Source organism: Lygodium microphyllum, chromosome 10, assembly GCF_053477565.2.
Source record: "Lygodium microphyllum isolate KBCC chromosome 10, Lygodium_microphyllum_v1.1.10, whole genome shotgun sequence".
Classification (NCBI taxonomy): Eukaryota; Viridiplantae; Streptophyta; class Polypodiopsida; order Schizaeales; family Lygodiaceae; genus Lygodium; species Lygodium microphyllum.
The window spans coordinates 79,482,872-79,554,960 of record NC_141144.1 but is presented as its reverse complement, the minus strand read 5'-3'; the positions used below and the strand labels follow the sequence as shown (position 1 = coordinate 79,554,960).

The 72,089-nt window shown below is 41.4% G+C and overlaps 1 protein-coding gene across 2 annotated transcripts; it reads left to right on the top strand.

The window, feature by feature from the left end:
* Positions 1 to 25,878: 25,878 nt before the first annotated feature.
* LOC148030205 (transcriptional corepressor LEUNIG-like) lies at positions 25,879 to 68,676 on the top strand. Of its 2 annotated transcripts, XM_087686471.1 has the most exons (19): positions 25,879 to 26,559; positions 27,027 to 27,167; positions 27,255 to 27,352; positions 27,473 to 27,582; positions 28,117 to 28,599; positions 28,677 to 28,762; positions 28,924 to 29,011; positions 29,329 to 29,443; positions 29,611 to 29,657; positions 29,814 to 30,107; positions 65,408 to 65,620; positions 65,716 to 65,961; positions 66,079 to 66,223; positions 66,398 to 66,507; positions 66,757 to 66,906; positions 67,111 to 67,266; positions 67,348 to 67,464; positions 67,592 to 67,798; positions 67,926 to 68,676. In XM_087686471.1, exons 2-19 carry the CDS (start codon positions 27,136 to 27,138, stop codon positions 68,067 to 68,069), a joined length of 2,841 nt encoding a protein of 946 aa, XP_087542597.1. In that variant the 5' UTR covers positions 25,879 to 26,559; positions 27,027 to 27,135; the 3' UTR covers positions 68,070 to 68,676. The 2 variants fall into 2 exon arrangements, with proteins under 2 accessions (XP_087542597.1, XP_087542598.1); XM_087686472.1 differs by lacking the exon at positions 67,926 to 68,676 and having other exon boundaries at positions 67,587 to 67,792.
* Positions 68,677 to 72,089: the final 3,413 nt, after the last annotated feature.

Sequence of the window (72,089 nt, the reverse complement as noted above, 5' to 3'; positions counted from 1 at the left end):
TGCCACTTCCACCAGAGAGTGAGGTTATGTATGAAGAAGTGTCAAGGTAGCCAAGCTTACGGGATCCTAAAGATATAGGTCATCAGTTTACATCTGAAACATTACAGGAATTGAAAGTTGGTGCAGAAGGGTTTCTTTTACCTGCTGAGATTGACTGTTTTATGTGGATGTTGGCTAGACATGGGAAGGCATTTGCATTTCAGCCAAGTGAAATAGGTTGTGTGGATTCAAATGTTGTCTCTCCTATGGTCATATTTATTGTGCCACATGTATCATGGAACTTGAGGCCTATTCTAGTGCCTAAAGCTTACTTACCAAAGCTGATGGATTTGCTAAATGAAAAGATTCGCATGAAGATCTTGGAGCCTCTTCAGCCCGGTACTCAAATCGTTGGTTTACTGTGCCCAAAAAGGATGGGGCTTTGAGATTTATTCAAGACATGCAACCGGTCAATAAAGTGACCATAAGAAATGTGGGTGTAGGTCCTGTGGTTGATGAATTTGCAGAGGCTTTTGTAGGCAGAGCGATCTATTCTTTGGGTGATCTTTACTCGGGTTATGATCAGTTTTAGCTTGCAATTGAAAGCAAGGATATCACAACCATGAAGACTCCTTTGGGGTTAGTGCGGATGTGTACTCTCCCACGGGGTGCAATAAACTCAGTGGCACACATGACAAATGCTATGAATAGGGTACTCAGGGATTTTATACCACAATTGACTATGCCCTTCTTGGATGATGTTCCAATCAAAGGGTGTGCAGTGGATGAAAAGAATGAAAAGATAGAGTGACGCTCCCGTTCACGATGTGGAAGAACCTAGTGAATAGGAGACCTACATGAACCCATATATATCCTATGATGAGGAAGGCAATCCAGTCCTGATGGACTACCGACCAATATTGGTGATGGCGCTAGGTAGAGAAAGAGGTAGAGGCTTTGGAGGACCAAGCCAAGATCCAACCTCATGTTGGACTTGCGGTCATCCAAGCCTTATTTCATCACGCTGCCCGGAAAGGAAACAAGCAAACAAGGACAAAGCTAACCTTCGATGCACCAAATGTAGAATCACATACCTATTTCCTGACAATCCTAGACGGAAATCATTAGCTAATTCTGCCAACGTGCCCTCAGTACCCTTGGGGCTGTTCAGTGTGGAGACCTTTGGCAGTGAGGATACGCCCATCCCACTACATGTCATGAAGCGAGCACAGACAAAACAAACATGCATCTCATTGCATGGGCCAAGTAACCTGGATGCAGCCTCGTTGGGAAAGAAAAGCCGGAGGAGAAGGAGAAAGAGAACAGATGCAAAGATTAACCTTAAGACTGAGGAAGCTACAACGCTAGTGACGGGAAACAAGGTCACTGATGCAGAGGCAGAGACCTCAACTCCTAAGACAACAGAACTAGGGAGTGCCAAGGTAGGGGAATACCCCCACCCCAGACGGCAACTCGAGGCTATAGCCAAAGTCAAGGAGTGGGTCAAGGACGCCCAGGAACACCTTAAGGATGTAGAGCCCATACTGGAAGACCAAATTGAAGACCTCTCTAGTGTGGGTACACCTGCTTCATCATCGCAACCTCAATCGGGGAACGCACCCACACCACATGAAATGCCACAGAGGCAAGACCAAGAAGAAGCATGTCAACAAGCTAACCAAGACATATGGCCAAAGAGTACTGACCAAGGAGGAAGGCAACCACCCAGCAACCTCCTCACCAATTTAGTAACCACTCTAGTAACCGTGAGCCGAGGAGATCTGCTTCGGCAGCACCCTTCCTTATGGCAAGAATTAAAGTATTGGGTGGAGGGAAAAGAGGAGCACACTACCGCTGACTTGCAAGAGCAAGATGCAGTCACACAGATTCCAAGCCTAATGCTACACTCAGCTCCAAGGTCACCACATGTTAATGTTTTCTAGGAAGGCACTGAGATGCATGCAGTCTTACCTATCTTAGCCTTGGGGGATGCAACACGAAAAGGAATCGTAGACACAGGCGTCGGTGTCAGTGTCTTGAGCCACATAGTTCTACAGGCCTGGGGAAACCCACTGTGGAAACAGCTAGGTTCAATGTCACATTGGCCAACGGAATGAAGGTCAGACCATTCGGGGTCCTAAAGAACTGGCCAGTGAAGGTCACAGGGGTGCAGTTTTCTGTAAACTTCATTGTCATGAAGGGAGTGGACTATGACATACTGCTAGGCTGACCCTGGATGAGGAACGCGCGAGTTATTGAAGATTGGGGTAACAATCTCATCTTCTTGGGTAATAGAACAGAAGCAGCAAGGGTTGAGATGGATACCTGGAAGACTACCCCAGCCGACCTTGATGCTATCTCAACCATGCTAAAAGGTGATGCACAGGCAAGCAAACCCTATGGGTCATTAACCAAGTACATCGCTTGCCCTGAGGATGAGCGAGATTGGATGCACGTCTTGGCAACCATTGACCTACCGTTCTCAGATGAGGAAGAGCTATATAGGCAAGCTACTAAATCCCCAAGCATGCTAGCAAGGGAGCCCATCATGCCACTCTGCATGATGGTAGGAAGCTTGCGTAACCCAAGGAAAACGGTCTCGTTCCATATCCCCACCAACAAGCTCAAGCTTCAGGAAATCATAGAGTACTTGACCGATAAACTGAAGGGCAATATGGCTGCCAATCTAAAACCCCTAAGTGATCTTTTGGCTAAGCTTGAGTGGAAATGGACCAAAATTCACGATCTGAACCTATTATACAATTGGGCTTTAGTCACTGACGAAAAGGAGATTGGAGAGGAAAGCCTAGGGGATGACGCGCGAGCAATCAAAGGGGCAAGACTCTGATGATGAGGAGTACGAGGATTGTCGCTTTATTGGAGACGAGAGTGAAGAAGAGTTAGACACGATAGAATATGACACTGAAGGGAGAACGATCGAGTAGATCAAGGCTGACTCTTGGCCTGGAAGGGAAAGGGAAGGCAGGAATGAAAGAGGAGTCATGCAGATGGAGTGCGATAGATCCTAGTTGGAGCACATGGGAGCCATGGATTACGAGCAGGCAGGAGTGGTGCAACCGTTGGTAGTTCCAGTGCTTTAGACAGATACACCTACTGAATTACGACCCCCTAGCGAAACCCCTTTCTCAAGCGAGGAATGTGAGTTTAACTCGGATTCAGAAGTCAGTATGGAGAGTGATCACGAAATACCCCAACCCTCTAAGGTCGGACGCACCAAAGGGGACTTGCCAGTCCACCTAAGGCGCAGGCGACTAAAGGAGGAGGCCAGGAAGCGAACTAAGAACTCAGAATCAGAGAGGCAAAAGAAGCCGCAAGATCTCCCCAAATGCTTCACAAAGTTTAAGAAGGGTGATAGAGTGGTGATTGTGCTAGGAGCAAAGAGACAAGGGCAAACCAGTGTGCCAATTGAGGGACCCGCCAAGGTCAAGGAAGTCAACTTGGCAGGGGAAGGCGAGAAGCCTCGACTTGTGTTCATCGTTGACGACTTGACCAAGGATAAAGAGGCTAAACTTGTTGCTCTCCTACGAGAGTATGCCGACGTGTTTGACTGGCCCTTGGAGGAACTTAAAGGAGTCGATCCTAGGGTTATGACCCATAATATCCCAATGGATCCAGATGCAGTGCCAACAAAGCAACGACCTTACCCTATGAATCCCAAACATGCCCATGCAGTGAAGGAGGAAATCGATAAGCTCATGAAGGCAGGATTTATATATGAGATTGAGCACATGTTGGGTATCACCCATAATGATCATTATGAAAAAGAATGGTAAAATTCGAGTGTGCATGAATTACAAGAAAGTTAATGCCGCTACGAAGAGGGACAACTATCCCTTACCGTATACCGAGCACATGCTGGAGAGGGTAGCAGGCAAAGAAGCCTACAGCTTCCTGGATGGCTTATTTAGCTATAATCAAGTGCAAGTGCACCCTGACGACAGGCACAAGACTGCCTTCGCCACGGAGTGGGGTGTATTCGCATACATCGTTATGCCCTTTGGGCTAATGAATGCGCCTGCAACCTTCCAACAATTAATGTGCACCATCTTCAAGGATATGCTTAGACGCGAGCTAGAGGTGTTCGTAGATGACTTATGCATACACTCTAGTTGGGCCGAATACTTAGAAAAGTTGAGAGCTGTCATTGAACGGTGTTGGTTATACAACCTTGCATTGAACCCCTTAAAGTGCCAGTTCTAGGTGAAGCATGGATGTATCCTAGGGCACGTAGTGTCAAGGAATGGCATTGCCACCAACTTCTCAAAAGTCAGGGTCATTGTCGACCTACCACCACCCATTAACTACAAGGGCGTTCAATGTTTCTTAGGCCATACAGGATACTATCGACGCTTTATACTGAATTACGCACTGATTGCTAGACCATTGTATAAGCTGTTGATCGTATTCGAGTGGACTGAGAAATGCCAGCGTGCATATGAAGAGTTGAAGAAGGTTCTCACCACTGCACCAATCTTACAAGCCCTAGACTGGAGCATAACATTCCATGTACACATAGATGCCTCTAAGTTTGCTATTGGAGCTATTCTATGCCAGCCTGGTGAGCATAACCTAGATTGACCTGTGAGTTTTGCCAGCAAGCAGCTCACTGAGACGAGATGAACTATTCCACTACAGAAAGGGAAGGGTTAGCCATGGTGTTTGTTGTAAAGAAATTTAGGCATTATCTGCTGGCCACCCCCTTTGTCTTTTTTGTTGACCATCAAGCCTTGCTTTATCTCGTGAACAAGCGTGCACTACAGGTCACATAGCTAGATGGTTACTTCTCTTGTTGGAATTCGATTTCTATGTGGTTGTACGAAAGGGAAAGCAACACTACATGGCTGATCACATGTCCTGCATACCCACAAGAGAAGCTGTTGGACAAGGCATACCTAATGACCTACCAGACGCTCATCTCTTTGGCCTGTCTAGCGAAAGAGACTTGTTTAGAGCCGATCTGATGCCATATTGGGCCAATGATGTAGTTCAAGTGCTAGAGAACAGTCTACCTGAGAGACCTATTGAGAAAGCCAAGCTAAAAAGACTTATCTTAAAGATCTAGCCATACCAACCGATTGCCGGCCAACTCTATAGGCTAGGACAAGACAATTTGTTGCGTAGATGTGTGTGTGAGCACGAGATGCACGATGTATTGAGAGAAGCACATGGTGGAATAGCTGGAGGACACTTTAGTGGGGATACAACAGCCCGTAAGGTGCTACAATCCCAATTATAGTGGCCCACCCTATTCCGTGATGCTGCTAAATTTGTAAAACATTGCGATGAGTGCCAGAGGAGTAAGGTGCCTGTGCGCAAGGATAAGATGGAGTTGACCCCCGTAATAGCACGACAACCCTTCGAAAAATGGGGCACTAACTTCATTGGACCTATCAGTCCTGCGACACAGTACTCCAATGCACGTTACATCATTGTGGCAACTGATTACCTGACGGAGTGGGCAAAGGCAAGAGCCACTAGGAAGAACGATGCTAGAATCACTGCAAAGTTCTTGTGGGAGCAAGTCCTTTCACGTTTTGGTTGTCCAATTGAACTAGTGAGTGATCAGGGCACACACTTCATTAATGAAGTGATATCCCACCTGCTCTCGATCTTCCTAATCATTCATAGAAGGTCCTCGCCCTACTACCCTCAAGCAAATGGCCAAGCAAAATCCACAAATAAAATCCTAGTCAACGTGCTTATGAACATAGTATCCACATCATGAAGTGACTGGGATAACAAATTGATGGCGGCCTTGTGAGCCTATCGTACAGCTTATAAGACGGCTGTAGGACAAATGCCCTTCAAGCTAACTTATGGAACGAAGGCCATTCTACCCTTAGAATTCTTTGTCTCTAGCTTAAGAATAGCAGCCAAGGAGCATTGGGAGGGAAGAGAGGCTTGGACCAACCGCTTGGTGGAGTTAGAGCATCTCACAGAGACTCGACTCTTAGCCACTCACACTCTGATTTGTGAGAAGGCACGAAGAAAGACGTGGTTTGACAAGCATGTCAGATAGCGCAAATTTGATCAGGGGGACCTCGTTCTACTATACTCTATGAAGGGTCACAAATAGAAAATGAAATTTCGAGGACTAGGACCTTTCTGAGTGCGTACAATTAGTAGAACAAGCAATGTTGAGTTGGAGACGCTCGAAGGTGAAGGAATAGGCTTCTTCAATGGCAGTCACATGAAAAAATACTATCCTCCTTCCCATCCATTGCACGAGCCACCTATGCTTGAAGGCCTTGTCAACGTCTACATGGCCACTATTACCAAATTGATAGATCAAGATGAAGAAGTAGTGGTACCCGCCTACCTACGAATCACGGTCACTACAAAACGGACATATTCTTTTGACACCTTGATCAACGAAGGTGCCGACCATAATATCTTGACGCATGACCATTGGACACGCATTAGTCAACCTAAATTACAGCCCACAAATGCTAAACTCAGTCCATTTGGGAGCAACACTTACTCACTCTTAGGAAAATGCAAAGTGGCCGTCTCTCTATCGAGTCTGAAAGTATACCGGTCTTCTTTTATGTGTTGCCAAACACTAAAGGGGCCAGTAATAAGTCACTACTAGGTCGCACTTTTAAAAAACAAACTAACTGCAATGTGGACTATAACCTAGATCGCTTCCATCTTGCTATAGGCAATGTGCTCATAGTGACTACTTTCAGCAAGGGTTATCTTGATCCTTCTACAATTGCAAAGCCACCAATAGAGACCCCTACGACCATGCCCATGACCCAGCCTAGGGAGAAGGGCTGTGATATCTCACCCCACACTCAAACTGCTAGAACCAAGCCCACCAAGGCCATTCACAAGGCCAAAGAGTCTACGCTCATATGGGTGCCATAACGACAAGGGCCACCTCCTTGTAAACCGCAGAAACATGCTTCTAAACGCAAAAACTATCATTCACTGAATAGGCAACTCAGACGCTATCGACATAGGCGCACTCCCACACCACGATGGATCCCCAAAGATCTCTTGCAAGCACAAGGATACTATGAGGGCAACCCCTGGATATGGGTGCCTAAGAGTGGACATTTAAGAGGCTCAACTCTAAGCAACCCCACTCCAACTAGAGAGGCTTGCACATACGGAGCCCAAGCTGCAAAGCAAGCTGGACTAGCACCGGTTGTGACTAATGAATCCCAACTCATTTATCGTCCAAAGCTAGAAGCCCCAGAATTATCCAAGTCAGAGGAGGCGAGCACCCCCATGCCGGCTCAAATAGAATGCAGCACACCTCATGTACCAGTAGAGCCCCCTGCAGCATCTCAAAGTGCTCCTGAGTGCAAGGTCCCATCTGTGACGCCATCAATGGAGTCACCACTGTCCAGCCCAATTGCACCATCACCACCATCAGGTCTTAGGCCTTCGTATGAAAGATGATCTTTCCTTTCAGTGGCCAAGGATCTTGCTAAGACCTCGAGAGATGACGTAGTGACATGCATCAAGGAGCTAGATAACACCTTCACCACATTCGCTAGAAGCTATGAGAAGCTTGACCTAGGACTTCTTGATGAATCCCTTGCTTCTGATGTTCGAGTGTTGCCATGCACTTGGGAAGACTACGAGTTTATGACCGTCAAATTCCCCAAAATTGCTGCCGAATTAATCGCTAATGGAGAAATCTCAAAGAAGCAAGCTGTTCTCAAAAGACTAATTACCTCGTACCGCAAGCTTGCTCGCTCTTCACCTGAACAAGAACTGGAGGAGCTCACGCAACTTGCCAGCTCAGCTTCTTCGTTCTTACAACTGTGGTATGCCTTCCGACTCCAATGGGAGAAAAAAGGCTGCCGCATCATGACCAATGCCGAGCAAAGAAGGGCAATCCAAACAATTGAACACCACCCTACTTATGTGGCACCTCTTTCATTTAGGGTTTTGGCCATTACACGCAACATACACTTAGACGACCATGTGTTAGCCCACCCTTACATTGACCAATTCCTTACGGAAGAGGAATTGCACGTCGCTAATTACCTCAACTCCAGGGACATCTTTCATGATGTCTTGACCTATATCACCCAAGCTTCCATACGACCATGTGAACTTGATCGTCATGCCCAACTCGAATATAACCCTAACCTCTATACTTGGTTGTTGGCCAAGTAACTCGCCCCACAAAGTCCATGTGAGTCCTCCTTCTTTCCTTGGTAATCCTAGGAAATATTCCCTTAAAACTTAAGGAAAGGGGAGAGAGCAAAGTGAGAGCCAAATGATGTAGCAAGATGTATAATGGATGAAAATGATCAACGGAATTTAAATAGGAAAGAATGCAAGGAGGAATTAGATGTTGCTTTTGAATTATTTCCAAGTTTCATGCCTCTGAATCAGCACGGCAAATTGTCACATGCATTCTTTCTTGGGTTTTTGTTAGCGGTGAGTCAATTCATAACACTAATGTTGGCATGGTGTAATGACAGGCACCTACCATGGCAGAACAGCGTAAACTTCCATTCACTGAAGAGAAGCTGACAAAGTATGGAATCAGTGTTGAGACATGTGGATTCAGCCAGTTCACATTCAAACATACCATGAATTTAGATGAAGCCATCTTGGAAGAGCCGGTAGTGAAGGAGTTGGTGGATAAATGCAACCTCCGAAAGTACGTGGAAAAGGTTGGACAGATTACAGCATGTGTGTTGACTTCTTAAGGAGCTTTGATGAAGGTAGGAGCTGTGGCACGGTCACAGTAAGGACTGGTGACCAGGAAAAAAGGGTACAAGTGCCCCTTAATGCAGCTATTGTCGATAAAGCTCTGGGGCTTGTGTTCAAGAAGGAGAGGCGCCCAAAAAGAGATGTGTATGCCATAATGGAAGTCAAAAAAGAGGATGTGCACATGGTGGATGGAATCAGTTTGGCTGATATTCCAGACCCCGCAACAAGGATGCAGGCTAAAATGGTCCACACCCTTTTCTCAGGACACATAGAATCGGGGTGCCATTGCTAGAAAGCATTGCTGCAGGAGTTCCAAAGGTGGTGGATTGGAATGGCTTTGTTTAGAAAACTATCAAGAGTTCAGCCGTGCTCCTGGCTCTAGCCATAGCACCAACTAGTGGGGAGTCTCCTGCCTCTACTGCATGATCCGCAAGAAAAAGGCCAGCCTCGAAAGCCTCTACAATCAGATACGGAGGTGTCCTGACGGCAATCATCGATGAGGCTATCAAGGATGTCGGCGTAGATGAAGAGCAAGCTATGCACCAAAGCTCACCTCACCGCAAGGAAGAAGGCTCTAGTGAAAAGACAATAAGTGACAAAGGAGAGCCAGAGGTACCATCCACGCAAATGGCTAAACCACGGAAGCAAAAGAAGACTGACAAGAGCTAGAGGAAGAAGGAAGAAAGGCTGAGCAAAGAAGAGCGAGCCAAGATGAAGAGGGCTCAAGGAGAGTCAAGGAGGGTGGAGGAGGAACGAAGGAAAAAGGAAGAGGAAGAACTCGAAAGAATTAGAGAAGAATCAAGGAGGACAGAAGAAGAGAGGCAAAGAAGGGAGGAGGAGGAAGACGACGAGGATGAAAGAACTTGCTGAGTTGGCAGAGGCCACTTGTAGTTCGGTCGAAGAAACCCATGGGGGAGAAGAGATCGACCCTTTGAGTCCCCACCATGAGGCTCAAGCAAGTGGCAGTGTGGAAGCAGCCCCAGTAGTTGTAGGCAAGGGCAAGTCCCTGCTACATCCCCTACCTTCCTCCTTCGTGCTAGTGCCAACCAACACCACAACCACCCCGCAACCCATGCCCTCCCTAGACACAGCCCAACTGATGAGCATGATGCAGATACTTATCAGTAAAGTGGCTGAGATTGTACCGGAAGCCGGAGAGAAAAGGCCCGCTGCCGTAGATGCCGAGTCCAAGAAAGATCCAAAACGACAAAAGCTAGAGGCGTCAACCACTACAACTCCTACTCCCATGCCGCCTGGTGCAGACTACGATGCTTATGTGGCTGAGCTTCTAGCACAATTGGACAAGGCGAAAGAAGAAAAAAAGGTGGCCCTGGTGGAGCTAGAGAAAGAAAAGGAAACTTCGACAGCCTTAAGGCTAGAAGTTTCAAAGTAGGGAGCCAACCTAAGAAGGGAGGTGAAAGCACTACAAGATCGGCTGGAAGCAAAAACCAAGGAAGCCCATGACAATGAGAGCCGCCTAAGACAAAGGCTGGAAGATGAAGAGCAAAACCTAGTGGCAGAGTAGCGGAGCTTAAAGTTACTAGTACAACAGTATGTTGACTTGGAACAGAGAACTGCCAAATTGGAAAGATACAGACATATAGCAGCTCAAGAGGGCGAGCCAAGCGAGCGACAGGAGGATGACATAGCTTTTCAGCTATGGTATGGACTTGAGGAGCAAGACAGGTTGGAGAGAGAGATAGAGTTCCTAGCACAGGATAGGCCGGCAATCCCCGCAGCAGAAGTACAAAGGCTGCAAAATGAGGCACAACGATTGCAAGGTGTATTGGAGATTGCCAAGGGAGATAGAGAGGCCCTCATGGCTATGGCCTTCACCCAAAGAAGATTGCACCTTGTGAAGATCCAACGTCACGAGCAGCTTGTGCAAGAAAAGTCAGAACTAATTGCTGAGGCAGAACAGAGATTCAGCATTGCAAATCAGGCAAAAGAAATTGCTGCAGCTGGCTTGAAAATCCAGGGAGAGGAACCAACTCTGGTTCTTAACAAATGAGCAGTAGCAGGTTGTAACAACCTTGGCAAGTGAGCTGGAGGAGGGAAGAAAGAATATGGATGAGAGAGCCAGCGAGTGGAAAAAGAACAATTTTGAAAGAGTTAGGCAATTAACAAAACGCTTGGTGGTGGCTGAGTGCAAGAGAGTGCTTGCCGAGTCCAGGGCAAAAGCTGCTGATGTATGCGCCAACGCACAAAGGCAAGCCTTCCTCAGCACAGTACTACATGTCACCCAAGCAGAGGGCAATGATTCAGTGGAGAAGGTAAGAAGGAAGCTAAAACTGACTACCCGAGCACTAAGGTATGGCCTTCAAGAACGGGAGCTTCCAACAAGCACAGGAATCACAAAAGAGCAGCAATTTCTTTACCTACACCGTGCCGGCCTCTCCATTGTTGAGCTTAAGGAACTTGGGTTCGAAAAGCATGAGCAGCCACCACCACCACTAGTGGCCCCAGCAGTTGCCGAGCAAAATGTCGAAGAGGGTCCAAACTTTGAGCAAGATGCTGAAGAAGAGCAACAACGAATGCCCATTCCGCCTCTACCAGACCTCCCGCCTGAAGAGCCTAAATATGACCACATACCCAAGCACATTGTGGCAGCCAGAAGAAGAAGACATGAGCTAGCAGAGGAGGCCCAACGCAGAGCACGATCACTGCTAAGACAATTCCTTGAAGAGTCGGTGCCACTACGGGGGGATCCCCATCCTATTGATTGGCCTCAAGAATTGGTCATATGGCGTGAACGAGAGTTCCAGACGAAGCCATTTGAACTTTCATTTGCTTACCCACGCTATCTGGACCATGCGTTGCCTCTAGGCATTCTAGCTAAGATCAAGGATCTGGCTAATGATCTTGCAAACAGGTGGATAGAGGAAAGAAGCCTCATAATAACCAGGTGGAGGCAAGAGCTTGCAGACTACTAGCAAGACAAGGTAAACAAGGTTCCCAAAACCGTCCAAGGCTACGAGGCACAGCCAAAGTGGCGGAGGAGGATTTGGGATACCAATTTTGATGCCTGGACCGCCTTCTACAGCTCGCTCCCTGAAGAACGCAATGACCCCATCTACATGCCCTACCCCCGTAGGCATGGATTTGACTATGATCAAAACATTCATGGGGATTTTGACTTTCCTAAGATATATAAGGTAATGCCCGGAGCCCCGAGGAAGCCTAGTCTTTAGGTTAGAGGATCTCCTCCCATCTATCAATCGCTTCCTCGCGGATTTTTCTTCTTGCCCAGATCCAACCTTCTTAACCACCTGCAATTATCTTAGGCTTATCAAGTCTAATGCAGAGACCCACAGTCGAGGAAGCCCACCTCCCTCCACTCTTTTTTTACATCAACCTAGGGATAGATAGTAGAGCCATGACTAGATTAATGATGAGGGCAACCCTACTTCCCTCCTTTTGCCTAGAAATCTTAGAGGATATGAATGATACCCACTTCACGAGGTGCAATCATCCTTTCTTGTCATCCACACCTCTGAAGGCCCAGGCCGGTATTAAAGAATATTTGCAAAGTCGCGCATTCTTATCCCAATGCTTGCGACCGCCTCGTAATCCAACTGAAGGTGATAGGCATTAGCCAGGACATCTTCGTTGTATGCAATTCTTCAAAAAATGGGAAAAAAAAAAGAGAAGAGAGAAAAGAAAAATAAAAAATAAAAGAAAAAGAAAAAAAACAAAAAAGGGGGAGAAAAGAGAAGAAAAAGAAAAAGGAAAAAGAAAAAAAACACGAGGGCTCACTTCACTCACTACACCTAGGGTTTATACCTGGCCCCCCACCCCCCCACTTCACGCTTAGGGCACATCAAGGGCAGGACTTCCAGACCTGTCACCCTAAGTTTTGCACTGCACCTCCAACAACACACGAACTGGGTCCTCAAATGTGGGACATTACCAAGGGCTTACCCAAGGTTAGACCCATCTCCCAGTTCCACTACACATGCACTTATACCACACCGTGAGACAGACACGCTCCTTAGGGAGTGCACAACTTTCTCTTGCAGGCTATGATCGTGACTCAGTGAATGGCTATCCAGCTAAAGAATATCATCCACGACATCCGCTAATGCCCATGAATTTTTCCCTGAGTCGGACAGAACACCACTACAGCAGCTTCAAGAGCTTTTTGCATATTCCGATGGTTGGAGGGACCAACATGCTTGATGTAGCCGACCATCTGCCTATTGATGGCTACCATGACTGAATCAAATCAAACAGAAGGAAAACTCAGTGATGGACCCACCATTGGCATAGATCTTGGAACCTCATATTCTCCAAATGATTAGAGATCCCCAGGTTTAACAACCGTCGTAAAATGGAAGCTACAACTGTGTGACAAATGCGGAGCATCTTCATGAAGTCTAAACCACGTCGGAAACTCTCTAGGTCATCGTTAATCAAACTCCATCACCTCTCATTCACAACATCACCTTTTGATTGTGGTCATCTACCCACCAGTTCCACTTAGCAACAACCCCAACTACCCCACTACTCCCCACCACAATGCCATGGGACTGGCACTACTCCCCAACTACCCCACTACTCCCCACCACAGTGCCATGGGACTGGCACTCAGTTAAGAGGGGGGTAATGTTTACCGCAACACAAAGAACTGAAAAATGGAGCAGAGGAGAGGGAAGATGGAAGAAGGAGATAACTGAAAGGGCATAGGAAAAAGGAAGGAAAAGGCGCCCCAGGTGGAGGTTAGACCCTGAAAAATTTGAATGACGACCTATCCAGAAGGCCTCAATGTCACCTTAAGAAAAGAAAAGAGTAAAAGTGCACCATTAATTGTGAAAGCGCTCCCGAATCCTTGTAAAAGAGTGCCAGGATCACCCCTGTGCAAATTGTAGGCATTAGTTGGGAATGGGATAAGTTAAAACGGTGGGAAATAGGAAAAGAGGGCCTAGGCTAATGGCCGGCCATGTAAAAAGTGGGGATGACCACCCAAAAAGTAGGGCATGTATATAAAGTTCAAAAGTGAATGAGAAGCTGATTCTTGTGTGTGGCCAAAGTTTCTTCTTCTTCTTCTCTTCTCTTGTTTCTTGCCTTCTTGCTTGTGTTTGAGGGATCGAGGGAGTGTGAGGGAGTGAGTGTGTGAGAGCGAGGGATCGTGGAGAAGAAGCTCCCCATCTTCTCTCTTCATCTTCTCTTCTTCTCTTCTCTTCTCTTTTCTTGCGCGGCTATGGAGGATGGAGCTTGATGGAGAGGGCTTGAGGTTGCTTGAGCTTGCCGCAAGGATCGTGGAGCTATCGGAGTGCAAGAGAGAGGAGGGAACTCGATCGAGCATCAAGGTAAGCTCACTACACTTGTAAGGTAGGCATTGCGCATCGGCTATGTGAGATGTAGCCATGGCTGCTCGGCTTGGAATAGGATCAATGGCTGAATGCATGAATAGGACCCGCATCCATGATGTCATCTTTCATGAGAACAAAATGCATATGCAACCTGAAAAAGTGGTTAAGTTATGCAGAGTTATCTTTCAAGAGGAGCCCCCTACTACCGTTCAGCCCGCTCCATGGCTAGCTAGACAGCACGCAACATCACCTGATGCTCATGGCCCCGATGCTAGACAGGATGTCGGTCAGGCAGCAGAGCCTGGGTTGAGGCGTTCTACTAGAGATAGACAACCTCCTGACCATTTTGTGCCCTCTATGGATTATGTACTGATTACAGATGCAAGAGAGCCTCTTACTTATGATGAGGCTATGCGTAGGGGTGATTGTCACTCTTGGGAGAGGGCTATGCAGTTTGAGCTTGACTCATTGCATAAGAATAAGACTTGGGATTTGGTTTCCTTGCCTCAGGGTAAGAAGGCTTTGCCATGCAAGTGGATGTACAAGCTGAAAAATACCCCTAGACATCCCAAGCCAGCATGCAAGGCTCGATTAGTTGCTAAGGGTTTTAAGCAAGAGCATGGTGTTGACTTTGATGAAGTCTTTTCTCGTGTGGTCAAGATGACCACCCTACGCTTAGTCTTGGCCTTGGTTGCATAGCTTGACCTGGACTTGTACCAGATGGATGTCAAGATGGCTTTTTTACATGGGGACTTGCATGATGAGATTTACATGGAGCAGCCTAAGGGCTTTGCAAACCCTAGCAGGGAACACCTAGTGTGCAAGCTAAAGAAGAGTCTATATGGCTTGAAGCAGGCACCTAGGGAATGGTACCATAAGTTTGATGCATTCATGCAGTCACAGGGCTACAGCTGTAGCGCTATGGATCTGTGCTTGTACACGAAGAAAGCCCGTGACAGTTCTTTACTGATTTTGGTACTCTATGTGGATGACATGCTTTTAGCAGGGACAGCTCATGAGGAGCTAGATGCTCTTAAGGCTCAGCTCAAAAAGAGCTTTGAGATGAAAGATCTCGAACAGGCCTCTCATATAGTTGGTATGCGCATTACGCGTGATCGATCTCAGGGACTATCTGGTTAGGCCATTTGATTACAGAATATGATAGATGCTATGCCTACACTGCATTTGGATTCTATGAGTGCCATTTAGTTGGCCAAGAATCTGATCTTCCATACGAAGACAAAACATATTGAGGTGAGGTATCACTTCATTCATGAGGTCGTTGAGGACAGGTCTGTTGACCTTGTCAAGATTTCGATTGAGCAGACTTGCTCACGAAGAGCCTCACTACTGAGTGCTTTGCCTTCCTCAGGAGATTGATGGGCATTAGATGAGATGACGTCTTTTTCCTCAGCCTGTTGTACATGTATACATGTTGTACTGTCTTTTCTTTTTTCTCTCTCTCACTGGGGCAGATTCGCCTTTAAGTGGGAGGTTGTTGGGGGTAAAGGCGCCTCCGCCTAACTGCCCGTGTATTACTACACTAGCAGTACCTACCACTGCACACTGCAAGTGGCAAGCGCCCATCACAGTCATTCTTTATTCTTTTAGTGACAATTTGAATAAATGAAGGCCCACTGGCCACACATTGTGGTTGTTGGAGTTTCCATTTCTTGTCTCTCTCTTTCTTGCTCTTGCTCTCCCGCCATAGCTCTCGCGTGCAAGCTTCAATCCTTCTTACCTTTCGCATTCAAATTGAGATGTTACATCTAGTAGACCCATTGTTGGATGTTTGGTATTTAGGGCAATCTTAATACATGTGAGTAATGCCACACTCACTACATCTCGGGTTTGATTGATTTTTTAATGAAGGTTCTTACTTCTTAGGGCAATCATTTGAGATGCACCCTAATTGTGACAACTTCAACACTTGATTGTTTGTATTGAGTAGTCCATTCCTCTTCCTCTTCTACATCCTGACATCTTATTGTGTTGCTAGAAGATAGATTCAAGGTTGCGACATTCCTTTTAAGCCATACTTATAGTTGGTGAACATGATACAACCCAATATTTTCAATAAGGGTTGTGTATTTTAATTCTATGTTCTCTATTAATTTTAGCTATAATAAGTTTTCTCTTGTGATGAATTATTGCATTCCCTTTTGTAGGTGAGTAGCATTGCTTGGTTCTTTGTGTTAATTGACTAAATGTAAGGTCATTGGAATGAATTGTTATTGTGAGAGTGCGAAACGGAAATAAACAGAAACACAAAGACAAAAGAATAATGAAATTTGCGCTAGATAAAAAAGCTACAAACAAAAAAGTAAAAGGAGACTAATCAGTCTCCTTGCACATAACCCACAGCATCAGTGAGGGCACCAAATCAGGCTGATGGTGATTACAACACCAAAGATGAAGGGAGATGATGGAGTCTGAGTATGCCCCTGCTAGGGAAGGAGTAAGATAAATGAATGATAGGAGAAAAATGCTATATATAGCCAACAATGCTCAAATATGGTCAACTTGCATTAGGGGAGGCAATAAATGATGGCTGATAAGCAATAAATGCTAATTAATGATGAATAAATGCCAAAAAAAAAGGGTGACCTTGGAAAAATGTCAGATGACAATGACAATGTCTGACATGTGTAGATAGACTGTGAAAAGTAGTAGCTGCTTGGGAATGCACACAAAATCTCGACTGGAGGAGAAAATACATTGAAAGGCAATAAATTGAGTGCTCTATAATGAGCTACCTCCTCTATCAAGGCAAGTGATAGACATGTCAGAGCTCCTAAAGTCCTCATCTAACTTAGACTTAGAATAAAGCTCACAAGCAGGAGATGACAAAGCATGGCAAACATGACTGCTAACACTCCCTCTCAGATCCTAGATATGGTAGAGGACCAAGGAAGAAACAGATATTGGGGTGGCAAGAGGAATGCCAATGTCGATGAAGTCCATTGATGTAGACTACCAATGAAGAAGCTCCTCGTGATCTTGGGAAACCCCCTCTGAAACACTAGGGACTAGGGAATCCACAGTTGCATCACCAAGATCGTTCCCCTCTAAAAGGGATGGGGGATATGAGGGAACCACTGAAGGAGATGGTGGGGGATGGGAAGGAACCTATGGAATAGATGGTGCATAAGCGAGAACAAGTGTAGCAATAGACAATTTCCTCAAAGGACCCTACATAAGAGCAAGGAAATGGAGCTTGTAAGGCCCACTCTCTTGCCAACCTATCATGATAATAATCCTTGTAGAAGAATCCCCAATACAAACGGCTTGCTCGATGACGACAACCTAGGTACCAAGCCTAATAAGTCCATAAACTAAGAGGAGTGGAAAGCCCAAGTCCAAAATATAAAGGGCCTATGAAAGGGAGCTCAAAGCAAGAAACAAAGGCAATGTGCCAACACCACAAATAGGCACCAGTACAATGTCACCAATAGTGATGGAACCCTCAAAAGGACATAGTTCCTACAACAAATCACCTCGTGGAGTCATATGACTAGAAGCTCCACTATTAACCAACCAAGGCCTCTTAGAAGACAAGGCAACCACTAAAGAAGGCTCCTCCAAACCTAAACAATATGAAGGAACATGAACTCATGGCTAATCGCTGGAGTAGAGGTAGAAGGCTTGGATGTTTTAGTGCCATCCTTCACTCTCAAATAAAGGCGAGGGTACTTCTTCCAACATTTATTTGTTGGATGTGTCCCCTTGCCACAATATGGGCATGTAGGCTTCTTTGAATTGAAGTCAAAGCCTAAAGAACTCTCCTATCTATTAGCCTTTGATCTCCCTTTCTTCTTCTTTCCCCTCCGGAACTGCAACAAAAGCTTTAGAGGAGGTGGATTCATTGGCAACCTCTTTGGCACACTCATCATGCTCCAAAACAAGCGGGGCAAGCTCCTCCCATAGAAGCTTTTCATGGGTCCTTGATGTAAGAAGGTTGGTGTAGAAGACATCAAAGCGGGGAGATGGCAATTCAATGGAAAAAATCATGGCCATATCCTCTAAAGAGATCGTCCTGCTGAGGGATGCAAGCTCATCCCTCATATCCTCCAACCTATTGATATGATCCTTCGTGGAAGGAGAATCATCAATAGTGAGCATCTGTAATTTCTTCTCAAGAGTAATCAAATAGGCAAATGTCTTCTGATGGTACAAAGAAGCAAGCTTTGTCCACACTTCCACCACTTTTTGCAACCTACAATATCAATACAAATGAAGAGACACATTAGCCAAGAGACCCTCAAGTTTTAAAATATATGGTTGAAGCTAATGCATCACATGATTCAAATGAGTATCAATAACTCTCACAAACAATTGATATTATGAATGAAGGCATCATTTAACTAAATCATATGATAGATGCCAAGTTTGGAAAAATGATTATCCATTCAGAAAATTTTGGATATAGCATAATCATACATTGGATGTAGCTTTGATCAAATGATTGTAGTACTTGGCAACTTGGGCAGCAAATGGCAAAGTAATTAACCTTCTAATGGCAATGGTGTGCCACTCCCAAATAACAATACAAAGTTTAAAGTAGCCAATCAATTTGTACATTCAACTTACGAGCATGGAGGTCCGTCAAAATCCAAAGAAATAGTTTAGCCACCTTCAAATTCATGGAATAGAGGAAGACCCAATTATAATTTCTCAAAGAATCATGGCCAGTAAGAGAAATTTCAGCATGATGATAGAGCGGATGACATACATAGATGTAATTCTTCTAAAATAGTTTTATCCCCCAGAATACTCAAGTATCTAATGTAAGAAATGATCAAGATCAACAAATTCATGATGATGAACCAAGGAGAGATGACATATTTCAGTATCATGATGCAACATGTACAACTTGATTAAAATCATTAGCCACATGGAAATATTTCACTTGGTCATCATTCATTTGGTAACAAGAGAAATGGACAACTTCCTTTCTTGAGGTTGAGATCTTAGGTTTTCTCTTGGTTCATGTAATTCGCCAATTAAAAATGAGGGGTGGGAAGCCCTCATTTTGCCAATAAAAAACAAGGAGGAGTGGGAAGTCCTACATGGTCTAGGGTTATTATGCTTGGATTGGGTGGCTTGTTTTGGTGATATTGAGGTAGTTTCCTTTCCTTGGCCCTCCTTGACTTATTGCATGATAAGTGGTTGTTGTGATTAACTTTTGAGAATTTGTGTTAGAATTATATATTTGGTTGAAGCCAATGACCTTGCAAATTCAAGGAGAACCTCAAGAGGGAAAACTTGTGTTACTAGAGCTTCCCCACCACTGAGTGAGGAATAGAGGTATAAAAGAGTTGCACCATTGGGAAGGAAGATTGTTACCTCCATGGGTCCTCTTTGTGTTTGTTGATAGTCTTGTTGCGAGACAAAATCCAAGAGTTGTTGTTGTCTTCAATGTTTGCTCCTTGAGGTTGTGTTCAATTCTAGTCTAGCCAAGCATTATGTCACCAAACCATGACAACACTCCTTACTATCTCTACAGTGCAAGTTAGAGAGGGTTTCTTCTGTTAGGGGAGTGGGTGTCATCTTTTTTGGTGCCCCTTGCTAAGGAGTGTTGTGAGAGATATTAGTTCTAGAGATAGGGAAACCTTGAGTAGATAAAAATGGAAAACTTATTCCTCGAATTTCATGGAAAGAAAGGTGAGGATCCTCAAAGGTTCTTCAAGAAGCCAGCATTAGATTATATTGTCCAAATAATTGTTGAACCTTAATTGAAGCTTCTGATCTTGAAATATCCAATTTTGGATGAGGCTAGAAGCTCAATAGAGGACCATGGGAGACACTTGAGTCAAAGAAATCCTCCTATTCAGTTGGAATATGAAGCAACCAAACAAGCCTTTCTTGATCGATTCTAAGAAGCCAACACACCACAAGACCTTGGAAAAAGATTGAGTTAAATTGTAGAGAGGAAGACCACCAACCAATTGATTTATTTTCCCTTGATTGAGGTAAGGACATAACTTGAAATCAAAGACTTGACACATTTGAAGAGGCTACAAGGATAGCTATTGAAAAAGAGGGGAAATTTGAGAGGCTAAAATAGAGATAAATTTTTGAAATACATTGAGAGGAGAGAACAATAGTTGAAGCTAGGGAAAAAACCTTGGAAGTCAATGGCCAAAATTACCAAATGTTGAATAGTCAAGGAACTCAACTAGCACCTAAGATTAAATATTAGTTGGTTGGACCAATGCAAAACATGAGACTTGTAGCATTGAGAGATAGACCATGGGGTAGAGGAGCTAGAGGATCTATTAGTCATGGAGTGAAAAGAGAACCGACTAGAGGAAATGGTAGAGATTTTCCTAAAATATTTCCAGCTTGTTTTAATTGTGGAGAGGTTGATCATATTAGTCTAAACTATCCACATCCTTGAAGGACAAGAGGAGACATTTATCCACTCTTAAAGAATCTACCAAAATAGGCAAAATGACTATAGGATAGAAATCCATGGGCCATCAACTTCCAAAGGTCCATGAACAACTGAAGAGAAAGGGAAGAGTGCATTGAATTGCATATTAACTTCCAACAAAAGGGCTGAGTCTGAAACCAATAAGGCTAGAGAGAGACAAAGAGTAAAGGCAAAGGAAGATACAATGGCACAAAAAGGAAAAACCAAGGATAATGCAAAGCAAGGTGAGGCTAGGACTAGAGCTCCTAAAAGGTGTTACCATGTAATTGACATATCGTTAAGGCAAGGAGAAGAGGAATATGATATGGAAAAGGATCTCCTAGAAAGGAAGGCCAATATCTCCTTTGCTTAACTCATGGAATTATGTCCTAAGACGAGGAGAGAGTAGAAGAGGTTGGTGAATCCAAAGGCTAACGAAAAGAAGAGAGGGATAGTTAGGATACTTAGTGTAGAGGAATTACTCAACATATGTCAATTGTGAATGCTCGCTATAAGAATAAGGATATGGGGGAGGCTTATATGGATGGAGCCCAAGTATGCGTGATTACACAAGCTTGTGTAGAGAAATTTGATATCCAAATGATTGAAGTATCAAGTCTTCATCTAAGGTTGGCCAATCATGCTCGCATAAAATGTCTAAGGATCATACAAGATTTGGAAGTCAAGGTCTATGATGTTTCGATGAAGATTAATTGACATGTGATGCTAGCTGTATATTAAGGGCATTATCTTTAATCTTAGGAAGGCTAGAGCTTGGGGAAGAAGGGACCATTACCATCTATGATTGGCAATGGTTACTTAGAAAATCTAATATGGCCACAAGGAAGCCAATAGAGACCATTGAGAATAAGAACGAGGAGAGTGCGAAAGAAATTATTGTTAGTTTTGAAAATGAGAAAGGGGAAGATGATGAATCTGAGATTGAATGAGATTTTAGCCGACAAGTATGTCACCTTACATTGGAAATAGAAGGAGAGAAAGAGAGAGTGGCCACCCTATTTGTGTAACAATGACTAAAGATAATAGGTTGTTAAAAGGCCCTTGTGAATTGACTAGTGTCATTGAGTCTCATGTTTTTGATGTGGAATCCTCAAAGGATTGTGAGGGGTTGTCAAAAGAAAAAGAAAAACCCTAAAGATGAGAGAAATTGAGAATGAGAAAGAGCAAAATGAATGAAGAAGTGAATTTGATGAGTAGAGGAGTCATTATAGGTTGTACATTTCCTTTCTAAGCACAACAAAGTGTTACTGATTGATAGAATCTCTTGTAATAATGGATTAAAGGACTCAAACAAGAGGATGGGCTCAAATTTTGTACCCTTAGGGGTAGAGCCCTGTTAGAGGCAAGAGGAGTGTGGGGAGATTGGAAATCCCATTAGAGGACCCACGTGAATGGATGCAAAGGAGTTAGAAATAAGGGAGGTACATTGGAGAATGTTGCCATTAGTGAAGGATATTCATGAAGATGAGTGAAGGATATTCATGAAGATGTGTCTTAGAGGGATCCTCTGAGTGTAGAAGAAAGTGAAAAATGCAATGCAAGAATTTGATACACTTGGAAAACATTGAGCATCATATTTGTGATTCTTATTCCAATCAAGATAAGGAAATGACACGATCCTCCCTTTGCAAACTTGTGTGCAAGCTTGTACTCGTACCAATGATGGCATCGCCTCACCTAAGCAAGCAAATGCTATCGGGAGATAGTGTTTGCTTGGGCACGACATGACACCACCTTTGAGCCAACACCCAACCTTAGGGTATGGCATCCCTTTAAGGGAATCCGCTAGGATTGGTGATTTTAGTTGGTGAGAGTCCAACACTACATGGACCCTTGAACCTAGGTGCTAGATGCCTAGCCATGCTCTATGTTTTGGTTGGTAAGTAGAGTCTCCCAATAAACATGTTTCTAAAGGAAGTAGCGAAAGTGAGATGAGTGATTGAAGAGGACATCACATATAAGCTAGTGGTACAAGGTTCTACCTTTGAGCCTAAGAAAGTGAAAAATGTAATGCAAGAATTTGATACACTTGGAAAACATCCTCAACTATTTCAAAGGTCTTAAGCTATATATGGATTTTCTTGCGTTATATGGTGCAAATAGTCCATAATGTTACATGGAAAATGGATAAGCAAAAAATAGAAGCTTTAAATTAAGGGCTAGATTGCATGGAAACATAGATCCTTATCCAAAGAAGTCATATCAAGTATGCCATTCAACTAATCAACTAGTGTTCATAATGTTAGTGATGAATTTTGAAATTTTCTTGAAAAAGATTAACAATGTCAACTTAACATTTGATGATAAATTTTCTCAAAAAGGGCGAACAATGTTAGCTTAACATTTGATGAGAAAATTTATGTGATAGCAAATATATTGTCCATGCTCAGGACCCTTCAAATCACACAAGCTTCTTTTCCACATTTATCATATTTCCCCCTGCAAATTGTGCATTGAGTGAAAAGGCATTCCACACATACAAACTATTTACGCATGAGTCTTCCCAACAAAAACTCGTGTGTCTAGAATTGGCATATTGATAGCTATCATGCTTGAAAACCTTTCAAGCTACATGTGGATGTGTTTTCATATTCATGCTTGGACTAAACATTCTTCAGCACCTTTGCTCCTTTTTATCTAGAAACCCTTATTATGATTCATACATGATAGATTGTTCATGCCTCTTTCATATCCCCATCATTGTGCATGTGTATGCAAATTTCCACAACCTATTTCTAGGTTTTCCTATGTTTTTGGTTCTTGAAAATTAGCAAATGCTCACCAAACAATACAAAAGTAACATAGGGTATGGAGTTAGACAATCTCCCTACCAAAATTCTTCATGAGTGTTGCTTTGATGTTGGTTGCAACTGGGATCCTCCTCCTCTAGCCACCCACCATGGAGGAGGGTTCACTCGAGTATTCAAGGGACAAAAGTCCCTATTACACGAACACTCCATGTGAGCATAAGTGTCCCTATCCATGAGGTACCTTGTGGGGCTTGAATCCACAACCACCAGGCTATGAAGCACAAACTTTACCACTAGGCCATCACTTTGGGGACGTGCAATTCATTCATGAAGCGCAAACTTTGCCACCAGGCCATCACTTTGGGGAGGTGCAATTCATTCATGGAGCACAAACTTTACCACTAGGCCATCACTTGGGGATGTGCAATTCTCTCATGTTGATTGAGGGGGCTTCCATCAAGTTGATCAAAGGACAATGTCATATATAAGGTCCTTTATAAAATGTATAGGTCATGTAGGGAAGGTTGGGCCACAGATTGAGAATTCTCTTTAAACCTGCTACCAACACTTAAACTGTTGAATATCCTATAATTTTTTGCAACTTAGCTATTGATTGAAAGCAAGAGCTCAACAAACTTCAATTTTGTAAAACCATAAACAAGTTGCATGATTTAGTTGGCTAGAAGTAGCATGAACCACATCATCAACAAAATCACGCCCACAAAAACCCTGAGACAATCTCCCCAACTTCCTTGTAGTGCTAACATCACAAAATAGCTACACAACTAAGAAAATAAGCAAGAAGGAAGAAATAAAAGGAGAACAAAAGAAGAAATCCTATTTTGAAAAGCCACACAACAACATGAGGGGGGGACAACCAATTATAGAGGAGTAATTCCTCCCTCAAACCATCCCATAGCTAATAAAAAACCATACACTAAAAGAAAGAAAGAATAGACAAAAACTACACAACTAACCATTACTCTTAACTAGGTGTAAATTTTTTGGAATAACTACTTAGAGCCCCCAACCATCACCTAAGCATGCTCTAATAGGCATTGCCAATAAACATATACCATGAAAAATTGTTGGTAGCTCTTTAATGAATGTGGAATTTCATTTGTCGTAAGAGAAAAAAGAAAAACAAATGCAATGGTTAGAATTGCTAGACACAAAATCTTAACTTCAAGAACAGTTTGGATGTACAAGGTATTCTTCTAGATTGGGTAATATTGTATATGGAAGGATGTTGACCAATGGCATATATACCCATGCACTATTAAGAGGGGATCCATAGAAAAAGTTTTTAGTTTAGAAAGAAGCTCATGATGATTACACAACATTGTGCAACATAAAGCACATAACAATGTTCGCAAAAGACACTTTTGGTAGAAGATTAAAAAATATTTAACTTAAAAGTATAAAGGGATTTTTGAATCAAATTACATGCATTTTCCATTTTTATAACTAAAAGCTCTATAAAGTTTGAAAGTTTAAACCTTCTTATTTAAGTTTTGAAGAACTTGTTGACATATTTAAGATTCATTTTACATGAGACCTCGGTTTTCGTGGTGGGCACTGTGTGCATGGGAAGAGCCTCTAAGGAGCCGTTCACATAAGGGTTTTTTTTGGGGGGGGGGGAGGAGGAGGGTTCCTGTTTTCAAAAAAAAACTACCGATGTTTTCAAAAACAACCAAGGCACAATGTTCCTTAGAAAAAGCCTTTTCTAAAATGGTGTGTAACACGTGGACCCATCCCCAACCTGCTCAAAACAGTGTATGGCTATGCCCAAATTAGGGTAGCCCATAAGCATGAGCACCCTTCAGTGCTTTTCACCATGTATGCTTCTACCCCCATCACTCTAAGCAAATAACTATTGTCATCTTAGCAATTGCTCCAATGAGAGAATTTCTATCGCCTTTGCAAGCATATGATATTGTGTATTAATTTTGTTCTCAAAATTAAAAAACTTTCACTTCAGTAGCGGTAGAGATGAAGGCAACCATCTCAGGTTTGGAATAATCGACAGCCTAACCACCACTTTTCCATAGGTTTTTATAATTTCAAAAAAATATACGGGGCTTTTCAAAAACCCCCTCATGTGGCCTGCTGGATAAACTGGTATTGGCCAAAAACCTTTTCGAACACCGTTCCCATGCGAAAACCCTCACGGGAACACCTCCTAAGTCTTTACTTAATGACTTTAGCCAACGTATGGAGCCTCCGAGAAGGGTAAAACATTTAACAACTGGATAATATGTTCGGTAGATATACGGGAATTAGGACATTTTACGAAATTTCTTTTAAAATCAAATCACTTCACCAAAATTTTACTAATTTATTTTAAAACTTAAAAAGTGACTTGGGCGATCTAGGTTCGGAGGCGGCCTGGGAGGTTCGGTAGTGCAGGCACGGGAAGTCTTCGCTCAGAGGCGTGTCTTTGGCATCTCAAAAAGCAGGAAAAAAGAAATTATAACAAAAGAAAACATTCTTTTGATCTCTCTGTCACGGCAGCTGTGCTGTCCTTTCTACTGTTTTGTCGATTTAGGGTTTCTTTACTGACTCTGGGAGCTTCGTCTGTTGCTTTCTAGGTATGCTAATTCACTATTGCAGTACGCTCTTTTTTCTTTTTCTCATTTGATTTGCCCTTTTCTTATTTTCCGCCATTGATCGAGCTTGAGGATTTCTTTTGGTCAGTATGAGTACTAACCCATTCTTTCCAATTGCTCAATTTTTGAGTTTAATGAAGGGAAAGAGAGAGAGAGCAGAAGGAAGTAGAAGAAATATTGGCAAGAGAATCCTTTAGAAACTGAAGCTCTTCTGATTCCCTTCTGTTGGAATCCTTCTGTTGAGTACAGACAAACTTAATTAGGGCCCCTCGGATTTCCTTGAGCTTAAGCATCTATTGATTAGCAACGATCCGTGGTGTTTCGAGGGTAGATTCAGTCAGTTCCCCGACATAAGAAGCTATACATGTCTGCCATTTCGTTTTAGGCTATCGATCCTGGTTGTCAGAAATGCTATTGGGGCTTTGAAGGTTGAGGCTTTTGGCGTGGGCATTTTTATGAAACATTGGCTGTGGCAATTCTGGCTCACCTTCCTTTTCACCTAACTCTGAGATTCAGGTCAGCACAATTCGAAATTGTCATGCGGGAAGAGCTATTCAGTATGCAGGGAAACAAGGAAGCTCTTGATGAGGCCAACCTAATTGAAGCTTTATCATACCTGGGATTGCATTGAATTTTACTGATTTTGCCAATGCCTATGTGTTGACAAGACAGTTTCTATCTCTTTCTGGGTTATTCACAAGTTTTGCAGAGTGTTTAGGAGCTGTACGATGGATTGCCAAAACTGGGCCGCATTTGTTACAGTGCAGCAGGTGCACGACATTTTTGGTTCCATTCACCTGGCAATTATTCACAATGAACTGACTTTCTTGTAGCTAAAGCCATGATACACAGAGCCATTGTGGATCAACAGTATGTGAATGGGATTCCATTTTGTGGTTCCATTTTTTGCCCCCTTAAAAGATATCATAGGAGTCCAAGACAAAATTTTCACATTTTGGCTTCACAAAGTCTTGAAAATGCTGCTGAGAGTTTGCCTGAATACCTAAGTGCAACCATGGTCAATTGATGAAAAGCACTATATGCTGCTGCACTTCAATACAGATTGGTTTGGGATTAGCGAATGTGGAAACTGATACATATCATATTGTGTTTGTTTTGCTTCTTGTTCTGCTGTGGTGTTTGTTGTCATCTAAAGATGTTGCAACAGCTTGATTAGTGGCTTAACTATACAGAACTGTCTTCTGACTTTTTGCTTTCTGATAATGCTATCATTCAGGGATCAGTAGCATGAGCATGCTCTAGATGTGATGCAGCTGCATTCACTTGTATTAAAGGAAAAAGACAATTTGGCCAAGAAGTACATTTTTCAGAGACTAGCATAAAATATGGCCCAGACGAATTGGGAAGCTGACAAAATGTGAGTTTGTATTTGATAACTTTGGTCAACTGTTCTATCTTGTGTCTTTAGAATTGAATAGCCTTATTTAGTGATGGAACTTTACAGGCTGGATGTCTATATCTATGATTATCTTGTCAAAAGAAATCTACAGGAATCGGCCAAAGCATTTCAGGCAGAGGGAAAAGTATCCTCAGACCCAGTTGGTAATTGTTTCTAACTTGCAACTGCTTTACGAAATTGACCGGAGTCCTTTATGCTGCTAGCTAATAGCGTAATCTCATTGTATTTCTCCATCTGCCTAATGAATGTGACTTTGTTTCCAGCCATAGATGCACCTGGTGGTTTTTTGTTTGAATGGTGGTCTGTATTTTGGGACATTTTCATTGCACGCACCAATGAAAAGCACTCTGATGTAGCTGCTTCATACATTGAGGTTGGTAGAACTCCCATATGCAGTTTTGAGCCTTGCTTTAAATTGCTTCTTTTGACAGGGTGGTCTTTGTGACAAGACAATGGTCAAATATCTAAATTGGATAGAAAACAGCAATATCTAGTGGAGTTTGGGGACAACTCATTTCGTAAGAGGTTGAGAGCAGACTAGGTGGAGAGCGCACTTTGAGAGAGAGAGAGAGAGAGAGAGAGAGAGAGAGAGAGAGAGAGAGAGAGGAGCATGGACAACAGAGAGTGGAGCAGCAAGCAATGGGAAGAGTGGGGTTCTCAGACTTTCTTTTAGAATTTATACTTTTGGTTGTGGTCCCAAACAGGACAAGCTCGAACATTTGGACTGGGATTAACAAATTATTATCATTGAAAATTTGGCTCGAAACATTATTAAGTGGTTCCACTTCTATTTCAAACCTGTGGTTCTTGAAATGCAGTTGCAACTTATAATAGTCTTTACTCGGGTTGCAACCAAACATTACTATTTTCTCATCGTTTCATACTCTGACTTGATGTTGACTAACAGACTCAGCAGTTAAAAGCACGGGAGCAGCAACAACAGCAACAGCAGCAGCAGCAGCAACAACAGCAGCAGCAGCAGCAACCACAGCAACAACAGCAGTTGCAACAACAACTTCAACAGCAGCAGCAGCAGCAACAACAACAACAGCAGCAGCAGCAGCTCCAGCACCAGCATCAACAACAGCAACAGCAGCAGCAGCAGCAGCAGCAGCAGCAACAAGAACGACAACAACAGCAGCAGCAGCAGCAGCAGCAACATCAACAACTACAGCAGCAGCAGCAGCAGCAACAACGACAACAGCAGCAGCAGCTACATCAGCAACTTCAACTACAGCATTTGCGTCATCAACAACAATTACCAAGGAGGGAAGGTGCGGCAGATGCTTTGCTGGGGCAAAGCTCTGCGAATGCCATGGCAACCAAGATTTATGAGGAAGGCTTGAAGCAACCTATCAAAAGGGAATCTTTGGAGGATGCAAACATGAAGGTGAAACTTCTGCAATAATTTCAAGTATTTTTTGATGATTATAAACATTTGTTTACATGGTGTTTGCCTGCTTGCAGAGGTATGTTGACGCTCCCAATCAATCATTAGATGCCAGTCAAGCTGCTTTATTGAAGACAGCAGCTACATCAGGTCAGCCTTCTGGGTAAGCTATAGTTGGCATTTGCAGTGACAGGATGGCTGTCTACTGTTGCCCATGTCTTTGATGGTCTAAATCATGGTTTGAAGAGTTTTCAAAGACATGCTTCATGAGTAATCTTTTTATGGGTGGCAAATTGAAGTATCTAGTGAATGTTCAAATTGCAGCCAGATGCTACAAAATGCAGCAGGTAACATGAATGTTAACTTGCAGCAAGCTCAAGTTCGAAACCAGACAATGCCTGTTATGAGTCAGGTACTTCTTTACGCAGAATATAGCCGATCCAGTGTTTAGGAGAATATTTTTGGTAGCAGACTCAAAAGTCAATTTTGTAGGAGTACATCAATGAAATTATTTGTTTTTGCCATTTCTATAGGTGTAGGTTTTAAAACTTCTTCCAAATTTGAAGTTTTCTTTTTTACATTTTTGGGGGATATTTGCAATTAATTGCACATCATACCTCATTAAAAAAAAAAAAAGTACTGGGTCAATCTCATGTTTCTGTGTCTTTGCTGGATGTGCTTGTTTTGAGGATCTAGATTTCTATTGGAGAGTTTCTTTGACTGTCGCAGGACATTAAACCTGATTTAGTGGGCGGAATGCTTAATCAAAGATCACCTGCAACTGACACAGCACTCTTTGGTGCATCTGGTATAGGACATCCTAAAATGGGCCTTGTTAGTCCAGGTAAAGCTTTTGTTGGCGCCACTGTCTTCTTGTCTGCATTTTTTCAGTAGTTTCTATGAAAACCAGTTCTTGAATGATTGAAATCTAGTTGTTGTTCTTGAATTTGGAATAAGTTTGTTAGTTTCTGAACTCCTCCTTTCACTCTCTAAATCAATTATTATTTTCAGGAGTTAATCAAGGCACTAATACCTCTCTGAAAGGCTGGTCTTTAACAGTAAGTCATTGTGGATCTCTGCATGTATCTTCACACATGAGCTGGTCTGTAATCTAAGGTTCCATTTTGCTTGCTTTTCTTCATTGTTGAGAGTGACTTTCCCATTTCTTACATCAAGCAGGTCATCATAAATGGTTTTTTTTTGGTCATTTTCAGGGGCTTGATCAACTTCGACCAAACATGCTTTCAACAAAATCTTTCATTCAATCTCCCCAGCAATATCATCAGTTACACATGCTTAATCCTCAGCAACAGCAGCAACTTTTGCTACAGGCACAAGGAAACATTTCATCTGGAGGATCGCCCCTTTTGGGGGATATGAATTCTAGAAGGTTGAAAATGGCCTTGAGTAGGGCAGGCATGGCTGGCAAAGATGGTCAATCCAATGGTGTTGGCGATGTCATGCAAGGACTGGGCTCCCCTTTACCAAGGGATGATGTGCTTATGAAGGTCTGTAAGTACGCTTTGTTTGTTTGATAATCTATAACTGTCTTTCTGTAGAGGTGATGACATGTTTTATGCATATGGAAATATTTGCTAGAGTACTGCCTGTGTCAAGTCAGCTCATGTAGGAATGGGGTTGTGTTCCATGCTTTAGTGGGCTAATAAAATTTGTTACAAATCTGGTTTAAAAGTTGTTGCTACTGGTCATTTAAATGATAAGGAATAAAAGCGAAAATGAGATATACCAGAATACCACAATACGAGGCACAATATGGCAGTCGTTAGCTTGCTGCATCTGACATGAAGGAAAATGAGAGAAATTGGCACAAGACAAAACAAGTTACAAAAATGAAGGCTTTGGAAAGTAAGAAGTTCCCAAGCACTAGGCAGGGTATTTTGATAGTAGCTTGTAGGGGTTGGGTTAAATGTGTAGGAGCTGGTGGTGCCTGTGTATGCCTCAGGTATAACAAGGAGTGTTATAATGTAATCAAACTTCAAAGCTAGATGTAATAAGTGGTTGTCATCCTAATTAAACCTTAAGTGATAAAAGCAGATATACAAGGAATGGTCCTCTTAATCTATTGGGCTAGTGCTTTGACATGTGTTTTTCCTAATAATGTAATTTCAGAGTGCATAAGAGCTGGAAAAAGAAAAGAGAAATCTATTGATAGTACCTTGGAAAAAACCTCATGAGATAAAAATACAAGAGTCCTCTTATAGGCTTTACAAGTGAGTTGTACAATATGAAAGGGTTAGTATACTGATGGAGGGATGGAGATCTATGAGTCATCAAAAAGATGCAATTATTGGCATGATGGTAAGTAGCAAAGTCAATAACCAGCAAAAAGGAGATAGGATAGTGTGGATTGGAAAGGGAGGATGGAGTCAGCTAGTTATATTGACGTCTTCAAATTAGGCTAGTAAGTATTCAAACATTTTGATACAAAATCATGTCTTATGAGAGAGGCCATTGGAGAGACACGGTTCCTCACTTTTCTATGTACTAGCTATTGGTACAAAAGAACGGGTCATTTGCATCTGTGTGGGTTATGGATGCTTGAAGAAATGACAATAAGAACAAGTTTCTAGTTGTTATGATCAATGGCATCTTAAGTTGGTTTTAACAAGCTTGTGGATTAACTTGGTGGAGAGTGAATATCTCTAGACAGAATTGCTATTGAATTTTCTGTAAGACAAAGGGATTATTGCTATTGAAGTTTCTGTAAGACAAAGGGATTGTTGCATCTGTGTGGGTTATGGATGCTTGAAGAAATGACAATAAAAACAAGTTTCTAGTTGTTATGATCAATGGCATTTTAAGTTGGCTTTAGCAAGCTTGTGGATTAACTTGGTGGAGAGTGAATATCTCTAGACGGAATTGCCATTGAAGTTTTTGTAAGACAAAGGGATTATTGCTATTGCACATTTATTGGAGGGATACTGTCATGAGAACATGTATTTTTGAAACCTCACTTCACATGTGGATTAGTTTTTAATCACATGGTTAAGTAAATATTGCACATGTGAGGCGTAAATGGGGTTAGAGTAAATTTATGAGCCCGGGATCCGAGGAAATCACAGAATGTCAAATGCAAAAGTTGCTATAAGTTATGACGCACAGGTACTTGGTGGTATTTGGTGCCAGTTGTTAGCCTAGGTCATTCATTTGGCCATAAGTGTTAGTTGGTGACACTAGGGAAGTGGTGTTTAATGGTATCTAACGCCAATCTGATGGTCAAAGATAGCGCAAAGATACTCGGGAATGGAAGTTGCCTAGGCAATTTAATTATTGGCCAGTTAGATTATTTTTCAGGGCACCATAATAATTATTAGATTAATTTTTAGTATTTAAAGACTGAAAATTAATATTTAATTGCTGGAAAAACCATTTGGAAAGACTGTTACTTGTCAAAAATGCCCATGCAAGACTGAGAAATGTCTTTAGAGGTTGGAGGGAGGCATTTTTAGTATATTCAGCCTATAAGAGAGAGGGAGGAGATGTTGCTGGTTTGATTTGTGGCCATTGGAGAACCTGTTGAGGCAGCCAGGGGCAGGAGAAGACCAATCAACAACAGGTGATAGTATTTACAAGCTGTTGAGATAGGGCAGTAGTAGTAAATGACTGATTTTCTTCTGGTCTTTGCATCTACAAGTTGTTGAGACAAGGCAGCAGCAGTAAATGATAGATTTTCTTTAGTTCTTTGTGAAGAAAGTTTGAATTTTCTCTCTCCTCGACATTCTCTCTCATCTCCTAGCCTTCCTACAGCCTTTCTATGAAGATTACAACATTGAGATCACCAGAGGCTAAGAAATTTTAAATTTCTCTGCTGTAAACCCTAATCTGCAGAAGCAGAAATTAGAGTTTAGCAGCAGCCTCGGGAAGCTTGCCAAAAATTGGAAGCTTCAAGACTTGGATTCAACAGAGTTGAAGCTGTTTTTAGCCTATTTAAGTGGAGGGACCAGCAAATCAATGAATTTGGGGCATTTTCCATCTCCATCAAAGCTGGTGAAGGTCAATTAATTACCCGAATCAAGGGGCAATTCAAATTGAAGACTTACTGGTCATTTTAGACAGAAAGGGAGTTAGAATACCGAAAGGGACTGGGAGAATCCCATTGTACATCAACTTCTTCTTTAATTAAGTTAAATAAATACCGAAAGGGGCGCCAGTTTTGGGGCCAACAGGGTGTCCAATGTCCAAGAATATGGTAAAGTGTGTATTTCAGTTTTGTGAATTTGTTAATGGTTGTAAATAGTGCTTAATTAGGTTATTTACCATCCTATCCGAGGAGGAAGGCTGGTTTTAGATACTCATTTGGCACTTGGCCTAGACTTCATAGTTACAAGTGATAATCACTTTTGGACTTGAGGATTTTGGGGATGGTGGCTTTTGTTTGTTAGAGATATGGTCATTTGGTCATCCCTTGGACAGGCAGTAGTCAGATCAGCCTGCGCAGTCGCCACATCAGCAGCCATGTCAGTGGCAGTCGGTGCAATCGGCCAGATTTGGCAGGCCGATTTCTATTTTTGCTGCCTATTTTTTCTGCTATAAATAGCAAATTTCCTGCACACTTTGTCATTATTTTGATCGCAGATTCAGGCTCTGTTCGGGGCAGAGATCGTGCTGGTTGCTGCAGACTTCAAGGTGTACAGCAGGGTGCCATTATCGAGGTGGAGATATGCAAACATACGAACTGCACCCGTGTACATATCTGTATTTCTTATTCAGCATTGTTCTTATCACAGATCTCCATTTTTTCTTTCTCTCTCTCTCTCTCTCTCTCTCTCTCCCCTCTCCGCGTTCACTCTATCTCTTAGTCTCGGTCATATGCTTCTGCATCGCTACACTCTGACATGGTATCAGAGAAGTGCAAAGATTGATTGATCCGCTGGTAGACTTGAAGAGGAGTTTTCAGTACGATACAAGGCTGCGTTTTCAGCATTCGAGGGCGAGCGGGAGGGATGTGCGTCAAAACAAGGCTTAGGCAAGTGTGGTGGTGCGGGAAAGAAGGGAAGAAGTTGATTTTGCTGCGGATTTTTGTTGTACAAGGAGAAAGGTTACGTTTTGAGTCTTTAATTACAGATTTTACCTTTTCATTGCATTTGGCGGATGAAGAAGCTACAAGCTGAGCAGAGAAGAGCCCTAGCAGGCTGCATTTTCACAGTCAAAGGGGGCTTCTTTTGTGTTTTTGTAGGCATTTCAGGTGAAGATGTCTTCTAAGGTCGATATGGAGTTTCGGGCGATTATGGATCAAAAGGTGCTCGTTCTACCAGCTCTTCCATCAGATCAGAAGCTCGATGGTAAGAACTATTGTATTTGGCATGTTATGGTGCTTGCCATCTTGGAGTCCTATGATTTGGCAGAGCTTGTTACGAAGGCCATGGACTGTTCTATATCAAGAGACGGACCCAAACTTTTTGCTAGTGATCATGCGGAGTTGGCAAAGGTTTAGGCACATTGGGACAAACTGAATGCCTACATCCGCTCTTCTCTTCCTTTCATGTATTCTAGTTGTGATTGCTCATATTGAACACTTGACGGTGTCTAGGAACACATGGCTGGAGCTCGATCAGATATACAACTGAATGACCGTTATGAAATGGGTATCTTTGGAGGTACAGATGAGGACGTTGAATCTTTCCAAGTCATCTTCTATGCGGGAGCATGTGAACAAGCTACGGCAACTTCAGATGCATGTTCAGAATGTAGGGAAGGTGATCACATTTGACATGGTGATAACTCTTTTGTCATAATTATCTCCTAGGTTTGGTGCTCTTTACTTTGCTTTAGGATGAGAGTCGACTCTTTGATGGGAGGAGTTGGTTCCTACGGTCTTGGACTTGTCATCATTCTTTGGTGAGAGGATTGACCACCAAATTTGGTTGAGATCTACTCTCTCTCCCTCCCTAAGCTGTAAACTAGCTGAATGGCTGAGATCCAGCCCCCCAAAAACGTTTTCTTAGTTTGCATGGGCATTTTTGCAAAGTGGCAATCTTTTAAATCAAAATTTTAACATTATGTAGCCATTTAATTAATTTTCAAAATTAAATAAATTTGAAAATTAATTTTCGCCCTTTTTATCTTGCCCAAAATTAAATGTGCCCATCTATAATTAAACTGGCTAGGTCATTTGTAACTTGGAGTGGTCTTCGATCTTGGTTGACCCTTAGACTAGCATTAGTTAATTAGTTAATGCTAGTCCGTAGTGTCACCACTAACACTTGTTGGCCAAATAATTGTCCTAGGGTCAAAATTGACACTAACTAATTCCCAAAGCCCAACTAGTATAACCTATCACAACTTTTGCCTTTGACCCCCATTGCATCCTCGGGGTTCTTGGCCTATTACCACAAAATAGGTGCCATGTGTATCATGTGCTAAGATACCTTGCACATTTGATTAATAACTTAATCAAATGTTATCATTAAGATTAAAGTATCTTAAAATTTCACATTGTCGTGATAGACCTCCCCCTTGAAATCCTTGCAATTGTCCTCGATTGCATTGCATTTTGCCAAAGGAAAAGCATACTGCACTAGGATTTCCATAAGGCATCACAATCACAATATTGCGTATTGTTGTTCAACCATGCCACATTCCCTAAATCTTGCTAAAAATTTTGAGCTAGCATAAACAATCGAGAATTGTTGCTAGAAACCCATTGGATACCTCCATAGCTCATGTTTCTCAACTGTTCTAACTTTCAACCATAGAAAAGCATTAATTTAGGATAAACCATGGTTGAAACTATCAATGGTATTTACTAATGTGCTGTTGTCCATTGAACCAGCTATAAACCATTGAAAACTGAGCATAATTTGATCATAAATTGATCACTTGTTGATCTGAGAACTGATCATAAACTGTTGCAAATGTGACCTTAAATTGATCACAAAATCATTGCAAAATCTGACCAGCAATTAACGCAAAAAATAATGCAAAACTGATCCCATAAGTGATCGTAAACGGTTCTCAAACTAATAAAAAATTGAGCTGAAACTGATCAAAATTTTATCTCAAAATTGAGGCAAATTTCATGCCAAACTGATCATAAGTTGATGCCAAAGTATAGTTCTAGTGCGTGAGTGGAACTCATACCCATTTGCATACATCTTATAGTGACAAGTACACTAAGTAATGACCTGGCAAACATACTGTTAGCGTAGTACCTTGGATGCATGTTGAATATATCTGAGATTCACATAGCAGTTAAGAAACGTGTTTGAAACTTACGAAATGTTTCTTAAAGTATGAAACGTTTTTGAGAGTAAAAAACGTGGGTTTTTTTTTTTGGTGACCCAAAACATGGTTTTTTTGACAAAAACTATTGGGCAATGTTAAACATGATGATGATGATGTGTGATGACTCGTAAGGGCTCAAGATGTTGGACAAGAGACTGATTTTTTTGTGATTTTGTTTAGTTATTGGACTTTGTCAATTTAGTATCTATCCTTGTCTTGAGAGTTGAATATTATACGACTTTAGTCTCATTTATGAGTTTTCTATAATATATTATGATTCATTCTTAATTTTGACATTTTGTCAGTTTGTTTTGAAATGAGAATTATGATGTTGCAACTTGACTCAGTCCATAATGTAGATAAACTATTTACATGTTAATTTCAATTTTCTTTGTATGATATGCGTAAATCATAATGCTTGAGTTCTAAATCATAGTATAGCTGTCCAAAGACTAATTTTGATATAAGTGATAAGTTAATAATGGATCATGGATATTTAACGTATAATGTATTATTCTCAATTGACTCTATTATCACTCTAGCTCAATCGGCCATGCTTTGTTTAAGAGAGAGTTCCATAGAGGTTTAGAAACTCTTTCCCTAGTCAAAACTAATAAAAATCTCTATACAAAAGAATCCGTGTTTCTTATTTTACCCCCTCTTGAAAGAAACTTACGAAACATGTCTCTAATGTTTCGTTTCTAAACATTTCTAATGTTTCTGATTGCTATGGAGATCCAGTATATATGAGAGTTTTTCATAATTGGAGAAGTGGAAGTGCTACTTTCTTCTTGAGCATGAAGCAATACTCTGGACCCTTGCTTTACTAAACTTGACTGAGCCCGAGGCTCTAATTAGAAAGCATCTAGGTAAAGTTGCAACAAATGAGTATGGTCTGCCAAGTCATCCTCTTCCATCTATTTGGTATCCATTGGTGAATAATTCTGAAATTTTACGAAGTATCTCTTGGAAACTTTACCTTTGACCTTTCCTTTCTTATGTGCCAAAATCTGCTTGGGTACCAAAATCTCATCTAGCTCCTCAACCTCAGACTGAATTTCAGCAAACATATCCTTTGGCACATCAGCATGAAAAGGCTTAGCCTTCTACTGTGTCCAGGACCTGAGAGGGGGTGTTAGAGCTTGACATTCCATGGACAGGCAGGTGCAGCAGGTATAGCATGCAATCCACATGGCAGTTGACGTTAGCAGGTGATAGGCTGGGCAAGAGACACGTGTCAGGTTGGACGTTTCATTGCCTCTTTCTTTCTCTCTCTCTCTCTCTCTCTCTCTCTCTCTCTCTCTCTCTCTCTCTCTCCTCTCTCTGTTCACTCTTTGCCTTGGTCATTCACTTCCGCACTGCTTCACTCTAACAAATGCTGCCCCAAATTACAATGAATGGGCTAGCATTTGAATTCCTTGACAATTACATATATTTCAGGTGCTGAATGCAATGTACGATGTCTTCACCAATTGGCACGAGTCCTGAAGTGTTTGTCAAACCCTAATTTTTGCAGAAATTTAGGGTTTATAGTAGAGATCTCTTTACTGTCCACCAAATTTGGCTGAATTTGTTCAAGATGACTGAGAAATGTTGAGATCTCTTGAGAATGGGTTGGAGACGGTCAGAGAAAGTCAAGATAAGAGAGAGATCTGATTTTCTTCACGAGAAAACCCTAAATTCTGCCTGTTGTGTGCACCTTGCATTTAGGTGACTAGGCACCTCCAAAATGCTGTCACTTGATCAACAAAGCCGTTGCTACCCCCTGGAAGGTAACTTCGTGCTATCCCCTGCTTGTTGAGGCCCCCTAGATGGCTGTCTTCTGTAGCAAATTGCCGTTCTTTGATCAAAAAATGGACCAACAGCTCTCTCTCCCCCTCTCCCAAGTTATAAACTGATTGAATGGATGAGACCCAACCCCATAAAAACGTTTTCTTAGTTTGCATGGGCATTTTTGTCAAATGGCAGTCTTCTAAACCCAAATTTCAACATTTTTCAGCCATTTAATTAATTTTCAAAATTAAGTAATCTTGAATATTAATTTCAGTCCTTGTTACCCTACCCAAAATTAAATGTGCACAGCTATAATTAAATTGGCTAGGTTGTTTGCAACCTGGAGTGGTTCCCAAGCTTTGTTGACCCTTAGACTGGCATTAATTAATTAATTACTTCTAGTCCCTAGTGTCACCATTGACACTTATTAGCTAAATAACTATCCTAGGGTCAAAACTGATACCAAGTGATACCCAAAGCCCAGTTGGCATAACTTATCACAACTTTTGCTTTTGATACCCATTGCATCCTTGGGGTCCTTGGCCTATTACCATGAAATAACTACCATGTGCATTACATGTGCTAAACAATCTTGCACATTTGATTAATAGCTTAATCAAATGTTATCAACAAGATTAAAGCATCTCAAAATTTCACATCCTCATGATACAAGGCCCATTCCATGTGACTATATAGTTACAAGTGGCAATTTTTCCTCGGGCCATATCTCCTGTCCCTATCCTGTTTTGCATCATTTATGACTATGCTAGACTTAAGAAAGACGTTGAGCCTTTTGTTAGAGAATGTATGATTTGGCAAGAGGTAAGCTTGACTCACATTAGGTTTCAAAGGTTGCATTGTAAAGAAAAGTGATGGGATGATATGCACTCATACCATATCAAAGAGATAGTAGGGTTTGCGGGGAGAAACACAAAGTGCACGGCAAACATTGAGAGAAGAAAACTCAGAAAAAAAGCAGTAGAGTGAGAAGAGTGAGCACGACACTTGATGTTTGGTACAAAGACTTGTGTACCAAATTTTAGGTTTTGAATATATAAAGTACAAAGTGTAAGGGTGCATTCACACCCGATCATGGTAAAAAAGACACAAAAAGCCTTTATTGCTAACAACCTCCCACCTAAAGGCAACATACTTGAAGGTAGAGGAATGAATCAGCTAAGTGTATGTATGTACAAAGCTGAAAGACACATATACTATCCAATCCCCATTATCTGGCGGCAATGAGCAAACCGTTCGACTGGAAGACCTTTCATGAGGTCTGTAGGATTATCATCTGTATGTACCTTGACAAACTCAATGCCTTTGTTGCCAAGTACATCCCTGAAAAAGTGATACTTCACCTGTATGTGCTTTATCTGTGCGTGAAAGAAAGGATTCCGTGCTAGCATGATAGCACTCTGATTGTCACAGTGGAGGATAGGAACCTCTGTAATCCCAAGCTCTCTCACTAGGCGTGAAAGCCATAAAGCCTCTTTGCATGCCTTTGTGGCAGCCACATATTCTGCCTTTGTAGTAGACGGTGCAACACACTTTTGTAGCCTAGATATCCAAGAAATTGCTTCTTCTGTGAACATAAACACATATCGTGAAGTAGACTTCCTGCAGTCAGGATGGCCAGCATAGTTTGCATCTGTGAAACCAACAATGGATGACCTTGCTTACCAAAGCAGATACATAAATCCTTTGTGCCATTAAGGTATCTCATGGTACCTTTCACTGCTTCCCAATGCTTTTTGCTAAGATATGCCATGTATTTGCTAACCACTCCCACGGCAAATGCAATGTCAGGATGCGTAGCAACCATAACATACATCAAACTACCAACAGTTGAAGCATAAGGTATCTTGGCCATTTCAGCCTTACCATCATTTGATGTAGGGCTGTCATCTACACTAAGTTTCATATATGGAGGCAATGGTACACTAATAGCTTTCCCTACCTTCATATTGAAGTGTTGCAGAACTTTCGTAATATACTTCTGTTGGGACAGATAAAGAAGACCCTTTGATCTGTCTTTGAGTATACGCATGCCAAGAATGTGATTTGCCTCACCAAGATCTTGCATATCAAAGCTATTGTGTAGACTCTACTTCAAGGAGTCCAAGGCATGAACATCCTTGCTTGCAATTAGCATGTCATCCACATACAATGCCAAGAGAATAAGGCTGCCATGTGCTGCCTTCTTGGTATATAAGAAGTGATCAACTTGAGAACGATGAAATCCCTGAGATTGCATGAATGTATCAAATTTGTGATACCATTCATGTGGTGCTTGTTTCAGTCCATACAGACTTTTGTTGAGTTTATATACCATGTGCTCTTTTCCCTTTGTAACAAAACCGTCATGTTGTTGCATATAGATGTCCTCATGCAGATCACCATGTAAGAAGGCGGTTTTTACATCCATCTGTATGAGTGCCATGTCCTCAGATGCAACCAAGCCCAAGATGGTTCGCAAAGTAGTCATTTTGATTACAGGAGAAAATATTTCATCAAAATCAATTCCATGTTTTTGCTTATACCCTTTAGCAACCAAGCATGCCTTATACTTGGGCAAAGAACCAGAAGTGACTTTCATTTTGTAAACTCATTTGCAGGGTAGCACTTTTTGTCCTTTTGGAAAATGTGCCAAATCCCAAGTGCCATTCTTCATGAGAGATTCCATTTCTGATAGCATTGCTTTTTGCCATTTCTTACTATGGTGTTTGTGCATTGCTTCCTCGAAGCATGACGTTCACCATAATCTGTTAACATTACATAATCAGCCACATAGTTTACTCGAGGAACAAATCTATTTGGCTGTTTTTGCACTCTGGTCAACCTACGGACCCAGTGGTCAATATTTGTTGGCTGTTCAGCCTGTAAATCTGCATTAACAACTTGCTGTTCTGCAAGTACAGCTTGCTGTATAACTGGTTCAGGTTGTTCTAGGTGCATATGTTCTTACTGAATTTGTGGGACATCATGGTCAAGATCTTGCTGACCATTAATAGCATCATTCCCTGCATTTTCAGGGACATTTTCAGGAGGTATTTGTTGTTGTCTAGCTGGCATTCTTTGCTGTCCCATTGGTACATCCTCCCGGAATACAACCCTTCGGACCTCCGCTGTTCTTTCGGGCTGTTTGTGCATGCGATCTTCCTGGAAGATGATATCATTACTGTGTATTACTTTTCTTTTCTTGGGATCCCATAATCTATGCACCATTTCACCTTCATCACCATATCCTAGGAAAATACATTTATAGGACTTTGGCTTAAGTTTGCTGCGTTTTTCCTTGCGTATGTGCACAAATGCCTCGCTGCCAAACACTTTCAAGTGTGTATATGAAGGTGGTTTGTCCAACCACACTTCTTGGGGAGGCTTTGGATACATATTTCCCACCATTGTCAAAGCGAAGGCATTTTAATGTCTTGTTGGTTTGCCAGGAAATTTTTAAATTTATCCAAGGCCTTGTCTTTGCAACAGATTAGATAAACCCAAACTTTGCGTGTGGCATTATCAACAAAGGTAATAAAATACTTCTTCCCCCCTAGAGATAATTGTGGCATTTGACATACATCTAAAGGTACTAACGCTAAGGGTGAAGACTTTAGAGAAAGAGATTTTTTGTGTGACGTTTGAGCATGTTTACCATAAATACAATGATTACACAATTCAAAATTAGCATACCTCAAAGACGGTAAATAACCCAAACGAGAGAGCACTTTCATTCTAGATTGACTCATGTGTTCCAATTGGCTATGCTACAAAGAAACACTTGGCTGCTCAATTATGGCGACAACATGGTCATGCAGACTAGATACATGCAAAGGATACAAAGTATCACTTTTGGACCCCTTGGCAACAATGCGGCAGCCCTTATATATTTTCCATTTTCTATCTCTAAAGGTGGTGTGATAGCCTTCATCATCTAGTTGCCTTGCGCTTATCAAACTCTTCTTGAGCTGAGATACATGTCTCACATTATGTAAAACAAACATGGAGCCTTGCTGAAATTCCAGTTTCACATTGCCAATGCTTGCAATTTTACATGCATAGTTATCCCCCAAGTGGACAACAGCATGTACACAACCATTGTAGTCAGAGAACCACTCATTATGGGGTGTGACATGAAAGGACGCACTTGAATCAAGTATCCAAGTGTGAATATCATCAACAGAATCTGCAATCAATGCATGTGCATCCAAAGAAGAAGGTAGAAGTACATCACCATTACTTTCATTATCATGAGTGACTACATTAACCTCTTCTATTTTCACATTGCTCTTTTTGACAGGTTAGTTGTTCTTGTTTTCAGCCTTGTTGGCTTCGTTGTTTTTGTTTTTGCCCTTCTCTTTTTTCAGTTGAAAGCAATCCCTTTTGTAGTGTCTTTTTTTGCTAATGAAGCCTGACGGAGCAGACAATGAATGCGACGGATAACACACACAGAGAGTAGAGAGTAGTAGAAAGGAGAGTGAGCATGACACTTGATGTTCGGTACAATGACTAGTGTACCTCTTTAGGTTTTAGATAGATATATATTAAATTACAAATGTGCTAAGGGTGTGTTTACACCCTTGCACATATAAAAGGCACGATAGCCCTTTATTTCCAACAATCTCCCACCTAAAAGCAATGTGCCTTAAGGGGAGAAAAGAAGCTAAGTCTAGGTATGTACAAAGCTGAAATACATATATCTATTCAACTCCCATGATCTGTCGGCAATGAGTAAACTGCTCTACTAGAAGACCCTTTGTGAGAAGATCTGCAAGATTATCATTTGTATAACACTTTGACAAGCTCAATGCTTTTGCTTTGAAGTGCATCTCTAATGAAGTGATACTTCACTTGTATGTGCTTCGTCTTTGCATGAAAGACGGGATTTCATGCTAGCATGATAGCACTCTGCCTATCACAATGGAGAACATGTAACTTTGTAATGTCAAGGTCTCCTACCATACGTGAAAGCCATAAAGCCTCCTTGCATGCCTCAGTGGTAGCCATATACTTTGCCTTTGTAGTAGACAATGCAACACACTTTTGTAGCTTGGAGATCCAAGAGACTGCTCCTCCTGTGAAGGTAAACACATACCCAGAAGTGGACTTTCTGCAATCCGCATGACTAGCATAGTCTGCATCCGTAAAGCCAACGACAGATGCCTTCTGCTTTTCAAAGCAGATGCACAAATCCTTTGCATTGTGTTTCACATATGGAGGCAATGGAACCCCAACGTGTAGCAACCATAGTATATATCAAATTGCCAATAGCTGAAGCATATGGTATCTTGGCTATTTCAGCCTTCTTATCATCAGATGTCGGGCTGTCCTCTGCACTGAGTTTCACATATGGAGGCAATGGAACCCCAGTTGTTTTTCCCCCCTCTATATTGAAACGCTGCAAAACCTTGGAGATATACTCTTGTTGAGATAGATAGAGTAATCCTTTTGACCTATCTCGCTTTTTACTATTGTCTATCTTGATTGTAAATATTAGCTAAGGTGTTAAGTGATTAAATCACTTGTCTAAAAGCTGTGCTAGTCGTATTAACGTAATATAGGGAACGTTTGATAAGATTTTAACATAAAGAATCTTATTGTCCAGACGCAATCCCAAGCGTAGGTTCCAAGTCCGACTTTTGCACTAAGTACAACTGTGATTCAAGAGAAGAAGTTCATTCTCAAACAAATTAAGCCACCCGAGTTTGATGGCAAGGGAAGGATTGTTTAAGTTGACGCCGAGATCTGGATTGAGTCTATGGAGGACTATTTTGAGGCAGCAGGAACTGCACCTGCTAACCAAGCCATGCTCGCAGTGAGTCCAAGGCATGAGTATCCCTGCCAACAATCAGCATGCCATCAACATGTAAAACCAAGATAATCAGTTGTCATCTACTGCCTTCTCGGTGTACAAGCAGTGATCCACTTGACTTCTATGAAAACCTTGAGACTGCATAAATGTATCAAACTCATGATACCATTCTCTTGGTGCTTGTTTCAGCCCATACAAACTCCTTTTGAGTTTATATACCATCTTCTCTTTTCCTTTTGCCACAAACCCTTGAGGTTGCTGCATATATATGTCTTCATGTAGATCACCATGTAAGGATGCAATCTTCACATCCATCTATATGAGCTCCATATCTTTAGTTGCAACCAAGCCCAAAATGGTTCTCAATGTAGTAATCTTGACTACAGGAGAGAAGATCTCATCAAAGTCAACTCCATGTTCCTGCTTGTACCCCTTCGCAACCAATCTTGCTTTGTACTTTGGCGAGGAACCAGAAGTGACCTTCATTTTGTAAACCCATTTGCATGGAATGGTTTTCTGCCCTTTAGGCAACTGCACGAAGTCCCAAGTGCGATTTTTCTCAAGAGATTCCATCTCTGACAACATGGCTTTATATCATTTCTTGCTGTCCTGTCTGTCCATTGCTTCCTTAAAACAAGATGGTTCTCCACAGTCTGTCGACATGACATAATCAGCCACATCGTTTGCATCAGGAATAAATCTATCAGGTTGTCTAGTAACCCTAGACGATCTCCTAACCCAATGATCATTGTTTGCTGGTTGTTGAGCCTGCAAATTTCCATTTTCAGCTTGCTGTCTTGGCATTTCAGCCTGCAAATCAGCATTAGCAGCTTGCTATCCTGGTTGTTCTTGCACATCCAGTGGCTTATCATTATGGGCAATGGCTGGCTAATCGTTTCTAGCATTATTTTCTATATTTGCAGGTTAATTTACAGCAAGTATTTGCTGCTGTACAACGGGCACATTTTGCTATCCAAAAGATATTTCTTCCCAGAATACAACCTTACAGACTTCCTCTGTTCTTGTGCATGCGATCTTCCCGGAAGATAACATCATTGCTGCATACTAATTTTCTTTTCTCGAGATCCCATAATCTATAACCCATTTCACCCTCGTTACCATATTCTAGGAAAATACATTTACAGGACTTTGGATCAAGTTTGTTGCATTCTTCCTTACGTACGTGGACAAATGCTTCGCAGCCAAACACTTTCAAGTGTGCATACAAAGGTGGCTTGCTTGACCACGCTTCTTGGGGAACTCCCCCCCCCTCCCCAAAGACCTGTTTGCAACTCCATTTTGGGGTGGATTATGAGGGGCAGTGAGCTTCCACTTTATCCCTTTGCTATCACAAAATGCCTGAAAGGCCTTGGATACATATTCTCCACCATTGTCAGAGCGAAGATACTTAAGTGCCTTATTAGTCTGATTTTCAACCAATGTCAAGAATTTTTGAAACTTGTCAAGCACTTCATCCTTGCTACGAATAGGGTAAATCCATACCTTCCATGAAGCATCATCGACAAAGGTGACAAAGTATTTCTTTCCCCTAAAGATAACCTTGGCATTTGACATACATCGGAATGTACTAACTCTAGAGGAGAAGATTTCAGTGAAAGAGACTTCTTATGAGACGTCTGTGCATGTTTACCATAAACACAATGATCACAATGCTCAAAATCAGCATAACGAAGACAAGGCAAGTAACCCAAACGAGAAAGCACTTTCATTCCAGTTTGACTCGTGTGTCCCAACCGGCCATGCCACAAAGAAACACTTGGCTGCTTGGTCACGGCAACAACATGGTCACGCACACTAGATACATGGAGAGGATACAAGGTTTCACTTTTACAACCTATGGCAATCACTCTAGATCCCTTACAGATCTTCCATTTCCCATCACCAAAGGTGGTATGAAATCCATCGTCATCAGCTGCCCTGTGCTAATCAAGCCCTTCTTGAGCTGAGGTACATGCCGTACATGTTGAAGTGTGAAGACAGAACCATGCTGAAATTGCAACTGCACCATTGCCAATACCTGCAATGTTATATGCATAGTTGTCCCCAAGATGGACAACACGATGTCGACCCCCTGTATAGTAGAAAACCACTCACGATGAGAGGCGACATGAAAAGAAGCACCTGAATCTAGAATCCAAGTGTGCATGTTGTAACCGGCCTGTTCACTGGAAAGGGCAGTAGTGTACAACCAAAATACAGAAATGCTTCCACCCAATTTACAGTTGTCCACTTTACCTGAACTTAAAGACACAGAAGCAAGAAGAAATACAGGAAGCTAGAATGCTCCTGTTGCATCATAGACACCCTGTTGGCCCCTAAGTCAGGCGCCCCTTGCGGTATTTCTTTATTCATTAACAAAGGGATAATCCCACAATAACCTGCCTACAAGCTGTCCCTATACAAAGTGGAGAAGGAAACACAGTTCCAACCCGATTTCGACACCATAACGGCAGTACAACTTGACCTGGTCATTATCCCTACTCAATTGGTGCCTCCATACACCTAAACACACTCAATGAAGTGCCTGGTAAGAAATTCAGCACGCTGCGTTTTCTGGTTTTTGTCTTTAAACTGCTCCAAAATACATGTACAGTGTCCCTGGAGCTTCCTTGAAGCTTTTGGAGCAAATAGACACAAAAAATGTCCAAAAACCCAAACCTGCAAAAATATACAGCAGGCTGTAATTTCCTGTTTTGGGCCCTGTTTTACCTACCAATCACTTGTGTGCGTAGCCAGTGGGCTCCTGCACCTTATGGGCCACTTGCCCTTTGAATCCTGCGAGATTTCATGCGAGAAATCTCAAGAAAACAGCGTTTTCCACACAAGTATCTGCTTGGGAATGCAGTTAGCAAACCCTGTACCTGTTCAAGAGGCTCTTGCCTTGGCAATTATGCATAACAGTACAATTATTGACCCAAAACAAGTTGACCAAGAGGGGAAACTCTGCCCAAGACTAAAACTTCTGATTGGAGTGCAGAATTGACCATTTCAGCCTGCTGAAATTACTGGTTCAGACCTGCAACTCTGCTGTAATCACTGGTTCAGACCTGCAATTCTGCTGTAATTACTGGTTCAGACCTGTTCTGAAACCTGATTACAACTCTTACTGTTCCCTGTACTATTCAGCCCTCTGTAATTACTGGTTCAGACCTGTTCTGAAACCTGTTTTCAGTTCATACTGCTCCCTGCACTGTCCTGCATCATATGGGCCAAATGCCTCTTGATTCTGGCATCAATTGGGCTCTAAAATAGCCTCTGAACAGTCCAAAAAAAGTATTAATTCAGTGCTGTTTCAGACACTTACTTGGTGAGATTACCACCCTCACGTGTCCCTGCTGGGACAGCATACAATTGCTCCTGTTCTTGGAGAAAGGAGACTCTTGCCTCATGCAAAAACAACATATTCCACACAGTTGTACCTGAATCAAAAGAAAAGCCCTTGATTCTGCAGCATAACCATATTGTCAAGGGGAGAGAGAGAGAGTAGGAAGCAGGCTCAGCCTCTGTGCATCATAGACAAGGTAGACCAGCTCTCAAGAGCTCTCCATCTGCAGCAATCCATCTCCCTTTCACAAAAAATGAGCCCCCTATGCATTGAAACTCGTTTTTGTGCTGCCCTCTCTCTCTCTTTTGGGAATTTATGCCCAAATTGTGACACATGGCATACATGTAACAATTTTCCTATTTAAACCTTTCAGTCTAAAATTCTCCATCCTCGGTTCAAAATTTGACCTCGGCACAGACGAGAGGATTAATCCTCGTACAAAAACGAAGATAATGACGCGAACAAATTCTGAGATCCAAAAATAGTAACTCCCTAAATTTTAGGAGTTGCTTCCATGGCATCCCCACTAGTCTTCTGACCATCTTTGCAGACTATGGCTACATCCAAATTTGTAATGTAGCTCAACTGAAAGTGAATTTCCACTGATGACTCCACATGGACTAATCTCTTGAAGATTTGTCCATCTTCACTTTGAACTAGTCTCTTCCAGGCTAGTTCTTCAACACACTTGTCCATATACACTTTCACAAGTCTCTTCCAGGCTTGTCAATCTACAGTGCCATCAGTCTCTTCCAGACTTATACTGGACCTTAACTATCCAGTCTTGACTCACTAGACATTCCTGTCCGTTTCACAAACTGGCCATGCAACTCAAGCGTTTAGATTTCAAGAGGGATCCTTTTAAAAGGAAAAACCAAATAAAATATGTAATAAAGAAATCAACAAAAAGGTAATATTTGTCACAGTCTTGTGATACATGTCATCATCCGTATTTGCAAGTAAAGCATGTGTACTAAAGTGTGAAGAAACAAAGAGTACATCATTCCCACTATCACTATCATGAGTGACTACATTCAAGTCTTCAATTTTAACACTGCTCTTCTTAGACTGACTCTCTTTCTTCTCTTCCTTGCTATCATCTGTCTTCTTGCCCTTTCCTTTCTCTTTCTTCCATTTGTAGCAGTCATGTTTAAAGTGACCCTTCTTGCCACAATGATGGCATTCAACATCCTTACCATGTGATTTACTGCAGCCCTTGCTATCAGATTTTCCTTTCAGCTGTGATTTGCCCCTAGTATGCAAAGCACTAGAAGACTTATTGGATGCATTGTTCTGCCGATTCATTTCTTCCATGAGTAGAGTACTCTCTATATCAGCATACAAAAGCATCGCATTAGAATTGCTCATAGCAGTTCTAAATGTATTCCAACTCTTTGGCAGAGTGCAAAGCAAGAATGTAGCCTATTGTTCATCAATCTTGAACCCCAAGGCAAACCAATCGGCTGAAAATGGAGTTAAACTCACTCAAGTGATTTAAATTCATACGCAAATCCATAAGCTTTTTCAGCCAATAAACTTTGCTTGCGGCACTCTTCCGGGCATACAGTTTTTCCAATCGAGTCCTAATAGCATACGCAGAATCCAAACCTTCAATGTTAAACAACAAGGCATCAGAAATCGGTAGCTCAATGGTTGAGCATGCAAGCTCATTTAACTCATCCCAGTCTTCCTGTTCCATATCTATTGGCTTTGTCCCTTTGGTCTTAATCCGCCTTGCCTGCTTCTTGTGCAATAGGATATTATAGCACTGTTTTTTCCAGACTGCAAAGTTATGTGCTCTTTCAAGCTTCTTAATGTGCATGAGATGATTGCTATCAATGCTGCTAGCCATGATTTTCAGTCCAAATGTGACTAAAAAATTCAGCAAATGCAGGCCCAAACTATCACACAAGTGATCAAGGTACAAACAAGTACCAATCAGCAATAAATAACCATGTAAAAGCAGAAATTTTAGATCTGCAAATAAATTTTCAGAAGCACTAAACCTTGTGCTACAACACTTCACAACCGATTACAGCTATTGCAAGGACAAATACATCACATTACATGAGAAGTCCCAAATTTTAGATGCAATTTTTGTTGTACATACACCCACGGGCAAATAATTTGACACGCACGGTCAAAAGCCCCAAAATTTTTGTGCTCAAAGTATCAACTATACATGTGCACTGTCTCTGACATGTATAGAATAGGCCAATTTTGCCAAAATAGAGCAATTTCAGCAAAACTCCGAATTTTTCCAAGTGCTAGATGTCCAAATTGCATGGAATTAAACTCTCATGTACATTAAATGACCAAATGGCGCACAAAGTTCGCCCAAATAGCAAAAGCCCCAAATTGGACGGGGTCCATTATGCATCAATCTCGAGAAATTGGGTAAATTTGAACCCAATTATTGCATGTACATGAAAAGCCCCAAATGTCGGAGATAAAATTTTACTTTGTGCCTTTGCATGTGAACATCCTGTAAGGTAATTGTAGAATTTAACGAATCAGTCTTGGTGTTGACCAAGACCTGTCAGACGTGACGCTTGGTCCACAAACGTTAGTCGGACTGCCTGTTGCTTGTTGCCTGTTGGGGTACATGTCGTCGTGTGTTTTAGTCCGTCCTGTCTAGTTGCACTCTATCTCATCCAGTTGCAGCTCGTCAAATCAGGTCTGCTGTGTCCTTGCAGCGTGTTCCGTTAGCGCTGTTCATTTGCGTTGAACCTGTTGACCTTGGTGCCTGGGCCTGGTCACGTCACGGACACTGAGCCTGGTCACGGTGCACTGACTAGTCGCGTGCAAGTCCCGTTTGGCCTGCGTTAGCCTTAGCCTGTCGATTGCCTCTCCTGCACACGAGCCTGCTTGCCACTTGTCTTTCACGCTTGCCTACTGTGCACGCCTTGATTGGCCTGCAACCTGTCACATACCTTGACTAGCACTTGTCACCTTAGGCGTGTCACCTCACGCCAGTTACCTCACGCTCGCCACCTACTCTGATACCTTGATGGAGCCTGACAGAGCTGAGAGTGAACGTGACGGATAACACACACAGAGAGTAGAGAGCAGTAGAAAGGAGAGTGAGTATGACACTTGATGTTCGGTACAATGACTAGTGTACCTCTTTAGGTTTTAGATAGATATATATGAAAGTACAAATGTGCTAAGGGTGTGTTCACACCCGTGCACATATAAAAGGCACGATGGCCCTTTATTCCCAACATTTGCCACAATGATGGCACTTCACATTCCTTCCACGAGATTTGCTGCGTGCTTTGTTTTCAAAATTGCTCTTATGCTGAAATTTGCCTCTAGTGTGTAATGCATTTGAAGACTTGTTTGCTGAGTTATTCTACCTATTGAGTTCTTCCATTAGCAAAGATCTCTCCACATCAGAGTGTAATAGCTGAGCATTCGAATTACTCAAAGCTGTCTTGAAAGTATCCCAACTTTCAGGTAGAGTGTATAGCAAGAAGGTAGCTTTGAACTCTTCATCGATATGAAAATCCAAAGCAATCAGCTGATTGAAAATGAAGTTAAACTCATTTAAATGTACAGACATGGCTGTACCCTCTTTCATGCGAAAGTCCATTAGTTTTTTCAGCCAATAAACCTTGCTAGCTGCACTTTTCTGAGCATACAATTCTTCAAGCCTTTGCCACATTGCATATGCTGAATTCAGCTTCTCAATGTTGAAGAGCAAGTTGTTTGACACTGAGAGGTCAATGGTAGAGCGAGCAAGCTCGTCCAAGTCATCCCTCTCATCTTGTTCCATGTCTACCGGTTTGATTCCCTTTGTTTTGATGGGTTTTACATGTTTCTTCTGCACCAAGACATTGTAGCATTGTTTTTGCCAGATTGCAAAATTATGGGCACCCTCAAGCTTCTTCACGTGCAAAAGATTATTGTTGTCACTGTTTCCAGCCATAATTTGCAGTCCCAAATTGACTAACCAATCACCGAAGGCAAGCCCAAATATGACACAAGTGACTGCAGTGCACAAGAGTACCAACCAACAATGAAAAATCTCAAGAATGCAGAAATTTTCAGATCTGCAAATGAATTTTCAGAATTAAAAGTGTCGTTTGCTGCACTCCTCAAGCAATTTCTGACACAAATAGAGACCAAGCCAACAGTTACTTGTGAAATCCCCAAATCCAAGAAAATCCCCAAATTTCTAGGTCAAAATTGCACATTGTGCTTGTGCATATGAACGCTTGGCAAAGGGAAGAAAGAAAAATTTCAGGAATTTCACAAAAATTTGATGAAAAAGAAGATGTCCATCGAATCTCGGACTCAACGTGTTGACCTGTCCAAGTGGCATCAACTGCGCGTGCCGCGTGTACCGTCAGGTCGCTTGTCCGTGTGTGCCTTCAGCACATCGTGTCAGTGCTGTTTGTCCCGTCTGCCTGTTTCGCCAGGTTGTAGCATATCCATCCCGTTTGGCGCCTGTCTCCACGCTGTCGGAGGGGTTTTTGTCGAAAGGTCGAATCCATTGGGGATTAGAAGTAGAAGGAAGTAGAGATAGGAGATGGAAGAGAAGATAGAGAATACCCAAGTGGTAAACACGACAAAAACAAATCACAATGAATTGAAACAATGTGTATTGAAAGAACCTGGAATCTTTGCTCTACTCAGAAGTAATCTCGAGGCATTAGTTCTCCTTGGTCTCCTTCATAGACCAAAAACGTGGATTAGAAAAATCAGCTCTTTCTCTGCTGCTCGGAACCCAAATCTAATGGCTCCGTTGGCTCCGAAAGGGGGTAAAACCCTAGGACGTCTGGTCACGGATCTCTCAGATCACTCCTTCTTCTTTCAGTTCAATCTGCAGTTTTCGGCCTGTTTACAGCTATTGTGATGCGCGCGATTTTGTCAATCTGTCCTTCTTGTGAAAATCCCCTAATTGGCTAAAAAAGCAACTAGCTTTTTGCATGCCATCCTAATCTAGAAGCTTTTTCTAACTTTTTCAGATTTTTACAATAAACAATATAAAAAATAAACTAAAATTATCCAAAAATCTAGTATTTTCGGATAATTCATGCAATTCGCACTAGTACTAATGGCTCAGATCACATTGACTCTCTAGATCAATAGAAAAGTCGGATGATGATGCATTCCATACATTTTCACACTATGTCCTCATAACATCACGACAACGCAAGCTTGGTTACATTTGCATAGGTCGAGTGCAGATCGTGCTGAGGCCGGTCACTCCAACCTATCGCCTGTGCGGCTACCTCTACTACGCCTGCCGAACACTGACGATTGGTGCTTGAAGCTCTTGCTCGCTTGTCACATGGCCTGATGACAGTCACTGGCTTCAGGAAACGTGCATGGCTTGTGCGCTCTAATACCAATTTGTTGCGTAGGTTGTGCATGAGCTGAGTTGAGAATGAAGGGAGTTGAGAGAGCAATAGAGTGAGAAGAGTGAGCACGACACTTGATGTTTGGTACAAAGACTTGTGTACCACATTTTAGGTTTTGAATATATATAAAGTACAAATTGTAAGGGTGCATTCACACCCGAACACGGTAAAAAAGGTACGGAAACCCTTTGTTCCCAACACTTTGATGCCACAACCACGAAGACACAAGTGCAAGACATGGTTATCAAATGTATTTTCATTGGTTATAGTGCAGAAAGTAAAGGGTACCACTTGTATCAACCCTCTACAAACAAGTTTTTTGTTAGTAGAGAGATGGTATTCGTTGAACATGTTGGTCAACCTTTCATGGACTGCAAAAATCAGCCTAATCTGGGGCCTATGGATACGTTTGACAATTTATTGCCATTGTTTCAGCAATTTCAGCAACCTATTGAGAGTTTATAACAACAAAGCAAGCAGCAAACACATGTTGAACAACAACTAGATTTTCAGCCCATTGATTCAGACATTGCTGATGATGAAGTGGCCGATGAGAAGGCTGCTATTCAAGAAGCTAAAACAGTCCCTAGATGGGTATTGGATACATTACGGGACAAGGATGGTTGTTTGATACATTACAGGACAACCAACATTCCACTCCACTTCTTGGTAGAACTAGAGTATCCACTCATCATGCACAAGGTAAATTGGTTGTGCAAGGACTTGCAGCTATTGCATGTAACGAGGAATTTGTCTCTTTGTAGGATGGAGGATGAGCATTGGATGGCAACTATGCAATTAGAGATGGACTCTATCCATAAAAATGGAGAGTCCATCTCTGAGCATTAAGAGGTGACCATTGGATGGCAACGATGTAGTCAAAGATAGACTGTATCCATAAAAGTGGCACATGGGAGTTATGTGAGTTGCTTGTTATTGGTGAGGGTACTATAGATTGACTATGATGAGATGTTTGCACTCACTTTACATATGGCCACCATTCATAGTGTTATTGCTTTGGTTGCCCATTTTGAGTGGCATAGGAATTAGTTGGATGTGAAGGCTGCTTTTTTGAATGGTGATCTTCATGAGGAGATTTATGTGTCATAATGTCTTGTCTTTGTTTAGAAAGGCTTAGAAAGTAAAGTTTTGCTAGTTACATAAGGCCATCTATAGTTTGAAACAGGCACCTAGAGCATGGTATGAAAAGATACAGGCATATTCGATTGCTCTTGGCTTTGGTAATTCACACACTGAAAGTACACTTTACGTTACAAAAGATTGGGATAATCTCTTGATTCATATTCTTTATGTAAATGATATACTTTTGATTGGACCTTAAGAGACACAAGTTGCAGTCTTAAAGGTTGGATTGCAGCATGTTTTTGATGTCACAAATCTTGGCCACTTGCACTACTATATTGGTATAGAGTTTACTACAGCTGAGGGGGCATTGTTTTACGGTAGTTTAAGTACATTGGGCAGCTCCTTGAGGGTTTTCAAATGCAAGATTGCAAGCCTATCTCTACTCCAATTGAAACATGCCATAGGTTTAGACTTGAAGATGTAGGAGATCCATTTGATGCTTCTCTTTATCTGTAGGCTATTGGTTGTCTGTTGTATTTGTGTAGTACACAGCTGGACATCTAGCTTGGTGTCTCTTAGTTGTCATGCTTTATGCACAACCATGGTACTATGCATTGGCAAGTAGTCAAATGTGTCTTTGACTATCTTAAAGGCACTCAAAAATTGGGCCTTTTCCGTCCGAAAGACACTTATCTTTATAGTGATTGGACTGGATGTTTTGACATCGGGTGTCCGCTAGTGGCAATTGTTTTACTTGGTGAATCACGTATCTCCTGGTTGAGTGAGAAGCAATCTACAGTGGCCACATCTAATTGTGAAGCTAAATATAGGAGGGCATTTACAACTACATTTTAATGTATGACTCAAATGCCTTTTAGTCAATCTTAGTATGGGAAAGCAATCATCGAACAAACTTAGGGTTGGAATGATTCTATTTAAACTATTATGTATAGGTTTTGTATGATGGATCATTTCTCCTAGTAAAGGAAATTATAAAAGCTTCACAAATTGCAAGCTTTCTTTTTTCTTTGGTATGGCTTTCCAAGTTATCTAGATTTTGAAAAGTCAAAAGTTTGAGATAGAGTTCCCAAGGCTGCTAGTTTCTTTTGGAACATTGTTTAATCATTCAACCTCTTGAGACCCCTAGCCTTACATCCCTTTGGGTGTTTTTAATGAATTTCGTGAACATGTAGAAGACGTTTTTTAATGGATTCCTTAAACCCATATCAATTAGTAGGGCCCTATTGGTGTTTTAAATGGATTCCCTGAACCCATATCGATTAGGAGGGCCCTTTTGGTGTTTTTAATGTATTCCCTTAACCTTTATTACATGTAGAATGCACTTGTGTTGCTCACTTTGACATTTTGGTTGGATGGATTAGTATTTGAGAACCTTTTTTTACTTGTACGTATGATAGTCACTTACATTTTCCCATGCTCCTTGTGATCTCAACTCTTTTTCTATTGAGGCTTGTCCTCCTAGATAGCAAGGCTCTTTATAGCCAAGGATGGGTATTTTCTCTTAAGTGGTTCAACACTTTCTTCTGTGGATCATTCTTCTAGCACATCTTTTCACCTAATGGAATACTTTTAAAGATTCTATGTCTCAATCTATGATTGCCTCTTATTCATGTGGTTGGATATGATACTCTATTTAAGATCATATGCTTAATATGCAAACTTAAAATGCTGGTCTCAAGAGATGGGGTCAGCGAGAGAGAGAGAGAGAGAGAGAGAGAGAGAGAGAGAGAGAGAGAGAGAATTGATTATCACACAATTTTGTTGAGGGCTCGATAATCAATGCACATTGTGGATGTGCCATACTTCTTCTGAATGAGAATTGATGAACAAAATAGTGAGTTACTTGGCATTATTAGCTTATGATTGAGTAGATCTTCAATTTGCTTTTTGATTTCTTCTTGCTAAAGTGGCTTACACAATATGGTGCTATATTAGGATGAAAGCCAACGAATATTACAATCATCAAGCATAGTATGTTGTTCAAGGCATTTACAAAGACAATACCTAGGTGTGTACTGTGAACTAGGAGGCATCATACTAGCATCTTCGGTGTATTGAGGGCTGTTGGCTTTTGATGGAAGATGTCGGGCTAGTCAGATTGTGTGCAGAGTTCAGAGTAGAAAGAGTGAGTAGAGGGAGTGAGAGCACGACACACGAAGTGTTTGGTACAATGACAAAGTGTACCACTTTAGGTTTAGATAATATATAAAATACAAGAGTGTAGGGGTGCATTCACACTTGAACATTGTAAAAGGCATGGTGAGTCTTTGTTTCCAATAACCTTCCATCTAAAGGCAATGTGCTTGAAGGTAGAGAAAATAATCAACTAAGTCTATATATGTACAAAGCTGAAATATACATGTACTATCCAATCCCTATCGTCTGGCGGAAATGAGCAAACCGCTCTGCTAGAAGATCCTTCGTGAGAAGGTTTATAGTGTGATCACCTATATGTGGTTGGCCTTTGCATGAAATACAGGATTTCGTGCAAGCATGATAGCACTCCGACTATCACAATAGAGGATAGGAATACCAAGCTCTCTCACCAGACGTGAAAGCCATAAAAGTCTCTTTGCATGCCTTAGTGAAAGCCACATATTCTGACTTTGTAGTAGACAATGCAACACACTTTTGCAACATGGATATCCAAGAGACTGCTCCACTTGTGAACGTAAACACATATTTTGTAGACTTTCTGCAGTCAAGATGACCAGCATAGTCTGCATTCGTGAAGCCAATAACATATGACTTTTGCTTCCGAAAGCAGATACACAAATTCTTCATGCCCTTAAGGTATCTCATGATACCCTTCACTGCTTCCCAATGCTTTTTGCTAGGATATGCCATGTATTTGCTAACCACTCCCATTGCAAATGCAATGTCAGGACATGTAGCAACCATAGCATACATCAAGCATACATCAAGCTACCAACAATTGAAGCATAAGGTATCTTGGCCATTTCAGCCTTTCCATCATCAGATGTAGGGCTATCAGTTGCACTAAGTTTCACATATGGAGGCAATGGTACACCCATGGCTTCCCTTCCCTCCATATTGAAATGGTGCAAAACCTTGGTAACATACTCTTGCTGTGACAGATAAAGAAGACCCTTCAATCTGTCCTTGAGTATACGCATATTAAGAATGTGATTGGCCTCACTAAGATCCTTCATATCAAAGCTATTGTGTAAACTTTGCTTCAAGGAATCCAAGGCATGAGCATCCTTGCTTGCAATCAATATGTCATCCACATACAAAACCAAGAGAATAAGACTGCCATCTACTGCCTTCTTGGTGTATAAGTAGGGATCAACTTGAGAGTGATGGAATCCCTAAGATTGCGCAAATGTATCAAATTTATGATACCATTTGCATGGTGTCTATTTCAGCCCATATAAACTCTTGTTGAGTTTACATACCATGTGTTCTTTTCCCTTTGCAACAAAATCCTCAGGCTGTTGTATATAGATCTCCTCATGCCGATCACCATATAAGAAAGTTGTTTTTACATCCATTTGTATGAGTTCCATATCTTTAGATGTAACCAAGCCCAAGATGGTTCGCAAGGTAGTCATTTTGACTACAGGAGAAAAGATTTCATCAAAATCAATTCCATGTTTTTGCTTGTACCCTTTAGCAACCAATCATGTCTTGTACTTTGGCAAAGAACCAGAACTGACTTTCATTTTGTAAACCCATTTGCATGGTAGCAATTTTTGTCCTTTAGGCAAATGCACTAAATCCCAAGTGCCATTTTTTATGAGAGATTCCATCTCTTACAACATTGCCTTATGCCATTTCTTGTTGTCTTTTTTGTCTATTGCTTCCTAGAAGCATGACAACTCACCATAGTCTGTCAATGTGACGTAATCAGCCACATAATTGACACTAAGAATAAACCTATTTGGCTATCTTTGCACTCTGGTTGACCTACAGACTCAATGGTCAAGATTTGCTAGTCATTTAGCTTGCAAATCTGCATTAACAACTTGCTGTTCTGCAGGTTCAGCATGCTGTACAGCTGGTTCTGGTTATTCCAAAGGCATCTGTTCTTACTGAATTTGTGGTATATCATGGGCAAGATCTTGTTGATTATTTTCAGCATTATTCCCTGCATTTTTAGGGACATTCATAGCAGGTATTTACTGTTGTCTAACGGGCATCGTTTGCTGTTCCTTCTGACCTTCTTTGTCTTTTCAGGTTGTTTGTGCATGCAATTCTCCTAGAAGATAACATCATTGCTGCGTACTACTTTTCTTTTCTCGGGATCCCATAATCGATACGCCATTTCACCTTCAATACCATATCCTAGGAAAATACATTTACATGACTTTTGGCTCAAGTTTGCTGCGTTCTTCCTTGTTGTAAATGTGCACAAATGCCTCGCAACTAAACACTCTCAAGTGAGCATACGAAGGTGGCTTGTCCGACTATACTTCTTGAGGGACTTCCCTCTCCAAAGACCTGTTTGGTGATTGATTAATCAAGTGTACGGCTGTTATAATAGTCTTTCCCCAAAATCCATGATGTAAAGCAGCATGTGACAACATTGTACGGACTTTGTCTTGAATGGTCCTATTCATACACTCTGCAATACCATTTTGGGATGGATTATGAGGGGTGGTGAGCTCCCTTTTAATCCCTTGGCTATCACAAAAGTTCTGAAAGCCTTTGGACACATATTCCCCACCATTGTTAGAGTGAAGAGACTTTAATGTCCGACTGGTCCGATTTTCCACGTGTGCCAAGAAATTCTTAAATTTATCTAAGGCCTCGTCTTTGCGACGGATTGGATAAACCCATACTTTGCGTATGGCATCATCAACAAAGGTAATGAAATACTTCTTTTCCCCTAGAGATAACCTTGGCATTTGACATACATTTGAATGTGCCAACTCTTAAGGGTAAAGACTTTAGAGAAAGAGATTTCTTATGTGAGGCTTGAGCATGCTTACCATAAATACAATGATCACACTGTTCAGAATCAGCATACCTCAAAGACAGCTAATAACCCAAGCGAGAGAGCACTTTTATTCCAGCTTGACTCATGTGTCTCAAATGGTTATGCCACAAAGAAGCACTTGGCTGCTCAGTTATGGTGACTGCAGGATCATGCACGCTAGATACATGCAAAGGATACAAAGTATCACTTTTGGAGCTCTTGGCAACAATGCAAGAGCCCTTACAAATTTTCCATTTGCTATCCCCAAAGGTGGTGTGATAGCCTTCATCATTTAGCTTCCCTTTGCTTATCAAGCTCTTCTTGAGCTGGGGTACATGCCTTACATTATGCAAAACAAACATGGAGCCATGCTGAAATTCCAATTTTACACTGCCAATGCATGCAAAATTACATGCATAGTTATCCCCAAGTGGACAACACCACATGCACCACCATTATAGTCAGAAAACCACTCATGAATGTGTAACATGAAAAGACGCACTTGAATCAAGTATCCAAGTGTGCATGTCATCCTCAGAATTTGAAATCAATGTATGTGCACTCAAAGAAGAAGCAAGAAGAACATCACCGTTGTTGTCATTCTCATGAGTGACCACATTAACATCTTCTATCTTCACATTGCTCTTCTTTGCAGGTTGGCTGTCCTTTTTCTCAGCCTTACGGTATTCAATGTTTTTGTTTTTGCCTCTCTCTTTCTTCAGTTGAAAACAGTCCCGTTTGTAGTGCCCTTTCTTGCCACAATGATGGCACTTCTCATTTTTACCACAAGACTTGCTGCATGCTCTATTTTCAGAATTGCCCTTTTGCTGAAATCTGCCTCTAATGTGCAATGCATTAGAAGATTTGTTTGCTGAATTATTATTTTTGTTGAGTTCTTTCATCAGCAAAAAACTCTCGACATCAGAATATAACAGTTGAGCATTTGAGTTACTTAAAGCTATCTTGAAAGTATCCCAACTTTCAGGTAAAGTGCATGATTCCCCCATCACAAGATGAGTTCTCTCTATTTGGCCCATTAAACTAGACAAAAATCCTAAGATATGTTCCATTTGATTCTAGAAGCAACAACTACCTTATTAAGCCTTTTGAGCTCAAAATAGAGCCAACAATGGAGATTATGGAGCCTTGGAAGCCTCATGAAACAATTTCAAGGATTATGGAGCTATCCTCAGTCTATTTTGCTACCTTTTAACAGTGTATACTGCATTGATTAGTAGTCACATTTTCTTGTCTTCTACCTCCCTAACAATGGTTGAAAGCATGCTCCATTTGTTGAGAAGAATAAGACTTTGATAAGCTTGACCGAATCGAGGATCTTTCATGAATTAAGATCGCTTCCACTCAGCTGGAGCCTTTGCTAGGAAATTTGGGAAGATCAACCTGATCCAACCATCTTTTCAGTCTTTGCTCACCCACTACAGTTTGCTGGTCATTCCACTAACGCAACTGAGGACGAGATGCTTCAAGAAAAGGCTCATGCAATTGTTATCACAAATCCTGATGAAGTTGTGTGACTATACAATCTAAGAGGCCAAAATATTTTTGTACAAGCTAGTTGTGTATTCGTATGCTATTGTAACATTACAATAAGCTTTCATACAATCCAGTTGTGCACTCGTATGCTATTGTGGTATGAGCTCACCTATTAGCTACAACACTTCTGCATTTCAGGACCGCAATACCAAGTAAACCACAGAGCATGTTACATTGCCAAGAACTTGTGGCATCTTTCCGATGGTTGCTACAAGTGTGAAATTAATATACGATTCGTCTTCTAGTCTATAGATTGTTTCATACTTGACTTGATGAATGAATTTAGTGAATAATACTTTTCTTCTGGCAACAAACTTTAGGTTAAAAGTCACTGTTACTCTCTGGTCATCCAGATTGAGTATTCAATTTATTGCATCATGGTTCACGCAGCTCACTATCCACAGATTCTCAAAAGGCATCCGATTGCGAGACTCAATAGCTACATCATCCCATACAACTAATGGCAAGGAATGATGGTCATGGATAAGATGGGACTGCTGCCTCGCGATCCATCCTATGTCACCTCTCCTTCTTCAGCAACTTCTTCAACGGCCTTGACCTCTCCTACATCACCACTCCATCTTTAGCAACTTCTCTATCTCTCTGACATCTGTAGATGAAGCTACGCAGGGACTTCTTCAACAATCTTGACCTCTCCTACTTCAGCAACTTCTTCAATAGCCTTGACCTCTCCTACTTCACCACTCCATCTTCAGCAACTTCTTCTCTCTCTCTCTGACTGCTATAGATGAATCTGCATAGCAACTTCTTCAACAACCTTGACCTCTCCTACTTCACCACTCCATATTCTGCAACTTCTTCTCTATCTCTCTGACTGCTGTAGATGAATCTGTGCAGCAACTTCTTCAACAACCTTGACCTCTCCTACTTTACCACTGCATCTTCAGCAACTTCTTCTCTATCTCTCTGACTATTGTAGATGAATCTATGCTATCTGAATGTGAATGTTGTCTCAGGAACGACCTTCCTCTTCAAAAAGTTCTTCTGGACTTTACATTCTTTCAATCAGCAAGGCACCTAAAAGTTAAAATGTAGTAGCAAGAAATCACTCTAGAAGGCAGCTTTGATGATGTAGTTGGAGGTTTTGAAAGGTCTGAATAGTAGGTGGAAAGAAGTGAAGCCTATAGCCCTGTTCTTGAGCCTCTCATGGACTGTTTGCTGGCTTCATAGTCAAAGCGGTACTCCAACTGATCCTTAGAATATAAGGATTGATGGTACACAGGTTTGGAGTGGAGATATTGCCATGGAAGAAAGATCAAAGGTAAGAATCTTCCATGGGAGAAGAGAATAGATCTGGAGAAGAAGAACATATCATTCTTTAAGAAAAAGTAGCGAAGCTTTTTGTCTTCTCTAAAGTCATAAGGACTCCATTTTGTCCATCTTGCCCAAATTTTTGGATAAAAATTTGGTCACAATCTACCAAAATAGTTGAAGCCCACCATTATCCATTGGTTCATGCCAAGAAGCTTTGAACTCATCATCAATATGGAAGTCCAAAGCAATTAGCTGACTGAAAATGGAATTAAACTTGCTCAAATGTACAAACATGGTTATACCTTTCTTCATGCAGAAGTCCATTAACTTTTTTAGCCAATAAACCTTGCTGGCTGCACTTTTTTGAGCATATAATTCTTCAAGTCTTTGCCACATTGCATATGTTGAATTCAGATTCTCAGTGTTAAAGAGCAAGTTGTCTAACACTGAAAGCTCAATGGTAGAGTGTGCGAGCTCATCCAAATCATCCCACTCTTCTTGTTCCATACTTGCTGGTCTTATTCCCTTCGCTTTGATGGGCTTCACTTGTTTCTTCTGCACCAAGACATTGTAGCATTGTCTTTGCCATATTGCAAAATATGTGCACGCTCAAGCTTCTTGATGTGCAAAAGATTGCTATTGTCACTGTTTCCAACCAATTTGCAGCACTGAATTGACTCAGGAGTCACCAAATGCAAGCCCAAATGTCACAGGAGTGACCACAGTACACTGCAAGTACCAACCCAACAGTGAAAATAAAAAAGATTGCAGAAATTTCAGATCTGCAAATGGATTTTCAGAATTAGAGAGTGTGTACTGCTGCACTCCACAAGCAATTATAGCCACATTCAGAGGCCAAGGCACCAATTACATGTGAAATCCCCAAAATTTAACTACAGTTTTTGCTCCAAAAGCATTCACAGGTACAAATTTGGCAATTTCGGTCAAAAGCCCCAAATTTTCAAAAGGAAATATGTCCAGATTGCATCAATACATGTACCAAAGTGCATATACCAGGCAATTGTTGCACAAATTGAAGAAATTTTGTAAAAGTCCCAATGTTCTTGGGATTGGTGTGCACAAATTTCTGTGAAATTGAAGAAATTTCACTAAAATGTGAAAAGCCCCAAAATTTCCCGGGCAGATGTGCAACAAATTTACAATTTCTAAGTCAGATTGTCTTGTCTTGCATCAAAATCCCCAATTCTGGGAAAAGCCCCATTTTTTGGGGTCAAGATTACACACTTTTTGTGGGCATGCGAATGGCTGTCAGTGGGAAGGAATAAATTACAGGAAATAAAAAAATTGATGAAAAAATGTCTCGAATCTGGGGCTTGACACGTTGACCTGTCCTGTCGCCTTTGTTGCCTACCCGCATGTGCTGTCAGCTCATGGCCCTGTCAGTACACGTTGAGCTGTCGCAGCCCCCGTCGATTGCTGACTGCTCCTAGTTGCTTTACCTATCAACGGCGTGTTCGCCAAGCCTGCTTGGTTGCAGCTAGCGTGTCGACTGACCAGCCCGTCACCCATCAGATCTGCGCCCGCTGGTCCTCTGTGTTGATTCCCTTCAGCTCATGTGCTGCCTGCTCGGTTGCATTGACCTGACTGCAGAGTCAACTACTCACCCAGCATGCAACTGTCCAGTTCACGCCTATTCACTGCGCCTTGAGAAGCGTGCACTCCCTGAACTGCCTCTTGATGGCTCTGATACCAGTTTGATGGCAGATGTCGGGCTGGTCAGATTGACTGCAAAGTTCAGAGTAGGAAGAGTGAGCAGAGGGAGTGAGAGTAGGACACACGAAGTGTTTGGTACAATGACAGGGTGTACCACTTTAGGTTTAGATAATATATCAAGTACAAGAGTGTAGGGGTGTGTTCACACCCGAACACCGTAAAAGGCACAGTGAGCCTTTATTTCCAACAGCTTTGGTAGTCTTATGTGAAGATACTTTATGAGATATCCTAATAGATATAAAGGAGAGAGAAGCGTGTATTAGCACAAGGTAGGAGGGAAAGTAAGAGAATGTTTGAGAGTTTAGGAGAATAAGAGTAGATGAGGAGATTTATGGGACACAAGACAATGAGAAATGTGAATATGGCAGAGAATGAATTTCACTTCTGATTATTGTTTTCTTGCTTGCCATCCCTTTTCTCTTAACCCCCAAACCATGTTGATTTGATTTGTACTTTCCCTTTGTGTACAAAAGGGTTTTTTTTGACATTTTTGCTATGCTTTTTAAAATCGTTTTAGATTTTTAATTAAAAAAAGTCCCTTTTTTCTGGGGCTCAAAAAAATCAGTTGGCAAAAAAATGCCATGATCAAGTGGTGATCCAATGCTCAAGACATGCCAATGTGGCAACATGACAAGGCAGTGACCCCATGTGGGTCGTGTTTGACCATTCGGGGGAAATTGGGCTGAAGGGTGTCCAAGGGGATGTCATGCAAGTCACATTACCCTATGAAGCTCATGTTTGCCGCCTAGATTACAATGTCACCCTTAGTGTATTGTGTGGATTGTCTTGACTTGAGACGGATACCACCCTCTACCCTTCCTTCTTAGAGTTGTCGGCATGAATGCTAATGTCAAACAACTTTCCAGGCACGCATCATACTTGCAGTTCTCTCCCTCTTAATTACTAATTAATATATTCCATGAGTTTGCTAACTTCACCTATGATGCTCTGCCAAGAAGCTCACGGATTTGGGTTATGTTCCATTAATATGTCTTCCTTTTTTGCCTTTGGGGGCAGCATTTCCAGCTATGCACCGCCAACTATAGCATGTACCTCTTCTCTATTTAACAAATTCTTCAAATGTTTATCGTACAGTTTATAGACGATTCAAACTCCCCTGTTATATGTGGTGAAGGTTTGCCATGGCCGGGAGTAGCAGCTCCTCTGGGCCCCTTTCTCTAGCTCGACAATGGAAAATATTAATTAACCTTAACCATATACACATCCAATATAAGTAGTCCTAGCATGAGTCTTGGATAAGAAAATCTTGCTGTACCCACCACTTGCTAACACATGCTTCCATGTCCATCTCTCTTGCAAGTGGCATCTCGTATTGTGCTATTTGATGGGAAAATGAACTCATCAGGCATGGATTGTCATGTTTGTTTCTAGTGGTTCTGTGCATATAGTAGCATCTTATGTTACAAACCGAGTTATTGCTTTGATATTGATGAAACACCACCTAGGATCCAACTTGCACACTGTTATAGCACAACCCATACCCATGTAGACAAGACCATAAGGAGATGGATATCAAGCTCACCTCCCAAACATAGAGCCAAACGAACTCACTTGTGAGTTTGTGACCGATAGCCTAATGTGCCCCACGCACATCACAAGGTTTTGTGTCCCATACCACGAGCTCTCACCATCCCGATGCATGGACAAAAATAGCATTGAATGCAAAACATCTAGCAAATTAAGTGTATGTCCTATGATATCATCTACTCATCAATTTATGTTTACTTATTGTCTTCGCCTTTTTAGGCCAAGATAGTTCTTCCATCTTTTTAGGCTAAGGTTCCAGCTACCACCACTTAGCTGGCATATACATGGTCTACCTTAGACCTTGATCTAGTTGTCTACCACCTTGTAAAGGTTTAGGCTTTTGTTTTCCACTACATTGGTCAAGACGCTGATAGGCTTCTACCAAATCGTCTAAAGGTAATAACCCTTCACTATTTGAAGAGACTCTAAGGTGTCAATAATGGCTAATTGCAATAATGCTGATGAGCATCACTACAGTACGTCTCCTAAAGGTCATATTCTTCTAGTTCATGCTCACTGTGGTACATATCCCTATCCAACCTTTGTGGTCACAACTGGTCTAGGTTTTAAAACCCTAAGATCCCCCAGTTAACATGTGAACCAAAAGGATGTAGAAGAGGCAGAAGAGAACATGAAGGTTGGTGAATATTTGATTGTGCACAATAGGTGGTAACTGTCTAGAAGGAATTATCTTTATTGAATGAGTGTCTTCAAGGTACATAATTACCAAAGTTTCTAGATTTCGAGAGTGATGGACATTATTGAATGAGTGTCTTATTGGTACATTATTGCTAAAGGTGCTAGATTTCGAGAGTGATGAACATTTTATGATCCATTGAATTTAGGTGGTTCAACCTTAAAAATTATTGGGCCTTTCCATTGATGTGAATGCTATTTAGTTTGTCTGTCTGTATGTACCTTATTTATCTATCAAATCTTACTTTTGAAGTCAATGGCATTGGAGCCATCACATTTAGTTGGTTCAATATTCAGAGCTATTTTTCCTTTTTTAATGGATGCGAATTCTTATCAATGGCAAACAGTTAGATTACCACTAATGATTTTGTTCATTTCTGCATTGTGCTTCAATTTCCCTAGCTCAGATGAGGATAGCCCAGTTCCAGCAACACCAGGCTCATAATCAGCAGCAACTGCAGCCGCAGCACTCTGCTGGCCAAATGCAACAACCAGCAAGTCAGCAGGCACAAACATTTCAGCAACAACCTCCTGCCACACCTCAGCAGCAGCAGGATAGATTAGCAGGTGCTAATGTATTGTCAGATGGAAGCCTTTCAAATACTTTCAGGAGTGATCAGGTACTTATGTATCGGGTTTTATCTGGTCTGTCAGAAAGACTTCGGAGAAAAAGCATGGCAACGCTTGTTGAAGTATGAAAATTTGGCTTTTGCAGGTGACTGCTAAAGGACAGAATGGTAGGAAAAGGAAGCAGCCACCATCTTCTTCTGGCCCAGCAAATAGTACAGGAACTGGAAATACAGTTGGTCCCAACTCTGCACCATCAACCCCTTCAACCCACACTGCAAATGATGTTCTCTCTATGGCTAGTGCTTTGCAACACAATGGAGGCACATCTAAGTCGCTGATGTTGTATGCCTCAGATGGTGCTGGAGCATTAGCGACATCATCCAATCAATTGGTAAGTGTAGTACTAAGCTTTGACAACCTCAGGAAGTTAGTTGTTAAATATTCAGGCTGAACTCTCCATAGTTGGATATGTTTGTTGCTCACTAGTGCAATGGCGGTAAGTATGCAGGCTGATATAGAACGGTTCGCTGAAGAGGGATCCTTAGATGACAATGTTGAATCATTCTTATCCCATGAGGAAGCGGACCAAAGAGAGCCAATTTTCAGCTGCAGCAAAAGAAGTCCATCTGGCCACAATATAGATGCCAGTAAAGGTTTGTCTCTTTTATTATAGCTGTACTATTTTGATGCTTGCTTCGAACATTCATACGTGCCCAGCAACCAGTCACCTGAAGGGCGTGTTTTTCTAATGCATGTGATCATTAGCGTGATGGTTTACTTCTTTTGTTTCAAGCAGTCTTTTACTTGAACATCTTCATGCACTACAGGGTTCAACTTTTCAGAGGTTTATTGTTTTCCTCCAAGCTCTAGTAAGGTGGTCTCTTGTCATTTCTCCATGGATGGCAAGCTTCTCGCTAGTGCGGGTCATGACAAGAAGGTCAGGTTCTGTGTGAGATCATTGATGGAGGTTAAAGAACTACACAATTTTTCTGTCCGCACTCTAGGATCTTTAAGACTTCTTTAGGTAGATCTGACCTCGTCTGTCTGCACTCTTAATGGAGTAATACATTCATAAAGATTTTTGAGCAGTTTTCAACTTTTATTGATATTGAAAACTGTGTTGGTGAGCATTGATTCGAACATCACCAATAATTTAGCATCTTGATCTGAGTTAGTATTTTTGCAGGCAGTTTTATGGAACATGGATGCTCTGGAATTGGAAAGTACTCTAGAGGAGCACACTTCATTCATATCTGATGTTCGTTTTAGTCCAAACTCGACATGCCTTGCGACATCATCCTATGACAAGACTGTCAGGGTGTGGAACACTAATGATGTACGTGTATAGCTTTAGCTGCACTTTGCATTGGTTTCAGTGGACCAATAAGAACAAACTTTCTGTTTGTTCATGTTTGCACTTCTAAGTTTTGTTGTTTTGAACCTGACTTTTCTTGTAGCCAAGCTTCTCTTTAAGGAGTTTTGAACCTGACTTTTCTTGCACTTCTAAATTGTGTTGTTTTGAACCTGACTTGTCTTGTAGCCAAACTACTCTTTAAGAAGTTTCTCGGGACATGGAGGACCTGTGAAGTCCCTGGATTTTAATCCTGCCAATGAGGATCTACTTTGTTCTTGTGATGAAGAGAATGAAATACGCTATTGGAGTGTAAAGAAGGGTAGTTGTACAAGCACATTCAAGGTTGGAGCCCCTGAGAATTGTTGCACTTTTTTAAATCAGAAGCAATATTTAGCATGTCTGACCTCAGTTGCTATAAAGCAGGGGGGGACAAGTCAAGTCCGGTTCCAGCCGAGGACAGGAAGGCTACTTGCAACTTCTGTAGATAATATAGTAGCAATTATTGATGTGGAATCTCAAACACGATTGCACTCTCTGCAGGTGCATCTAGTTGTGCTATTTTACAAATTTTCATAATATTGGCTTGTTTACCAGTTGATGGCTTGAAAGAATTGAGCAAGACCATTATATATTTTTCAAGTGTGGCTAATCAATCTTTTCAGTGCAGAAGCATACAAAGACAGTCAATTGTGTGTGTTGGGATGCTACTGGTGACCGTGTTGCTTCTGTGAGCGAAGACTCTGTCCGTGTTTGGACTCTTGGACCTGGTGGCGATGGTGAATGTGTACATGAGCTAAGCTGTAGCGGAAACAAATTCAATTCATGTGTTTTCCATCCAAACTACCCACATATTCTCGTGATTGGTTGCTATCAGGTATGCATCATGCCTCTGTACATAATGTTGACTAGATCAGGGTGTTTTTGTCAAGCTCTAGAAAATTTCGTTACTGTGCCGTAAAATATTATACCTGGTTTATGTTGGTGCAATGTTGAAATTGCAGTCGCTGGAGTTGTGGAATATGCATGAGAATAGGACCAGGACACAGGTAGCCCATGAAGGTTTGATCGCAGCACTTGCCCAGTCACCTATCACAGGCATGATTGCTTCTGCCAGTCATGATAAGTGTGTCAAGTTATGGAAGTAGTGCCTTTTGTACGTGAAGTTGTATGATGTGGAATTTGCATCTGTTATTGAGTCTAATTGTAAATAGCAGTAGCATCATTTTTCCCAAAGAGTATGAGTTAAGTTTTCAACAAACCTCTTTCTGAGGGTTATGTCAAAATCAAAGAAGGGGAGGTCCAAACAAGTGGTCCTTAAGCTCTCTTTCCGCCCCCCCCCCCCCCCCCCCCAAAAAAAAAAAAACAAAAACAAAAAAAGGTCTCATTCATTCACAGTGTATTTTTGGCCTTCAGTAAGCATTAAACTTGTTCTCCTAATTGTTAGAGAGAGAGAGAGAGAGAGAGAGAGAGAGAGAGAGAGAGAGAGAGTCATATTAAAGCACTCAATATTGTAACTGCAAGCCAAAAGTTTGGCTTAAACAAGCATCCTCATTAACTGGTTCACAAGGAGATTATCGGAAATAATATTGCCAGAGTGATAATGGGACATTTCAGAGAAAAGGGCATCTAATTTAATCTAGAGGAACTAGCTGTTCATACACTTCTCCTCCTTTACATATACTCCAATTCTCCTGTATGGTACTTGGTTTTGTTGGAATGTTGAGCCAGCCGGACCATGGGTCAGGAATTTTCTATTGCAAGTGTCTCTGGAATTTTTGATGGATCGTTCAAAATGTCCGTGGAAGTGAAGCTTTTGGAAGATTGTTCATTCATTTACTGAAGTTCGAAGAGAATGATGATTGGTAAGAAACCAAAGGAACCTTAGGCAAATGTTCTATCAATCTTTTAAGTTCTTTGCAAGATTTTCTTGGACCAAAGTTCCATCATGCTTATTGTTTTAAATGTCAACGTGGTGGTGGAAATTAAATTTTGTATACAACTGGTAAAACTAGAAAGCCATTGCATGTTGTAACGTACAATAAATCTTAGATGCTTTAGCAAGTTCTATTCTGCATTACTATGCAGTATAGTTAACTTCTTAAAAAAGTCTGCTACTGCACAATGGAGTTTCTTGCAAATACACAAGTGGAAAGCACCAACCCTTTCCCACACAAATAATGAACTTTATTTGCTCGCTTTCTTTAAGCTGGATGCATAAACTTATCTTCCTTAACATATCAAAGGAGGGAGACAATATCCATGCTACATGATTTGCATTATACATGACTGAAGGTATGGTAAACTATCATACTGTGGATTTACACTCACATGGAGATAGCTTTAACCCTACCTCTACACTTAAATGTTTTCACAGACGTGCATGTGCCCAATACATGGATTTCCATGTGTTAACACAAACGCATTTAATGACCATTTGTGTGTGTAGTTGAGAGAAGCCTTGTTGCCACGTGTTGAGATGTACACACATGCTTTAGAGGATATTTGGAGAATGTTTTAAAGTTGGTTGCAATACATGGATTTCCATGTATGTACATGTAAGCATTTAATGACCCTTTCTGTGCGTAATTGAGAGGTCTTGTTGCCACATGTCAAGATATGCATGCATGCTTTAGAGGATATTTGGAGAATGTTTCAAAGTTGGTTGTTTTGTTTGTTTTAGTATATCTACAAACATGCTGCAGTTTTTGTCCCAATGGTGATGGTCTAGGGGGTCTAAACTTGGGCTCGTGGTGGTGAGGTGGTTGGTTCAAGTCTTTTGAGGTGCGTTACTCGGTTGAATATCTATATTTACATGGTGTGTTCATGAATGTAGGGCTAATTGGCCACTCCATAATTCATTGGTAGGGTGGTCGTGTAGTGTCACCAAGCTTTGTTCTTCATTTGTCTTATGAGTTATTTTATTTATGCATAGAAACAATGGCAACATGGCTCTTGCTCACTTACTCTACTAATATTTGGAGGGGAGTTGTCCCCTTGTTGACATTTGGGGATGTGTATGGTTGTTGATGGTCACTTTTTCATCATTGTAGAGAGGTGAGAGAGATGCCACATGCATCTAAGTCAGTCATTAACATCAACTACTGATGTTAACCATGATTATGGTTTAAATAGTTTTGTAACAATGTGATTGGCTTAAAAATTAAGTTTGAAAAAATCTAAACTCATACCTCTTCTTTTTGGTTTTGTTGAGGTTGCCTTTCAATATTGTATTCACCTTTTTGTTAGCATTGCCCTTTAGGGCATATGCTTATACAAAAGTGCGATGACAAGGTGCAGGTACGAAAATAATAACCCATTGTTAGCTTTAGTTTAAGTGGTCCTCTTAGCCTTGAAATATGTGGATATGTTGCTTTTTGAGAAAAAATAATCTATTTTAGAATATTAAAGAAAAAGTGTTCTATCTCTTTCTCGTGTAGAAAAAAGGGGCAATGCTCTTGCACAGGATAGTGTGCCCTTGTTTGATTGGCAAGTGATAAAAAAGAAAAAACTAACAAATGAATAAGATGGTTGTGGGCATTGCTCTTACAACTATTAAAGTGAATGTTAGTAACCATTACTCTCTTGCTCTTAAATGGTGCTTGTAATGATTGTATTTTGTTTTCTTGTCTATTTTTTCATTCAATGTTTTGGATAGGTTTAAAATTTTTTTTTACATAGTTACGGGTTACTTCTTATGTCCACCTTTTAGCAGGATCATATCTTTTTTCCATGTGTAATCATAATTGACTATATCCCTCTAGTTGTGGTAGGATCATAGCCAATATTTGTGCTTACAATGTATGGGTTCTATAATGTCATTTGATAGGCGATAATATTAATTTTCTCTAACCTAGATTTTTAGAGAGAATATTTTAGATAGAGAGAACACATTCACATGATTTCTTCTACAAGAGGTATTGTTGACATCAAAGAAGAGAGACGTACAAAGACTTCACAATAATAGGGCCATTCTATACATAAAGGGAAATTTAACTTACCTCAAAGAAGTTCTCAAAACTACATATAAGTGAGCTTTCAATTGATTAAGAATTCTCATCGAATCATGTGATCGTGAATTATGATGTTAGTTTCAAATGTATGATCATTGGATTCATAAGGATCTTATTTTCTCGGGTTGTTTGGGGGGGGGGGGGTGTTTGAGTATTCTATTGTGCTATTAAGATGATTAATTGGAGTTGATGCCCACTCTTTTGTAGCATTCTCTTGGATGATGGTACTTTTGTCGTAATGTGTGAAAAGTCCTCATGATATAGTCTTTTGGTTGCTTCTTTGGTATTGTAAGCATTCTTTTGCCATCTTTACCCCTCGCTATATTCTTGCAATGCCTACATTGCATTGTCTATCTTTCAACCCTTTGGACTCCTTGATGAAGGCATGTACAAGGACCTAATGGATGCAATGAGTCTTGCATGGAGTTGAGGCTTTTGAGAGTTATTGATGCATCTAGCTCCTAGATATGGTAGATTGGTAGACTTGATAAGCTCAATGGTCAATCACATTCTAAGTACTTCATGTTGAGGGGGATTTGTTAAGATGTTATTTCCAACGTTGATATGATAGTCCTTAAAGGAGTTTGGTCAAGTGCGATTGAAGGGCATGCTTTGATTATCATGGTGTCCATAGTATTTATACTTCTATGCTTCTATACTATATTACAATTGAAGAAATTTACAGATGTAATACCAAACCTATATGTTAGTTGTATAATATTTTGAAATTGTTCTCTCTCTCTCTCTCTCTCTCTCTCTCTCTCATATTGTAATTTCAAGTTGGAGTCATAGGGGCTTGTAAGGCACATTTCCATGCACGAAAAATGCTCACATAGCCCTCGATCCAAGGTGCACTCCTTAGGCTCCTAAATCCTTTATGCCCTTTATCAGGCAAGAGGAGAGCATGGATAAGGCATAAGAGAGTACATGAGAAGAGTGGCTTTTCCCATGGTCCCTCATCACATGCTCAATTCTCTTTCTCTCGAACTCTCCCACGAGACAAAAGCAAGAATGTAAGAGTCAAAAGCTAGCACACACAAGAATATCTTATTTTATTTTTTCTCAATTTTTAAATACAAGTTTTTAAGGTTAGGGTTTTTCCATTAGCCTTGGATATTCCGGTCCTCTTTTTGGCCAAGTGATTGGTCACTCCTT

What these genes read in the sequence shown, in the direction of transcription:
- LOC148030205 (XM_087686471.1), top strand. Translation starts at nt 27,136, where the DNA reads ATGGCCCAGACGAATTGGGAAGCTGACAAAAT. An exon ending in TAGCTGCTTCATACATTGAG is followed by an intron (nt 27,583 to 28,116) that starts GTTGGTAGAACT and finishes GTTGACTAACAG; the next exon opens with ACTCAGCAGTTAAAAGCACG. An exon ending in CAATATAGATGCCAGTAAAG is followed by an intron (nt 66,224 to 66,397) that starts GTTTGTCTCTTT and finishes CATGCACTACAG; the next exon opens with GGTTCAACTTTTCAGAGGTT.